Source organism: Ananas comosus, linkage group 14 (genome assembly GCF_001540865.1).
Source record: "Ananas comosus cultivar F153 linkage group 14, ASM154086v1, whole genome shotgun sequence".
Taxonomy (NCBI): Eukaryota; Viridiplantae; Streptophyta; class Magnoliopsida; order Poales; family Bromeliaceae; genus Ananas; species Ananas comosus.
In genome coordinates this window covers 4,852,867-4,924,955 of record NC_033634.1, presented here as the reverse complement: position 1 = coordinate 4,924,955, position 72,089 = coordinate 4,852,867, and the positions used below count along the sequence as shown (strand labels likewise).

At 36.9% G+C, this 72,089-nt stretch overlaps 5 protein-coding genes and 1 long non-coding RNA gene across 12 annotated transcripts in view; 3 read left to right on the top strand and 3 right to left on the bottom strand.

Annotated features, from left to right (window-relative positions):
* LOC109719971 (fasciclin-like arabinogalactan protein 12) overlaps positions 1-645 on the top strand; it is a 1,111-nt gene extending 466 nt beyond the window's left edge. Inside the window, exon 1 of the mRNA XM_020246830.1 lies at positions 1-645. This exon is cut by the window's left edge and continues 466 nt beyond it. Within this exon, the coding sequence (XP_020102419.1) occupies positions 1-387 (387 nt within the window). The 3' untranslated portion in view covers positions 388-645.
* LOC109720588 lies at positions 21,570-22,675 on the top strand. Its single transcript, XR_002218992.1, has 2 exons — positions 21,570-22,015; positions 22,284-22,675. It is a non-coding gene; the product is annotated as an uncharacterized LOC109720588 (long non-coding RNA).
* LOC109720521 (NF-X1-type zinc finger protein NFXL2) lies at positions 23,053-36,962 on the bottom strand. Of its 3 annotated transcripts, none has more exons than XM_020247694.1 (13): positions 35,734-36,962; positions 34,805-34,918; positions 34,676-34,731; positions 33,780-33,846; positions 31,450-31,542; positions 30,176-30,261; positions 29,902-30,064; positions 29,573-29,806; positions 28,702-28,892; positions 26,066-26,147; positions 24,821-25,027; positions 23,661-23,747; positions 23,053-23,579 (listed from the first exon to the last, which is right to left on the bottom strand). In XM_020247694.1, the coding sequence occupies exons 1-13, from the start codon at positions 36,904-36,906 to the stop codon at positions 23,421-23,423; spliced, it is 2,712 nt and encodes a 903-aa protein (XP_020103283.1). In that variant the 5' UTR covers positions 36,907-36,962; the 3' UTR covers positions 23,053-23,420. The 3 variants fall into 3 exon arrangements, with proteins under 3 accessions (XP_020103283.1, XP_020103284.1, XP_020103285.1); XM_020247695.1 differs by having other exon boundaries at positions 23,438-23,579; positions 23,661-23,760; XM_020247696.1 differs by lacking the exons at positions 23,053-23,579; positions 23,661-23,747; positions 26,066-26,147 and having other exon boundaries at positions 24,860-25,027.
* On the top strand, positions 39,157-42,145 carry LOC109720090 (the record flags this gene model as incomplete). Its single annotated transcript, XM_020246973.1, has 3 exons — positions 39,157-39,315; positions 40,915-41,127; positions 41,764-42,145. Coding segments are annotated over 3 exons (720 nt in total), but the record flags the coding sequence as incomplete, so codon positions are not given.
* On the bottom strand, positions 44,603-56,201 carry LOC109720430 (arginine--tRNA ligase, cytoplasmic-like). Of its 5 annotated transcripts, none has more exons than XM_020247534.1 (18): positions 55,998-56,193; positions 55,289-55,411; positions 54,274-54,407; positions 54,000-54,075; positions 53,733-53,834; positions 53,049-53,264; positions 51,899-51,979; positions 51,183-51,266; positions 50,660-50,764; positions 49,869-50,047; positions 49,571-49,655; positions 48,828-49,029; positions 47,639-47,708; positions 46,864-46,933; positions 46,119-46,208; positions 45,936-46,004; positions 45,408-45,506; positions 44,603-44,977 (listed from the first exon to the last, which is right to left on the bottom strand). In XM_020247534.1, exons 1-18 carry the CDS (start codon positions 56,148-56,150, stop codon positions 44,867-44,869), a joined length of 2,049 nt encoding a protein of 682 aa, XP_020103123.1. In that variant the 5' UTR covers positions 56,151-56,193; the 3' UTR covers positions 44,603-44,866. The 5 variants fall into 5 exon arrangements, 4 of the variants coding, with proteins under 4 accessions (XP_020103123.1, XP_020103124.1, XP_020103127.1 ...); XM_020247535.1 differs by having other exon boundaries at positions 55,289-55,407; positions 56,009-56,193; XM_020247538.1 differs by having other exon boundaries at positions 55,289-55,407; positions 55,998-56,123.
* LOC109720408 (acyl-coenzyme A oxidase 4, peroxisomal) lies at positions 57,048-66,123 on the bottom strand. Its single transcript, XM_020247499.1, has 13 exons — positions 65,849-66,123; positions 65,580-65,654; positions 64,176-64,282; positions 62,817-62,894; positions 62,401-62,524; positions 62,200-62,273; positions 61,766-61,825; positions 61,495-61,604; positions 60,974-61,133; positions 58,669-58,745; positions 58,289-58,460; positions 58,081-58,173; positions 57,048-57,478 (listed from the first exon to the last, which is right to left on the bottom strand). Exons 1-13 carry the CDS (start codon positions 65,871-65,873, stop codon positions 57,341-57,343), a joined length of 1,293 nt encoding a protein of 430 aa, XP_020103088.1. The 5' UTR covers positions 65,874-66,123; the 3' UTR covers positions 57,048-57,340.

The window sequence follows — 72,089 nt, the reverse complement described above, 5'->3', positions numbered from 1 at the left end:
GTCAGCAACCCCCTCAGAACTCAAGCCGGGGATTCCAGCGATGGCCAGTACCCTCTAAACGTCACTGCAGTGGGGAATCAAGTGAATATCTCCACAGGGCTGGTGAACACCACGGTGGATAACACTGTTTACACTGATGGCCAGCTTGCTGTCTACCAAGTTGATCAGGTCCTGCTGCCGTTGGGCGTGTTCAGGCCGTCCGTCCCGCCCGCCCCCTCGCCGTCGGAGCAGCAGAAGAAGAAGAAGTCGGCATCTGCGGCCGAAGGGCCGGCCTCGACCACTCCTGCGGATTCGACGAGCGGCTCTCTCGCCATGGGCGTCAGTCGGGATAATCATATTCTGGTTTTTGCTGTTGTTTCTGTGGCTTCGATTTGGTGGAGTCTTTGAGTAGTGATTATATATATGGTGCATATATGATGAGTGGTTAAGCATTACAGTTAAAATATATGTTATGTTCCTGTGTTTCGATGAAGGTGGTGTTTGGATATATCTTGTGGGTATGATTTTTTTTTTCTATTTTTTGTTTTTTTTTTTGGGTAATTATGTTTTCAATATTGATTCATCCGATTTTTGTATTGTTGATTCATCTTAATTAATTGCTGTAATATGGTTCCAAGAAAATAAAGATAGAGTTTAGGATCTTGATATAGGAATTAATATTATTTTGTGTGGCTTTCGTGTTGGGAACCGGATGGATCGTCCGTCATGTGCTACCAACAAAGATGCACGAAAAATAGAGAAAATCGACCGAACGGTAAAAAAATAAATGCAGAAAGAAGAAACCAAGATTTACGTGGTTCGGCAATTGCCTGCGTCCACGGGGAGAGCGAGAGAGATGTATTCCACTATATGAAGAAATAGAAGTACAAGCTTACACCTTATGTCTTCTCCGGATAAAAAACCAAGAACCTTATGGTGAATCCCACCTTTCTTGTTCCAACGAAAACTCCAAGAAAAATACCGAAAAAAAGCTTTTCGTAAAACCGAGAAGACCAAATTAGAGAAGTATAGAAACTCTAACCAAATTCCTTTATGCCGTTGCTTCGAAGAATCCGAACCGCTCAGGCAATTGGTTGAGAACCGCCGCTCCGCCGCCAACGTCAATCCGTCGCATGCGTGCTACCGCGCATCTCTTTTTCTTGCTACCGTACGGCTATAGGAAGCTGTGAATTAATTAGCCCGATGCTAATTAAATTTCTACCACATGACGCATCGTACGGTTCACCCCAGCATGAATATATAGTGCTAATTAACCCGGTCAAAAGTCAACCAATGTTAATTGGAGTCGGTTTGAGAAGTATAAACCGAATATGGTTTTGATGCATGCAATCCCAATATTAATTAGATTCAGCCTCATCTCTTACACCAACGTGAATCAACTTTAAGAATTAATATATTCCGTAGACCCGGTGCATGGACAAAACCAATAAAAAAGAAGGCATATCTTTAACATTCTCCACCTTGACTTCTTTTTTACTTCATTACTCTCTCTCATCTTATCGCCCCCTCTCCCTGAGGCATTCAGTCATTAGCAGTCATGCAAATTAGCCAAGTTTAGACAGTGTCTAAACTTATCCGCTGTTACCGGCTTTGTCATGATGTCAGCTACATTATCCTTTGTGGAAACCTTTATAAGCTGAATTTCTCCATCATCCTCATTAGTGAGCTCCCGTAATTTGTGATACTTGATTTCTATGTGCTTTGTCCTCCCATGGTAAACTGGATTCCTGGCGAGACATATAGCACTCTGACTATCACAACCGATAATCATTTTTTCCTGCATGATCCCGAGTTCACCAACCAAGCCTCTAAGCCAGACTGCTTCCTTAGCTGCTTCAATTGCCGCCATATACTCCGCTTCTGTAGTTGACAAGGCTACAGTGCGCTGCAACGTAGATTTCCAACTGATAGGTCCGCCGCCCAGCAGAAAGACGTAACCTGTAATAGACCTACGCTTGTCCAAATCACCCGCATAGTCGGAATCTACAAACCCCTTCACTTCATCATTACCAGAATCTTTCGAGTAGAGAATACCTTTATCTGATGTGCCCTTCAGATACCGCAAAATCCACTTCACGGCCTCCCAGTGTTGTTTTCCTGGATTCGACATATACCGACTGACAACACTAACTGCATGTGAAAGATCAGGCCTAGTGCAGATCATAGCATACATCAGGCAACCGACTGCACTAGCATATGGTATCTTTGACATAGAAGTAATCTCCTCATCCGTCTTGGGACACATCTCCTCAGAAAGTTTGAAGTGTTGGGCTAATGGAGTCTTGACCGCCTTCGCCTCTGACATATTAAATTGCTTTATAATAGCTCGTATATATGTCTTCTGCGATAACCATAACTTACCCTGTATGCGGTCGCGTCTGATCTCCATACCTAGGATTTTCCTAGCACCTCCTAGGTCCTTCATGTCAAATTCTCGGCTCAACTGATCCTTTAATTGTTGCACTTCATTCGGATTCTTAGCTGCTATAAGCATATCGTCTACATATAGCATAAGCAGAATAAACGAACCATCTTCAAGCCTCCGATAGTAGACACAACTGTCATATAAACTTCTGCTATAACCATGCTCGATCATAAACCCGTCAAACCGCTTATACCACTGCCTCGGTGCCTGCTTCAACCCGTAGAGAGATCTTTTCAGTTTGCACACCAGATTCTCCTTCCCCGGCTGAACAAAACCTTGAGGTTGTTCCATATAAATTTCTTCTACTAGATCCCCATGAAGAAATGCGGTTCGAACGTCAAGCTGCTGAAGCTCTAAATCAAACATAGCCACCATAGCTAGAAGCATCCTAATTGACGCGTGTTTCACCACCGGTGAGAAAATCTCATTGAAATCAACTCCCTTTACTTGCGCATAGCCCTTGGCTACTAACCGCGCCTTGAATTTTTCTGGTTCTCCATCTGCACCCTGCTTCTTTTTGTAGATCCACTTGCAACCGATAGATCTCTTCCCTTCCGGTAATGGAATCAGATCCCATGTCTGATTTTTCTGTAGAGACTCCATCTCTTCTGTCATAGCCGCCATCCATCTGCCACTATCTCTGTCCTGCATCGCCTCCTGATAGGAAGTGGGATCATCTGATGTAATTAATAAGGCATAAGATACTATATCCTCCAACCTGTACCGTAAAGGTGGACGAATCTGTCTCCTTTCCCTTCCTTTAGCGATAGAGTAGGGCTCTTCCGAAGTGCTTTCAATCGGATCGCTTTGTGTACCATGATCATCCTGATAGTGGGGCTGCTCCACCTGATCATCTACACCCTATTGCCGCTCCACCTGGATCTGCGTAGTTTTTGACTGTTCTTCACGTTGAGCTTCCTGATGATCCTTACGCGGCATAGCTTTTTCGTCAAAAACTACGTCCCTGCTAATCACCTTCTTCTTGGCGATAGGGTCCCACAGCTTGTATCCTTTAACACCCATATCGTATCCAAGAAATATGCAGGGTTTTGACTTCGAATCTAATTTTGTGCGCTGATTTTCCTGGATATGGACATAAGCAGGACAACCAAAGACCCGTAAGGAGGAATAATCTGCAAGTTTACTTGTCCATACTTCCTCCGGTGTTTTGAGTTCGATTGCTGTGGCGGGAGATCGATTAATAATATAGCACGCCATATCTACTGCTTCAGCCGAGAACTCCTTTGGCAAATCTGCACATAACCTCATAGAACTGGCACGTTCTAGCAATGTCCGGTTCATCCTTTCTGCTACTCCATTCTGCTATGCAGTACCTGAAACCGTGTAATGACGTACAATACCTTCATCCTTGCAGAATTTCTTAAACTCCCGAGAAGTGAACTCTCCACCATTGTCCGTTCGAAGAACCTTGACCTGCTTCCCAGTTTGTTTCTCCACCTCATTCTTCCAATGTCTGAACTTTATAAATGCCTCAGACTTTTCCTTCATGAAGAATACCCAAACCTTACGGGAGAAATCATCGATAAATGTAATAAAATATCGCGCACCACCTTTCGAAGTCACCGGAGCCGGTCCCCACACGTCTGAATGGATGTACTCAAGTATACTTTTGCTTTTATGACTGGAGGTCCTGAAACTCAACCTTTTCCGTTTTCCAAATAAACAATATTTGCAGAAATTAAGTTTACAGGATTTAATACCTTTGAGTACTCCCCTTTTATGCAGTTCCAACATCCCTCTTTCACTCATGTGGGCTAGTCTCATGTGCCAGAGCTCCGTATCATCAGCATCATGATCTTCTGAGGATGTTACCGCAACGCCTCCAATCACCGACTCGCCGATCAGTCTGTACAGATTCCCTTTCTTCTCTCCCTTCATGACGACCATGGCACCCTTTTTAACCTTGACGACTCCACCTGAAATGCTAATAGAACAGCCAGTAGAGTCAAGAGTACCAAGTGATATAAGATTTAACCTGAGATCCGGAATGTGTCTCACATCCGTTAACGTCCTCACCACACCATCAAACATCTTTATTTTTACCGTTCCGATACCGACCATCTTGCAGCTAGTGCGATTACCCATCATAACATTACTGCCTTCGCAAGACTTATAAGTATCAAATAAAGACCTGTCTGGAGACATGTGATAAGAACAACCAGAATCTAATATCCAGTCACCGTGAGAGTCAGAATCTGTTGTAACCGTCAAGACGTCCTGACCGGAATCACTGGCTATGCTCGCCGTATCTGCAGAGGAATTCTGATTTCGCAGCCAAGCCTTCCTCTTTTCGCAGTTCTTTTTCATGTGGCCCTCTTTCTTACAGAAGTAACACTTCACCTTTTTCGATTTTGACTTGGAACGGGATCTTCCTTTACCCGCATCACGTTCTCTTGATCGTCCCCTTCCTCCACTTGTATCATTTACGACCAAACCTGCACTGCTTTCTTCGGTTCTCGCCTGCAACCTGATCTCTTCAAATAAAAGTGTCGATGTAACATCTTCCATCTTTAGAGTTTGCTTCCCGTACAGTATGGTGGTCACCAAGTGATTGTAGGACGACGGAAGTGATGTAAGAAAAATCAACGCCTTATCGTCCTCGTCAACCTTGACATTAATGCTGAGCAAATCCGCAATAATTTTATTAAAGGTGTTCAAGTGTTCCGTTATTGCCGTACCTTCCTTCATGCGTAGCCCATATAATTTTTGCTTTAGGTACAGCACGTTCGAGAGGCTTTTGGTCATGTACAGCTTCTCTAGCTTGTTCCACATGCCGACTGTAGTTTCTTCATCCATTACGTTATACATCACCTCATCTGCTAGACACAATATAATTGTATTCACCGCTCGCAGATCAATATCCTCCCAATCTTCGTCGCTCATCGATGTCGGCTTTTTCGATTTTCCGAGTAACGCCTTATGAAGGCCCTGTTGAACCAGAAGGGCTTTCACTCTTCTCTGCCAGAGACCGAAGTTTCCTTTACCGTCAAATTTCTCCACCTCAAACTTAGAAGACGAGACTTTCGACATCTCTGATGTAGCACGAACCTTATGCTCTGATACCACTTGTTGGGAACCGGATGGATCGTCCGTCATGTGCTACCAACAAAGATGCACGAAAAATAGAGAAAATCGACCGAACGGTAAAAGAATAAATGCAGAAAGAAGAAACCAAGATTTACGTGGTTCGGCAATTGCCTACGTCCACGGGGAGAGCGAGAGAGATGTATTCCACTATATGAAGAAATAGAAGTACAAGCTTACACCTTATGTCTTCTCCGGATAAAAAACCAAGAACCTTATGGTGAATCCCACCTTTCTTGTTCCAACGAAAACTCCAAGAAAAATACCGAAAAAAAGCTTTTCGTAAAACCGAGAAGACCAAATTAGAGAAGTATAGAAACTCTAACCAAATTCCTTTATGCCGTTGCTTCGAAGAATCCGAACCGCTCAGGCAATTGGTTGAGAACCGCCGCTCCGCCGCCAACGTCAATCCGTCGCATGCGTGCTACCGCGCATCTCTTTTTCTTGCTACCGTACGGCTATAGGAAGCTGTGAATTAATTAGCCCGATGCTAATTAAATTTCTACCACATGACGCATCGTACGGTTCACCCCAGCATGAATATATAGTGCTAATTAACCCGGTCAAAAGTCAACCAATGTTAATTGGAGTCGGTTTGAGAAGTATAAACCAAATATGGTTTTGATGCATGCAATCCCAATATTAATTAGATTCAGCCTCATCTCTTACACCAACGTGAATCAACTTTAAGAATTAATATATTCCGTAGACCCGGTGCATGGACCAAACCAATAAAAAAGAAGGCATATCATTAACATTTCGCTGCGGCTATGCATGGAGAGAATTGCTGCTTGAGAACAAAAGCACCATTTAGATATAATTACTTCAAATAAAATTGTTTAAAAAGCTAGCTTAATACTGATGAAGCAGAGGTAATAGAAAGTTGAAGCAGGAGCTAGCTTAGAACTGCAGAAGCTTATGCAGGAGGGGATTTAGATTGTGAAATAATTGTTTTTCTATAAAAAGTTAATTCCATTATTAAAAAAATTAAAAAAATTATTATTTTATGTTTAACATTTTTTGTCGATCGTGCTCAAGATTGTTATATATTAAATAGGTCCAAAACATAGGGTTAAATTATGCATGAGAGAACCGAACCCGGCGGAAACCAAACTAAATCTCCCGTTCTGATATCATGCATGCCAAATAATAACTTTTCTTTAAAACCTTAAATTACTGGAAAACATCTATAAATCTTATCTAATTATAGCACATTTTATATAAAATGGATATATGAATTGAAAAAACAGTGATTCACTGCATAAACTTATGTGGTAGTCAAAATCTTCACAAATTTGCTAATTTTCTGTAGAATACAGCAGAAATTAAGTTAGATCATATCTTGTTGGCCGAAGATTGCTGGCTTAAATATAGCAGCATCCTGTCCTGTGATTCCGGGAGGCTCGGTTGGGGGGGGCGGGCGGGGGACTGTTGGCTTAAATATGTAAGTATCCTGCCATGTGGTAGGAGGTCAAATTGGGCCGAGTCATGTTCGAAGTGATGATAGCTAATTGGGTTGAGTCACAATTGAAATCTATAAGCATTGTATATATTTGTATGCTTTAAGTAAATTGATTGCATCTTTCTAATAGCTCGAGTTTTTGTAAATTAATGATTAGTATGTTTAATCATATTTCTCATCTACCAAATATTATAAATTATCTACTAAAACTATAATTTTTTGAGTAAATAAAAGGTATATCTGGAATAAGATATATTTATGCATCTAAACAGGATCTGCTCTTAACTATCATCTGAATAACAATTTTATTTCAATTCGCTCTATCTCATGAAATCAACAAGATGTAAGTTAAGAAAATTAACTACTAATCGAGCCAAGAGTATAAATTGACGAGCTGAAATTCGTACGTACGTGTATGATCTCGCAGCTAACAAATATTTGTCCAAATTAATTACCAAATAAGAATTTTTCTGGCGCATTCCAACGAAATTATTTTTCCAAGCTAGGTTTTAAAGGGTGAATATATAGCAGTTTGGGTAAAGTTCATATTATACTCTTTTCCTCATAAAATATTATATAAAATATTATTTCTTGCAACTTAATTAAGCTTCTAAAAAAATGTATTTCTTGCAACTTAATTAATCTTCTAAAAAAATAATATTTCTGTAACGACCCTGAAGAATAAATGGTAGAAGTAGAGTAGTCAGTAGAAGAGAGAAAGTAAAAATGTTAACTTCGCATAGCAAGAGCAGAAATAAGGGCCGCAGCAGGTTGAGAAAGGCGCGAGCTCGGGTGGAGCTCCGGCGGCGTGAGGTCGCTCGGGTGGAACTCCGGCGGAGGAGGGTAGCTCCGACCAAACCTAGCGATTTGAGAGAAGTGGCTATACTGCAGAGGTTAGCGGATCGGAACTCCAGAAAACCGGAGCGGATGCAAAAGGCGGACCCAATATCCACCGACAACCCCCTTACCCGGGTTACTAGCAGAGCGGATGATTCGATTCCTAGATCGGGTGTAAAAGGCGGGCCCGCTACCTGCCGGGTGGAGGATAGTGCAGAGAAGGCGACCCGATATCCACTTACCGGTTACAAGGAGTTCATGGACCAGTGAAGCCCAACTCGAGCCCCACATCCCCATCAAAATTGGCCCATTTTATTAACTTTTGCAACTTAGTTCACTATTTCTATAATTTTTGCATTTCAGTATATGTAAAGGGGAGTATAAGTAATAGCTGTGCAGAGTCAAATATCATGAATGAAATAAACTAGTCTATTTTCTTCCGCAAAAGTTCTTCTCCAAACCCTTCTTCTTCTCTACTACTTCTCCTCCCAATTCTCCTCTTCTCTTCTCTACTTCTAACCCCAATCCTCTATCTCTATCTTATCTCTATTCCCTCTCTTCTCTCTCTCTATCCCCAATACTTTCTCTGTCACTCTCTCTACCTCTTACCTCTTTGCTTACCTCGGTTACAGCGGAGCCGCTGCCGGGAGCACCCATCATCCTCACTGCCATCCGACCTCGGAGCAATTTCATCATCGGTGGTTGCGGATCGTCCGGAATATTACAATTTCAATATTCGATATCTATTATAGGTTTAACTATTTTGCTAAGCGTACTATTTTGTGCACTTCCTGGAACAGAGAAGGTATCAAAGAATGATTTAATTTCTGTTTTCTAACTACAGTCACTTTAATTTGAGTGGTCTATAACTTTTTTTCGTTTTCATTTTTTGAAATTTTACTGTATAGAAAATTAAAATAAAGCTTTTAGGTCACGGGAATCGAACCCGTATCTCTGACTTTGATACGTGACCACTAGTCAAATCGCTGACATCAATTATTATTTTCAAAAATCTGAGTTGTTAGCAATATGCAACTAATTAACTTAAAACATATAAACAGCGTTCACAGATCACGATTGTGATTCGTTCAAATCAGTCTTATATCATTTCGAACATGACTAGACACAACCTAGCCTCACACCATTTCAAATATAACTTAGCTCAATATGACCTCACACCATATGGCAGAATAGTTGCACACAATCTAGCCTCACACCATTTCAAATATAACTTCGCTCAATATGATCTCACACCATATGGCAAAATAGTAGCCCATTTAAGCCAACAGAATAAGCATGCTTAAGAAGTCGGAAAAGCCTATTATTATTATTTTTTTTTATTTTGAGTACCAAACTCAAAACCACGATGCCTTGAAATTATAGGTAAAATTAAGGGACGATTACTTATATACTCATAAAAGGTTCCTAACTTTCATATTTACCCCAATTAGAAGGTTAACATTAAAATATCTTTCTAAAGTTTCAAATTCTTTCAAACATACCTCTAAATTTAAAAATATCTACCCGCCGTATCACATGGGATCTTTAACTAGTATTATTTCACATCAAGAAAGAGCCATGTTGCCAATTGAGCTAAAACTCCAATAAGAGTTTGCCACATATCCACAAAATGCACAAATTTTCTAGTAATACTTAAAAGGGATAATTGTCTATATACTTCTCGTATGTTTGGAAATATTCGATCTACCCCTACTCTCTTTTTTTCCAAAATACTCCTCATATGTTTCATCGTTATTCGAAATTACCCCCGCAATCCCCTGTTTGCTTAACTCGGGTTAAATATGAGTTAAATATATACTAGAGTTAAAACCTAAATAAAATATCTATTTTTTTCCTACCTTATTATACCAATCCCTTAAGTTATCATCTTTCTCTCCCAGCTTAGTCACCGGCTCCTCCGCCTCTACCTCGCCTCATCTCCTTACAGACCACCACCACCTCCCACACCTCCACCTCCAACACCACCCCTCTCGCCGCTCTCGTCGTCCTCCTCCTCCGCCGCTCTCATCGTCGTCGTCCTCCTCCTCCGCCGCCTTGGCCGGCGCTGGGAGCAAGAGGGTCGCAGCCGATCCCGTCTCGCCCGACGCCGTCCGCGTGCCGGGAGCAAGAGGGCGCGGTGTTGCGCGCAGAGGGAAGAAATGGTGCGGTGTTGCGCGCGGATAGGAGCAGCAGGTGTGCGCGGTCCACGAGGCCAATTAGACCGGAGAGAGGGAGGTCTGGACCTCCCTCTCATTATATATATATATNATATATATATATATAATTTTATTTATAAATATATATTCATATAGTATTTTATTTATATATAGAAATATTATTATATAATATTTTATTTATAAATTTGTAATTATTTATTAATATTTTTAAATATATAACTCTTATATATTATTAATATATGTTTATTATATTTTTAAATATATTTATTCTATATATAAAAATTATATAATAATATTTATAGTATGTTAATTATTATATATTTATTATATATCCGAATTTTTTATCCCAAATTTTTAATTAGTGAACGTATAATACCCGTATAAATCACATATCCGAATAATTGCCAAATTCGTTTTTTAGCCGTATTTTTCAATGAATTTAAAAATTAAAAGACGGATTTTATCTGAATTATATCCGTACCGAATTTTTGCCGAATCCGAGTTAACTAACTATGCCTCCAGTCACCAAAGTTGGTTTAGCTGCGATCGATCTCATCCGTTTATCTGTTCGCTCCCAATGTGCTTAATTAATTAATTAATATTTGAAGGGCAAATAAGAAAAGTATTTGCTATATGAAGGGTATATAAGAAAAGTTAGTTATGATACAAGACTAGTATATTGGAATTGGCAAAATGGTAATTTTTCAAAGATAACGGCAACTGTTAACAGCTCACTAACGAACTTAACTCCAGGGGTATATTAGAAAGAACTTGGAACATAAGAAGAGTATTTTCAGTATTAGCCTTCTAAGAGGGATAAATAAAAAAATCGAAAATTTTTCAGGGGCATATAGGCGCACAATTGCCCCTAGCTACTTAAAATATGCATCAATAATAAATTCTAGTAATACAATAAATAATTTAAATATTTTATATTAATTATATTATATTATATTATATGATATTTATTATTAAATATTTTATTAATTATCTAATATTTTGTATAGTGTAGGGAGAATTGGTATGCACGGGATGCAAACAAAGATTCCTCATTTTTAGTGAAATTATTAATGTATTTCTTTAAATTTTCTCTACATCAAGTATATATTTGTATATACACTGCATATCTAAAATCTTTTAATAGAAATTTTAAAATTAAGTTGTCAAATATAATTTAAATTATTAGATTTTTTAGATAATATATATTTAATTCAATTTTGATGTTAAAATATTAATCATCTAATATAAATTGTAGTATACTAACTATTAATATACACAAGGCATATCCAATATTTTTTCTCTTTCGTCAATTTTAACAAGCTGAAGACATCTTCACCTATTCTTTAATTTTAAATAAATTTTTCAATTTTAACTTTTTATTTTAAAAAATTATTATTGAATAACTATCAAAACTAAGAATTTGATTAAATTTTAAATAAAATTATAAGTATAATTTAAAATTGAAAATACTGAAAGTTACAAAATATTCATAAAAAATTATTCTTCATAATGTTCATAAGACTACTTTTTAGCTTTTTTTCTATTTCTTTAGTTATAATTTTGTTAATATTAAAATTTTAATAATTAATTATTTGAAATACTACCTCGCAGCCTCTATACTAAGGGGAGGGATAACCCCTTATCCCCTTTATACCCAAACGCAAAATTTTTACCCGAGAATAGTAGTACTCGGTTATCTAAAATAATCTGGTATAACTATCCCCACCAACACCTCCATTTTCTATATATAACTGTCCACTATTTTTCTTATTCCATATTATCTATCTAAACGCTATTTTTCTTATCTCTTCGGAAACAACCCAATTTTTATCCAAATGCTATTTTTCTTATCCCCATACTTGTACCTATCATTGTAATAACTAGTTCTTATTTATACCCCCATACTTGTACCTATCCCTGTAATAACTACTTCTTACTTATACCCGAACCAAATGCTACCTAAAGTTAAGGAAATACTGATAGAAAGTTAATTTAAGTTTTTTTTCCTTTTTCTATTTGTTTAATTATAATTTTTCAATCTTAAAATTTTAATAATTAATTATTTGAAATATTAACTACTTGTGACACAGTGCAGGCTCTATACTAGTATATAATAGAATGGACATATAAAATAAAAAGATTTAGGTACTATTTAAAGATGTACCCAAATATAAAAAATTGAATTGATTCCAAAATTTAAATGTAAATTTATATTTAAATTTATGAATCAAACTCAAAATTTTTAAAAAATTTTAGTCTATTACTTAAATTTAAATATTTGTTGATTTTGTAGATATTGTTGAACAATTTTATTTTTAAATCTGATATGCTTTTAGCTACTTAATTATTTAATAGTTTTTTATTATATATGAAGTTTTTTTTTTTGGGTTTCATCCAGAATTACGATTGGTTGGTGAGGAAGGATTTGAGGTTTGGAGTGGAAACAGAATGAATCATTTTTCATTATTTCCGTATAATTTGAGGGATCAATATTCCGAATTTCTATTCCAAAACGAATCAAATCTCCGCCCATGGATATAGATATCTGAAATTTTATCCGAATCCAAAACCAAACAAAATAGATTTATTTGATACTAAATGAATGTATTTTAAGATATGAATAATAAAAACAAAAACCCAATCAATATGGATTCGGATATGGATATCGAAAATAGAAACCCAACGGATATGGATTCGGGTATGGATTTTTATTGTACCTGACTCAAACCGGAACCTGATCCAAACCTAAATTTATTTTAGGTCATGTATACATGTATGTAAACATTTGATATTATATTTGAAGCTATATTTTAAAATTTTAGATCTAAGTAATATTTTTTAAAATATTGAAAGAAGAAAGAATTGTTTCGGAATCGGATTTGAGTTTCGAAGTTTTGGTCGGGTTCGTATTTGAATATGGATTTTAAAATCCGTCGGACTCAAGTTCGGGTTTGTCACGCCCCGGGGTCCCTTCAGGTTAAAAAGGTAGCGGAAAAGCGTCTGAAATTTTTTTTTTTTTTTTTTTTTTTGCAAACCTGACCCCAGGGTATGCCAGATCCGCCACAAATACAGGAAATCCACTATTCACACGGACAGAGTCTCCCCTGTATTTGCACGGCGTCGCACAAGTACAAGACCATAGCCAGGAAACAACCACAACCAAATGAATATGAAGATAATTATACATTCATACATTCACCATTCACATCACAGATTTACATTCAGTGTTTAAATAGAAATTCACGAAAATTCTTTTGAAAACTGTTCCCTACACGAAAACCTTTATTCTTTAAGAAACGCTACAACGAGGGGTAGAAAACCTTTTATTTCAAGAAAACACAATTCCAAAACCAACTGAAAACTTAGATATTCAAATAATAAAACAAAACTGAACCATGTAAACCGACTAAGCTATATATATCCACAGAAATAAAAGAGTAATAGCTAAATCGAAATAACCTGGGTCGGAAGCTCTATCGACCGCTATACACGTACCTCACGTCTCGTCCCACTACTCAACGCCCGCGATACCTGAAAAAAATGGTGGGGGAGGTGAGAACATGTAAAACATGTCTCCCCTCCCAGTGGGTACCGCAAGCCGATGAAGGCGAGGAGTACTCACCGGATCAGGGAGAGCTAAGTAACAACAAGGGTCAGTGAAAATGTAGTAGGAACAGTAGTAAACGTAAGAGATGTATAAGGTAATGAGCAGATATACTAGATACAGTAGCAATAAACTGAAAGAGAGCAGGAGCTAGACTGAATAATGGCTACCACTACTGTAACTGGAACAGAAAGCATACATGAATATCTATTATAGTAGCAAGACAATTATAAAGTAAGATCTGTAAGTATGCATGCAACGACTGCTACTATAAACATATGCGTCAATGGAACAATCAGTCCAAAAGTACCCAATCTGAAACCAATGCTCTCTTGGTCAGCACCGCAGACCTCAAGCCAATGCCCTGGAGGTCCGCACCGCAACACCTCCCGACAGTACCACTGCCGCTCTAATATGCATATAACCCCTATAGGGCTCACGGGTTGTCACCATTCAACCACTTTTCCGGAAAAGAACACTCCTTGCGGTGGATCAGACCGCCAGTGTTCGTGAAATGCGACGAGTATCGGGCGATCAATGCAATATGGTCAATGATCAACCGTCGGCAACCAGCCGACAATCCTGCCCCCCAGGGCCTATCGACCGCATAGGTCATCAACTGTAAAGAAGCACAAGAACCGACCACTCAGGTCAACTAGGATGGGACAACATCGACATCCTCTCAAACATATGCAAATACTGCTCAATGAACCACAAGGACTGACCACTCAGATCAACTAGGATATGAAACTCGACCAATCACGTCACAAGTACAGGATATGAAACTCGACCAATCATGTCACAAGTATAGGATATGAAACTCGACCAATCACGTCACAAGTATAGGATATGAAACTCGACCAATCATGTCACAAGTATAGGATATGAGTAAAGTATAATCATCCGTCGGCAACTAACCGACAATCCCACCCCTCAGGGTATACCGACCTCAACGGTCATCAGACAACAAAGGTCGAGGAACTCACCGAATAGGTCACAAATACTGAATACTAGAATCGACCGACTAGATCGCTAATCTCACAGATAATCACAGAATCGCTCTACTATAAATATGAAACAGGGTATGCAGAATAGCTAAGTAGAGCAACAAGGAAACATGGTATCACATACAGATAGACTATACTCCTACACATGATACTAAGCATGGAAACATCTGAGTAGAGTATAATCAAACAACGTGGGTGTAATGCAAACAATAGAGGTGCAAGGCTCAACATATAACATAAGCATGGAGAATAACAAAAGAGCAAGGGTAAGAAGCCATCACCGAGCGTGAACCACTGTACCAACGTCGGATCGAAGTACCCACCTGTACAACTGTCGCGTCTGTCTCCTGACTGCAAAAGAACGTCAACAGGACCTAAGGAGGGTCCCCTGGGTTAGTGTCTAACACACAAACAACAAACCACTAGCTCTCACAACCTCACAAACAAACCCACGATGATCGGTTTCCTAAAACCAACTATTGTAACTCGACGGAAGTCCCGAAATCGCACCGGGACTCCGTCGAGACCCACGAACTGTCCCGGAACATATCGACTCGAGCTACGAGTCACCTGCTGCCACTAAACATAAATAATCATGCATAATGACAGCGAACACAACTCCTCGTGTCGAAACAATTATCGTCGGATAATCGTTTCGATTCGGGTTTCCGGAAGTGTCTAATTCGACACCGGAACCCACCGTCGCTCACCCGTCATTTCCGAACTCTCGAAATGACGCAAGTGACCAGCCAACAAGGCTCAGCGACTACGCAAAAGCTCACGAAGCACTGTCGGAATAATTCCGAACCGAACCCGCGTTCCGTCGGCGGATTTCGCCGAAAAACGCACCGGAAATGCATTTTCGATTTTCGCAAGGGTCTGGGGCCTTGGACAATCAGTCCAGAGGTTATCCTCAACCAGCACTTGCTGCCAACAATAGCTACGACGAACCAAAATGCATAAAAGCCCGTCCGAATACCCGAAATCGCATTATTTCATGCGATTTCGGCGCTTTTATGGTCCGTCTGCACAAACCAGAAGTGAATCAGCGAAGCTGAGACACCCGCTAACAGGTCTCGGCGTGCCGGAAGCCGTGCTCACCTTTCGGAGCAAATCCGGCCACTGTGGGACGCGCACGAGCGACACGAAATTCAACTAAACAGCGCGCACTGAAACTAAAACGCATCTAATTAATTCATCCGGAGCTCGCTGACCCTAAATGAGGTGAGCATTGTGATCAGGACTGACTGAAGATCACCGTGCTCACCTCTGGGGGCATCGGAACAGCCCCGGGTCGCAGAAACAGTGATCTAAACAAGGAACTAGTGCGCAGACAGGCTGAAAATAGCTTACCGGACAGGGTGGAGCTAGGGCACGGCCGGCGGCTGTCGGACGGCGAGCGCTTCGGCCGGAGATGGGAGCAGCTGGTCCGAGGGGTCCGGGGAACCTGCTGGCCGGCGGCGGGAGGCGGCCAGTGGCGTGGCGGAGGAGATCAAGCCGCGGCTTGCTCTCGGGTTCCATGTGTTCCCGGCGGCGCGGCGGCGGCCGGAGGAGGTCGGGGCGACGGCGATCCATCACCGGAGGCCGTGGGGAGGGTGGTGCTCCCCGCTGTGGGCGGCGGCGACGCGCGGATTGGAGGGAAGCCTAGCCTCGGCCGGCACCAAGTCTGGGCGGCTGCAGGAGCTTCGGGCGGCGGCCGGCGGTGGTCGGGGACGTCGGGAAACATAAGCGGGAGGTCGCCGACGGCAGCGGGAGGCGGGGCGGCCCGCCTCGAGGCGGCTGCAGCTCGCGGCCACGAGCTCACTCGAACTCGGCCCGAGCTGCAGCAGATCGCCGCAGAAGGTCCCAACGGCGCCGGCGGCGCGCAAGGACGTCGGCTACCGTCGGTGAGGGATCGTCGGAGGCCTGGAAGGGCGGCGCAGCCCATCCCACGGGACGGCGGCGCAAGGGAGAGAGATCTGGCCACCCACGGCCAGATCTTGCTCGGGCTGGCCGCAACAGCAGGAGCAGCGGCCGGCGGTGCGTGCTGATGGCAGGGACGGCCGAGGTCGACGCCGGAGAGCGGTCTCTGCCGAGGGAAACCTCCAGGAGGGTTAACGACAGCTTTCCAGGTCACCTCTGTAGGGAGGAGGGCTGGCCGAGGGGAAAGGAGAGGGGAACCTTGGCTTTTCCCACGGCCGGGGTCGCTTGCCGGCGACTGGGGCGCGAGCACGACGAGGGCAGGGATGGGTTGAAGTCATCTAGGGTTTGCTGGGGGAGGAAGGTGACTCGATCTAGGGTTTCGTGCCCAAAAACCCTAACTACCAATATATATACAAGTGGACTTTTGCAGAAAACCCCTCCAACACAAAATATTTAAGGTTCAGCCCCTGCCAGGGCATGCAACTTGCGCGTACATACCTCCACGTCCGATCTCTCGCGATTCGGTACATAAAATGCCGCGCTTTTCGCGGATTATCCGTTTTGCCAAAATTCGACCCCTTAGCGGACATCTCGCAATTCCCGGAGATCCGTCTGTCGGATTTTCGATCCGACGGCACCATCGCATTCAGCATGACGAGGGTAATAAAACTACAATCTTGTTTCGTCAGATTTGGTCACAGATTCGCGACGGAATCCCTCCGCTCTCTAATTAATCCATAAGTCACACCTAGACTTATGTGAAAACCCAAAAACCTATAATTCAAACCCGTATTTGAATTCCCTACCACTAGTAGGTACCAGAAACAACTCTCACCTAACCCCAGGTCACAAGCACAGAGCACGAGGAGTTTTAAAATGCACGACTAGCAAAGAGCGGAAACCCTCTTTTCTTAAAACTCCTTTTTCTCGAAAACCGTGCATCGGATCTGAAATCCGTCAGTGCCATTGGTTCCAGAATAGCTGAACCGTTTGAAACGAGCTATTGGATCGCTATGAACGGAGTCCGATACGCGCCGAAAGCCATCTCTACTCCGTGGCTTCTCCGGAAAACCGGAGTTACTATTCACTTAAGTGAAAACTAATAATCGCGTAACTTCTCCATTTTAGCTCATTTTCTCCTGAAACTTGACGAGTGCTTATGTAATTAAATTACACATATAAACATCGTCAATAGAGAGTTTAGTTGCACTGTCAAAATTTCAGTCCTTACATGGTTCTAGTTTTGGCCTTGGGGTCAGGTTCGGATTCAGATTTTTGAATATCCGTCTCGAATCCGATCTGTTGATATTCTATCCAAAATAACTGCCAATATAGAGATAGCCTGAAATGTTATTCAGTTTAAAAACTAATTTTTCATCAGTTTCGTTTGATGTAAAATAATTTTCTGTAAAATAACTTTACAGATTATCGAAAAATGTGCCTCGTTTTCAGCTCAGAATTTTCACGCGGTCCACAAGTGAGCACGCTCGCTGATGGACCGTGCGAGTTGCCAAAGGCCTACACCGCTGTTATACATATTTATATAATTTAATAAAATACTGAATGTAGATTATATATTCTAATATATAATAATAGTAAAATATATTGCATAAAAATTTAATATATTTCTTAGTGACATATAATTTATAAATTATAATATTGTAATAATGTGTAAATTTAAAATTTTTAAATAACTAAATAATAGGAAAAAAAATATACAATATCTTTTCCATTTATTTTCCCTACGGACCAAATAAATAAGTCAGGAAAGGTTTTTTTTTTTTAACTACAAATCAAACATTAAAAGCTATAAGATTATTTTTCCATCAATAATACTTTGTCATGAAAAATTATTTTCTGTAGTTTTATAACTAACCAAACACCCCCTTAACTAAGGATCTGTTTGGTTGCCCATAAAACTACTTCGAAAAAAAATTTTCGGTTGAAAAGTGGTTTTCGTTGTTTGGTTGCTTGTAAAAAATTTTGTTGGAAATATTTTTTTATAGATTATCCGGAAAAAATGAAGTTTTTGTTTTCCGCTGCAAATTTTCTCCAAAAATCGTAGCTCACAGGCTGCTCAAAAAAACGCGGTTTACGAGATTTTCTAGTTCTCGTGGATCGCATGAGTGGTCCAATGTGAACCACTCCCTCTCTCTCATACTTAGACTGGAATACTATTAATAGTAAAATTTTCTTTTTGCTATTAAGTTTTTAACCCTTGGATAAAAAATTGTAGGGTTAGGATGATATTAGTCAGTTAGAGTTGAGTGGTCCCCCTAGGGTTGAGTAGTCCCCACTGGGTTATAGTATTTAATCCAATGGTTAGAAATGATGAAAAGAGTTGATCCAAAGGTTAAAAAATTGGTAACTGCAATGGGATTTTACTACTAATAGTAGCTCAGTCCAACTTCTAATAGGTAATATAGCTATTATATATAATATATATATAGATGAAAATTATATATACATATTTTATATTTTTATTATATAATATTATATGCATACATTAATATATTATAATTATATTACATACTTTTAAGTATTATTATATAATTTTAATGTAATTAATGAAAATATAAGTTATAATAATAATAATGATAATAATAATATATATCTTAATAATAATATATAATATCTTATAATCATATATATATATATTATATATATATATATATATATATTTATAATATATATATATATATATATAATATATATAATTTGGAAGCATTGTTCCAATTGAACCATATAATGCCAGTGGCGCACTTACAAAGAAATTTCAATGTACGACGTGGCATATATATATATATATTTATATATATATTATATATATATATATATATATATATATATATTATATAATATATATATTATAACCAACTATTTTAATTAATATTATACAAATATTTACGTAATTAGAGAAATCATAACCAACTATTTTAATTAAATTATTATACAAATATTTAAGTAATTAGAGGAAATAGATAACATCACAACAATTAATATATAACTATTTTAATTAAATTATATACAAATATTTAAAATAATTAGAAGAAATAATAACCATACATACCAAATTATTTTAATATTTGTTAAATTTGTCTTCTCTTTATATATATTTTTTATATTAAAGCTTACTTATTTTTAAATATTAATAATAATAAGTAATATTTTTTTTCCTTAATTGCACAATAGTTATTTTTTCTTAAACTACACAACCAGTATTTTTTTTCTTAACTGAACAACAGTTATTTTTTTTTTTCCCTTCTTTGATGAAGCCTATTCAACTGTTATAATTCTCTCTCTCATTTCTCTTTAGGTTTAGGTTCTAACGATCTCTCGGCGGTTTTACTTTTACCCATTGCAGGATGATGCGAGCGGGGTGCGTCATAGGAAAGAGGCGGAGGCGGCGTTGAAAATCGCATTTGTTTGTTTTAATTTTATTTAATATTTTGGATTTTATATATATATATATATATATATTAATATATTTATATATATATATATATATATATACAACTATTTTAATTAAATTATTATACAAATATTTAAATAATTAGAAGAAATCATAACCATACATACCAAATTATTTTGATATTGTAAAATTTGGTCTTCTTTTTTATATATTTTTTTTATATATAATAGCTTTACTTATTTTTAAATATTAAAATAATAAAAGTAATAATTTTTTTTTCCTTAACTGCACAATAGTTATTTTTTTTCTTATTTTTGTTCCTTTCTTTTTTTGATTGGGGGCTATTCAACTTGTATAGTTAAGTTACAAATTTTTTATCTTAAAATTATAATTTATTGATTTATTATAAGAAAATCATCTTTTTAGGCCCAAAATCTTGATGATACCCTTTTTCCTTGACGCGTTGATTTGCGTAAGGGGTCCTAGATACGTAACTGCTCAAGATATCATCTCACCACCTTCCGTTTCAATATTATTATCCATATGTATGATAGGTGGAGGCAAGACTTATTTTCTATCTTTATGCACAATCTTTCTAGAAAATATAAGTTTATTTTTCATCTTTATGCACAATCTTTCTACAAAATGTAAGTTTATTTCAAAATTCGAAAATAATTACGCTTAATGATTTGGTCTGTTTGTAATGTATATATTATCTTTTTTTTTTTTCAGGATACATACCAGTAGTTTTGGACTTCGTCATAGTATTGAAAATTTCAGAGCGCATAAATATTTGCCCCTATCGCAAGAAATGCTCAATAATTACTTTTGGGAGGTATGTTTGATATTTATATTTAAATTTTTGATTGATTTGTTTAAAATAATCGATATACATTACATGACTAATTATTCACAATAATAATTATTTTTTAGTTTAAAAAAATCATAATATGTATCATGCTTCACAAATTCTAAAAATTTATTTTTCAAATTTAGTCACTTTAAATCCTTCAAAAAATAACTTTATAGAATTAGTCATTAAAAATTTGAAATAAAATTAATTTTCTTCGTCATTTCAATATTGTGTATTAAAAAATAGATAAATAATAATTATGTTAAATTTTTAATGGATTTGAACCTTTTTAACTTTTTCATTTTAAAATCTTTTCATTTTAAATTATTTACTTACAATCTATTAGTATATCATGATAGTATTTATTTTAATTTGATTCAATAATTTTTCTAATAAAAGCTTAATATGTAAAAATTAATATATATTATATAAAAATTGTAATAAAAATATATTAGAAAAACTTAATATGTAAAAATTAATATATATTATATAAAAAATATAATTAAAAGATAAATTTAAAATCCGTGCATTGCACGGGTTAGTTGCTAGTACTAATAATTTTTATGATAATTATAATATATATTTGTTTATAAATATAAATTATAATACTAGTATATGTAATATGATAATTATTACTATAAGTTATTGCCAATTTGCATAAAAAATCCACAAGTTTTGAGTTTTAGCAAAACTGGGTCACATTTTTCAATTTTGCAAATTCTGACCGATTTTTTTTTTATTGAACGAAAATACCCTTATTCCTTTTCTTTCTCTCTTTCTTTTTTTTTTTTCCTTCGCCATTTTTTTCCTCCTCCATCCGCTCCGCCCGGCGCCCACTCCCCCTCGGAATCCTTCGCCCGCTCTTCGCTATATTGTCCGCCAACCTCTTCTGCCCCCTCCCGCTGCCCGCCTCCCCTGCTGCCGCCACCCCCCTCCTCCAGAATACCTCCTCCTCGACGACGACTCCCCGTCGCGTCCCTCGCGCCGCTGTGGCCACACCTCATCGCCTACAACATCCTGTCGGCGTCGATGTTGGGGGCGGACCAGGCCTCCCTCCGCAAGCACGCCGAACGCGGGTTCCTATCTGGGCTGGCGGCGCTGTTTTTGTTGGAGGACCAGCGGGAGCGCGACCGGCTGAAGGAGCTTCCCTCGCCCACCTCAAGATCGCCGTCCGAGTCTTACTCTCCGGCGAGGGAGATGAGAGCGTCCAAAAAATATAATTTTTTAAGATGTAAAAAATAGTAAAAAAAGGAAGAAGGAAGAGGAAGAGGAGGAAAAGAAAAAATTGTACAATTTTGGACGAAATGGTGCAAAATTGGGCAAAATTGTGCAATTCTCATCAAAATTGGCCTAATTTTTTGCCCAAATTTGCACCGTTTTGCCCAATTTTACACCATTTAAGTGAAATTTACATTTTTTTTTTTCTTCTTCTTCCTCCAATTTACACAATTTTTTTTCTTCATCTTCTTCGTCCTTCTTTCTCCTTCTCCTCCCTGAAGCCCTACGAAGAAGGTGGGACGCGGGCCCCGGGTGGCAAAGGCAGCGAAGTGTGGCGCGACGGAGCAGAGAAGGTAGGATGCGGCAGCAGCAACAGCGCGGGTGGCGACAGCGGCGAGGGTAGCGGCCGCGGCATCATGTGGGATGCGGGCCCCTGGTGGCAGCGGTAGCAGAGCGTGGCGCAGCGGAGCGGAGAAAGTGGGATGTGGCAGCGGCAACGGCGTGGGTGGCAGCAGCGGCGCGGGTGGAAGGATCAGGGGGAGCGCGGTGGGGTCGGACTGAGAGGAGGAGGAAGGAGGGGAGGCGGGGTTGGTAGTAGAGGTAAGCGAACGCAAGCGCGGCGGCGGGGGTGCAGCAGAGGGCGCAACGGCGGGTGGCGGAAGAAAAAGAATAGGCATCGTCATTGTCATAATAGCCTCGACATAATCAATTTCGCATACTTGGAAAAAAAAAGAAGAAGAAGGGAAAAAAAAAACAAAAAAAAAAGAAGAGAGAGGTAAAAAAAAAAAAAAGAAAAGAGGAAAAGAAAAGGAATAAGGATATTTTCGTTCGATGGCGAAAAATTCGATCCGAATCTGCAAAATTAAAAAATATGGCCCAATTTTACAAACGCTCAAAATTTGTAAATTTTTTATGCAAATTGGCATCGGTCAGTTTAATTAAAACTGAATCGAACCAGTTCAACAGTTTTATAGTTGAACCGTCGATTCAAATGATTCAACCCACGGTTCAAAATACACTTATTTCATTCAAGAAGTTGAACTAAATAGCTTTATAGACTAGATAATGATGAGACCGGTTGAACCGGTTGGTCTGACTCGAGTTTTAAATCATTGAAAATAAGTCCAACCATCAATTACTACACTTCTCTCGATCTTTTGAATTCTATCATACTGATACAAAAAATTAGCAATAATTATTGTCAAGAAATTATCCCATGCAAATATCCAATATCAAACATTCAGTATATTTTCCACTCACACGACAAACAATGAAACCCTAACAAGGTTCTCTCTTTTTTTTCTTTTTCTTTTTTTCCTATGATTCCCCAGAGATGAGCAAACTTTGGCGAACAAAGTAATACTTTTTTCCTATTTACCCCCGAAAATAATAAATAATCTTTTCAAGCCATTCAGCGCTTAAATTCTCGGCAATCGTTTCCTCATCCTCTGTTCTTCGATTTCATTCATCCGATCAGAGAGCCAGAAGATTCCTTTATAGCCAAAATATGCGATCAAAACCACAACAATAAACAACAGCATTACTAAGAGACATCTCCAGATGGTTTTCTTGATTTCCTGCGAAACAAATGCTTAATTTCGTTATGCAGTTCAGAAAAATACTGACATTTTGATCGCAGAAATTTTTATGTCACTAACCTGAAACTTTGAAATCTGCTTTGTTTCTTGCACCCGCTCACGTCTCTTCCTCCGTTTCGGCACGTCTGCAGCTTCTACGACGGGGCTCTATGGAAAAGAACAAGTAGTCAGCCCACAGGAAACAGTATCATCAATATACTTCATATACGTAAGAGAGAAATTGTTTGTATATTCAAAATTAGAATGAACTTTTCTTCTCAGGAAAGGGGAACGCAAGTACTTTCGGGAAATTTTTGTAAATAAGTTTATACCTACAGAGGGCACAAAATGTTCAAATTTAAGATGACATTCTAATCAGGCGTAAACATTCATGCTTGTTCGGTTCGACTTTTTGAACAGCTTTTCTACTTCGAAGAACAACTAGAAACCATTTGGTAAATTAAAAGTCTGGAGCTTTAGCTGTGGCAAGATGCCGAAATAAATCTATCGGACCCAAAAGTAAATGCTTAAATTTTAAGCTTCATGCAGTGGGGATCTATCTGTTGGGGAGACTTCCAGGAAAAGGCTATCAGTGTCTGTCGAACGCTCTACTCAAACAACACTTCTCCGATAACTCCTGCCAGGCCAAACAGGCCATAAATAAAATGGTCAATTCAGTATCCTTAAACAAGCTACTTTTCTTATCAAGAAAAATCGTTCTAGTTTGTTTTTCTAGCAGATATAATCCCAACCCTAGGTCCACCTCTGAGAATTAGGCAGAGATGATTGAACAAATAACCTGATTTATGTTTTATTACCAAGTTCTCACAGAATTTATTCCATCTTACTTATTTATCTACAGATTTTAAGCACTCATAGATTTGCAATATGCACAAATTACAGCAAAGCAAACAAATCACATGCCGAACAGGAAGGAAAATAAACTTTCCAGTTGCAAAAGCAGGCGCATATTGAGCCTGGACATTGCATTTATGTAGGAAAGTTGTTGTCAGCTTGGATATTGCTGGTTGATTAATTAAATCTGGAATACAAGGAATACAAATTCTCATTTAGTTTCACCTCTTTGGTTCTCTTTTATAACTTACTACATTTCAGGTTCTTCTAATACAACTCTTTACATTTAATAAATATAAAATTATATTTTAATGCAACATATTATGTCATGTATAAATCATAGTCAATAACAAAAAATATAACTTAGAAGCAAATATATTTTATACCTTGATCTCATTAGCTTTGCGAAGATGCAATTCTGAGTCAACAACCTTGACTTTTCTTTTGCAATCTACACCACAGGGAAGCAGACCAACTCCGAACTGGGTCTTAGATACATCCTTTGGATCGCGACCAGCATTTCGATATGCTTTAACGACATCTTGGCATAACCACTCCCTTTTCACAGTATTACATGCACATCGGACATTGACCTTACAAAATAGTATCAAATAAATAGAGAAAATGAATAACTGAATGAAACAGGACCGCTTGATTTTTTTTCATAATACAAATTAAAAATTTTCAGCTTGGCTTGGCTTTTAGAGCAGATCCTCTACTTCAGAATGCAAAGACCTTCAAAAACACAAGTGCTTGGGAAACAAATTGTTTGGAGCTTTCTACCATAGCAATAACTAAACCGAGCCTTTGGGCCCAAAATGTGAAGCGTCTGAATCTATTGCAGCGAAAAGCTCTACAAGAGAGTTTAAAGAGAAGTTCTAATATGATATTTTATTTCACAAGCACATTTTGCAGTTCAAGGCATCTGCATAAACTTGGCAATAAGATCTGATGTTCTACATTTACAAGTTCCTGAAAATGTAGAAACAAAAGAAACTATCTTTAATAGGTGGACGTCGCCACTATTATCTCAATATGATCAACCTGTTTAAATCAAGAAAGAAGATGAAAATAAGCAGAGTCCTTTCGGCATCTGTATACAATTAACATCAAAAGAGTTAATCTCTGGCACAAAGTGAACATCGTCTTGGTTTGCAAGCTGCAGGGTGAAACTCATCTTTGTATGATTTTGTGGACAACATAGAGCAGGAAGGTCGTCTTTAAAGAGAATTATTAGTCATTCACTGACGATGGTTGCTGAACATGATCAGTATCGACATTCCAATGCAGCCATTTTATATGTCAAATATGAGCATCATTGCACAGTGATAAAGAGATGGTTCTTTAGCTACTTGGAATAGTGACATAAATTTGTCCAATAAACTGATCCATTAAAATAATATAGTGGAATAAGTAGGTTGGAGATTAAAGAATATTTGGAATTTAAAAGAGAAGGTTCTTCAACTGCATTTACTTATCAACTACTCAAATTAGCAAGACAAACTAACTTGCATATAAACAAAAGTCAACAAACTTGCTATTTAGACAAAAATTAAATACGGAAGAACAAAAAAAAAAAGCTTCATAAATTTTGGTGGCATTGTACAAAAAAGAAAATACCAGACATCTACCTTTTTCAAACACCGATCAGATGATGGGCACTGACCAGGATGACAAATTTCAGAACATAGGTGTGGGCAGTTGGGCAATTTCCTGCACCAGAATTTCAGGTTTGAGAACTTCATCCCATAAAATGGTTTACATGTAATTCTATTATAGAGGCGTAGTCTCATAGTGAAGTACTCAATCATGAATAAGATGAACATTCTCATCATGTTAAGTTGACTTGCAATAAAAGAAGCCATACACAGCAAACATGTTAACTGTCCGTAGACATCCATAACAAAAAGATACCATCTCACGGCTCCAGTTTAAATAAAAAGGAAAATTGGATTTTTTATCTATCATTTTATAGGTAGAAGTGTCAAAGCCTCAATAAATTGAAGTGCTTTAGAATAATCTCATATTCTCCAAACAGAACGGGAAAGAAAAAAGGAAAAAAAAAAAAAGCTCCAATGCTGTTGGATGTATCGCATATTCTCTGGTTTCCTCTAATTCCATTGGGCAATTATTCTCTCCAAACATTTAGACAATTGAAGTTTTTCTGCAAAAGCTATCATATACTGCCTTATTGTGGGCAGAAAACAGAACCCAACTTCCTCATAGCAATTATTGCAGCAATATCACTCTCTAACTCCATTTGGATGGAGAGAAAAGAAGAGAAATTGGGGTGCAAGGTGCAACTCCCCCTGCAGTTGACCGACCTGGTCTAACCCGAAAATAACCTGATTTGCACAAAGAATCCCATCCGGAAAATTGGGTCCAGACAAAATAATTTGCACGGATCGTTAAACACCCGGTCGAGTACAAACAAGAAAATTTGGACAAACTAGGTCAACAACCTAGTTTTACACAAATAATTTAAAAAATAAAGTGATATTACAGTATGTTATTTTTTAATTTAAATAGTTTATTTTAAAAATAGAATTGAGCTGGAATGCTTCTAAAAGTATCAAGGCCTTGGTGCTAATAATTTTTGAACCCTTGGATCTACCCTTTTAACCATTGGATCAAATGTCAACAATGGTGGTTACTTGTGGGGCCCGCCATTGTGCATGATCCAAGAGCCGCTAGGTTTTGGCCAATAGCCAAAAAGGCTATAGCACCAATACCTTGGTGCTTCTAAAAGCACCCTAGCCAGACTCTTACCAGTATATATGAAATGTTTTTACAACTCCAACTAGGGGTAGCAAAAATTAGGGTCCGGGTCAAATATCAAGTAGGGTTAGACAACTATCAAGGATAATAAATGTACACCGTGTCCGGACCCAAGACACAAATTTTCAGCAACAGATTCTGTCCGAACTTGAACCCAATTTAAAATCAAGTGTTCGAATCTGAACTGGTTTGACCCAATTTTAAGCTAAAATTCAAAAAAAAAAGAATAAAAAATATGTATGAAATTTAAATTGTGTATTTCAAAATAAAAATATAGTAATTGTGGAGACTTTTCATATTACTTTTTACAGTAAACTATTTAAAAATAAAAAATAACTTAATATAATTTAACACTAGCATTTACCATTTAGACAATGTGTGAAGTCGGGTCGCTAGCCCGCTTTGCCCGAATTTTCATGTCCAGACTGGTTCCCAATTTTAATCCAGACAAAAAATAATTTGTTTTGACCCAGGTTTCCAAACAGAATTCTTTGTTCGGATCCGGTTAATTTTCGGGTCGCTAGAGCCGATCAACTGGTTTGAGTCATATTTTGCCACCCCTAATTACTATATTTTCATTTTAAATCCACAAATTTCGAATTTAAATTTTTATTCACTATATTTTTTTATTTTTTCGAATTTGGCTTAAAGCCGGGCTTGACCATACGGACACCCGGTATTAAACTAGGTTCAAATCTAGACACAATATGTGGTCCAAAATTCGGGTCCAGGTCAGGTCCGAACACATTGAATATTCACTCTTCTTAACAGTTGTCCAACTGAGTTTTGATCTATACCTGAATTTTTGCCACCCCCATAGGGATAGACAGGAGAGAATCATTTCTCTCATTTGGGTTGAAACTTAAAAGGAGAAAAGGAATAAAAACAGAAAGAAAATGACCTTTCTCAATAGGTATATTTCTCTCCAAAATGAAAAAGTGGATAACACAGGAGACATGAAATTGCAAGATGAATGCCGCACATTTAACAAAAAGTTTTAAGCTGTTATGATATTTCACCCAGCATTTACTTTACACTATGCATCTCAACATTTCTTGTAGACTCATTTAGCATAGTTATTTCCTTTCAGTGAGTAAATTACTCTTCTGATTTCCCCCTCTTATTTTTCTTCATTTTGTTTCTACTATAAACAAAGTGAAAATTTTGAAACATGAGCTAAGGAAGGATTGGAAAACACTAAATGCCACTACATAGAAATGAAGCAAAAGCAAAACTTCGCAAAAGACTTTTTTTTTTTTGCTCTGATACTTTGGTCCAAACTAATAAAGAAGCAAGAAATACGGTAGCAACCGAACACACAGTAGTGTGAAGTATATGCCAAAAAAATAAATAAATAAATAAATAATAAAAAAGAAAAATAAAAAAACAGAATCAGCTGAACAATATACAATGTACAATCAAAATTGCAACTAGAAAATAGCTACAAGAACTAGCTACGAATGAGGGGAAAAAAAAGAGTACAATTTACCTGTGGCATGGGCCGCTACACGTTCGTACTCTCTGTTGCTCCTCATCACTCATGCTATTGTAATACAAACACTCGAAAACATGCACCATGGCACCACAATGGCATGCTCTTTTTACAAGGACTTTGCAAGGAGGGCAGTTATCCGAATGGCATCGAAGAGGGCAAGGATGCGAGCAAGAGGGCTCCCTGTCCTGAAAGCAGTTGGAATCAAACTCAGCAATTTGATATGCCACAGAAAGCAAGAATAACCTCTAGTTCTTTCATTAAACTAGGGTTTTCTCAAAAAAAGAGAGTCAATAACATATTTATCCTTGTATAGTTGTATAGTCATCTTTTTACATACATAACCCTGTAAAATCAAAATTTTTAAATATAAATTAGAGTTTTTACAGAAGTTCCCTTATTTTGATTTTGGAAGTCGTCTGGTCCAATTAATGGGGAAACTTGGCTGCAGTAGTAAACAATTTTTAGAGGGGCACTTTTAGTAAGAACAATGGAATAAAAGTAAGAGACTATGCACCAGCTCTTGGGCAGTACTGTCTAAGTTGTGCTATTTGGAAAAGCATTATCATTCTAACAGCTTTTCCTGGCAGGAGCAGAAATTCCAAATTTGATCTCTTGGTTTTGGATCTTGAAATCTTATTTCAGCATTCCATTAGCAACAGACCCAAACTTTGTAGTTGCCAAATGCTTGATCAAATATCGCTACAGCAGCTAAAGCTGATAGCAGAAGCAAAAGTGAACAAAACAAGCAGCAAATTTTTCAAATTTTTGAAATGCATATATGAATGCTCACATTTTAGAGCATCATATATATAAGATAATATTTGTAAGGGTATAGAAGCAAATATGTCAACAAAGAAAATTAAACCTTTTGACAAGGGAGGTAGCATTCTTCACAGGGCTCAGCAAGTGGACTCTGAGCATTGAATGGCAAGATGATCGATTCTTGTTGATGAGAATTTTCATGCTTTTCATTATGGTCTAAAACAAACAACTGACTCTTCAAAACATGGCATGATTTTGTGCAGTAATGATTGCCACAGGGAAGAAGGTTGCCACATAAGTTCTGACATGGAAACGGCTTCTTAGTGGAGCACACCAACTGAAAATTAACAGCAAATACCGTCAGAGCAATGCAATATCAACTTGTGTGCTTATTAGAGGAAGGGAGGGAGGAAGGGAGAGATTGTAACTAACTGGACGCTCTTCGCCAATATGCTGGCCAAAGCATGACACTAGAACAATTTCTCGACAAGGTGGACATGGTGATCCAGGTGTACATTCAATGGACCTTCCTATTCTCTTTTTCTTTGGTTTCAATGTGAACTCTGGGTTAGGAGGAGGTATAGGACCATGGCACCTACATTATATAAATAAAGTGAAGCAAGAGAATTAAAAGGACTTCAAAACATATTAAATTGGACATGCCAACTTTATTTACGTATAAAAATTCAGGCTTGAAACTCCATACCTTTCTCTACACTTGTGACCACAAGGAAGCTCCTCCCCACAGGTCATTCGGCAAGGTGGGCAAGCACCATAGTGGCATTTGTGGGGCTGGAAAAAGAAAATGGAGATGTCGTGAGGCAAAATTGAATCAGTTCCTCAAAGAGCCAAGTGATCTCAGATGTTCACATAAACCATAAAAGGTAACCCTTATCACATGTAAAACCATGAGGACATAAGTAACAAAAAGAGCTTCTACATACATATCCCTGTAAGATCATATATTTTAGATATTCTCATACAATACCCCTAGAAAGTGCAATTTCATAAAAGGTGCACTTTTGTAAGTAGAAGGCCATCTATGTGCGGTACTAAGTTTTGAAGGACATAAATGAAAAATAAGGATGTATATAAGTAAATTAACTAGTTCAATTCGGGCCATATGAATATTTCTCAAAAAGAACCAAAAGAAGAACGAAAAAAAGAACATTCGTCATACAATTGCTATATTATGACAATATCCAACTATCTGAACGTCCAATATACATCCAAGATAACTGAATGCACTTGCAGTTAGTACCATATCCATTTTGATAGAAATTCAATTAGAATGCCTACATCAATTTCTCTATGGGGCCAATACACAGCTTCTAGCAAGAGTCTGATATTTTAATCACTGTTGCTATTAAATGAAAAACATTTCTGATGGCATTAGCTTTAATAATACTTCTCTCTGGAACAAAAATTTGATATTCAACATGGAAACTTCTCTCCAGCTCATCAGATCAATGACAGCGCAAACACTCTGCTAGAGAATTTACATACTGAAAAGTTAATATATAATTTCTATTTTTCATCTCTACTGAGAGTACTTGGTGAATGGGCAAAAGTTTGATTTAATCTTGGCATCCATGTTTTCCATATAATTAAAGAAACAAGTGACTAGACAGACGAACAGGCACGATTGAATAATTCGGCGACACGAGGCAACTTATAAAGAAAGCTAAAACATATATTAACAGTCCATATAAGATCATTTCCCTGTTGCTATTACACATACAACTAAATCAACATCGCTAGAATAGTTCTACAAAAAGTATCAAAGTAGGGCATGAAAGCAATCTCTATTAACAAACTAGATACTAAGGCAACAAAAGAAAATAGTATCAATCTCTAAAAAAAAGTGAACAACCAAACTGAAAATAATGCTGGAAAGAACAATTAAAGAATTTTGACAAAGTGCGTCGGAAGTATCATAGGAGACATTAATGAATCAGGGGGAAAAAAGGTAATATTTACCCGGCATTCAGACTTATGTCTACAGAGGCGAGATATAAAGCACCGTTTTGAACATTTCGGAGGCTTCTGATTCTTCTCAGTCCCACATGGAACCTGGTAATAATAAGGCAGGAAACATTATTTCAAGATAGTGCTCATAATTAGGCATGAAAATTTTCAAAATGGCAAAGCAGACCTAGACAACTTCAGTTCAATATTCAAAGAACAGTAATAAAGCCAAATTAAATCATCAGCAAGAAGACAAGCAACCTAATTGGCAAAAGAATATGTTGAATACAGCATTCTTGTACCATATTTTTCAAAATCAACAAACCAAAATTCGTTAGTTAGTTAGTTAGCAAATCCTAATATCTTCGAATGCATGACTTGGACGTGGGTTAATACTTAATAGAAACATTACTTCTCTAAGTTCACACATGCCAAATTGCCAATTGTTCCGATGACATGATTAAAAAGGGCTGAAATACAAAAAACGACCCCTATAAATATCTAATTTCACACTTTACCCTCCCGGCTTTTAAGAAACTCTATTTTACCCCCTTAGAATTTAATGTTTTTCATCATTCTTTCATGCATAATTGTGTGGTACAACTTGATAATTACTAATATACTCATTTAGCCCTAAGAAATGACAAAAACACAAAAGGTTAATATACTCATTTAGCCCTAAGAAATGACAAAAAAAACAAAAAGTTACTTACTAAATAGTCAGGGTTCTCTTTTATGAAGTTACCTAATTTGAAAGAAAATATAAGATTCCTATACATTCCCACCATTTTTAAAGATATAATGGATATCAGTAGGTTTCTCGACTATATCATACAATTTATATACGAAATAGTGACAAAATTGTAGCAGTGCTGAGTTAAGTGCTATAACTCTAACTTTAAGGGGGCAAAATAGAGGTTTTCAAAAAAGACAAGGAGAAAATAGAAAAGTGAATATTTATATGGGGGTTTTCTATATTTTAGCCATTAAAAAAGTATATATTGCACCACATTTCCTGAACTTTCAACCAAGTTTCACTTTAGTCCTCAAGCTTTCAAGTTAGAGGTCAGATGATGTAAACTCTTAAAAAAGTTTCATCTTGCCAACACCTAGTGCATCTATACATTTAGGCTAAGTTACACTTTTCGCCCTCAAACTATGAGGTGCGTGATAAGTTGGTCCTCAAACTTTAATTTGTTGCAATTACTAGCTTACACTTTTTAAATTGTCGCAATCAAGTCCCACAACCCAATTTAGTCATCTAAAAATATTGATGTGTCACTAGTGAAAAGTGGCAATGTTATGATTGCTAACGCTACAATAATTAAGATGTTACATAACTCCCACTTTAGTGACACGTCAACATTTAGTCAAATAAATTGGATTGTGTAACTTAATTGCAACAATTTACAATGTTGGAGAAAGAAATTGCACCAAATTGAAGTTTATGGGCTAAAGTGGCACGCGCCTCATAGTTTGGGACCAAAAGTGTCATTTAGCTGTACATTTATGTATCATATATTTATCAACCTTTTTCTAATCTCATATTTCAAACCAACCATCCATTGAGTAACAATTTTTCCTATTTAGAAATTGGGTCGCTAAATTAAAAGTTTGAGATGGATGAAGGGTATAGATTCATGATGTACAGATAGTTCGATATACATACGAACTAGGTGCAAGCAACAATTTTCGCGAACATTAATGAAAGTTTAAGGATTAAAATGAAATACAAGTGGAAGTTTAGGGTCTCAAATGTCAAACTTAAAAGGTAAAGACTAAAATTTGAGTGAAGTGCCATTTTCACAATTAAAAATGAAGAAATTTTCAAAAATCCTTTCATTAAGTAGGATCTAAATATAATAATATAGAATCTAATTAGTGTGTGCAGATGTAAATATATTTGTAATGGGCACACCAAATCTACAAATTCTTATGCATGTGCATTCGCTAACAGTGATGAAATCTAACAAAAGGATCTATGTATGGGTAAATCATGATTTTGCATAAACCAACCACAGCCAACTCCCCTCCCCTCCCCCCCCCCCCCCCCCCCAAGGCCCCAACCCCCGACTCCATAAACCAAAAAAAAGGGATTTCTCTCTGTCTCTCTCTCACACACAGACAACAGAGACATAGGAAAAATAGACGGACAACAGTAAATCTCCAGAGCCATCAAATTCTCAATCAAAGACACCATGTCTGACATAGACTATTATAAGCTATTATATAGAGCAGCGAAAAAGGTTCAGTTGTGCAACAAAATAACAACCATATTAGCTATTGCCAAGTTACAGACAATCCAGTGATAAGAATAACCATGAGAATCCATCAGAATTTACCTCAAAGCGTGTCTCCCCACAATAGCATGAAATGGACACCATCAATGGACAAGGAGAACAAGCACCTCTGAATAGAAAATTGCATACTGGTATCAGTAACAAAATTTCATGTCACAAGAATAATCATAACAAGTGTGAATATATTGTTCATTTGTCAAAGCTCCTGTTCCCAAATTAATAATTATTATATAAATCAAACTGTCTTATACATTAATATGGCATGCTACATTCCTATTTTAATTTTATAGTCATACATATCCGTCAACTTCGCAATAATTCGCTACATGATGAAATTGTGCAGGTTCAAAGTTTGCCATTGGTTTAATAATGAAGAGAGTTTTGGGGTTCAAAAAGGAAAACAATATAGACATCACTGCTTAGACAGCTGCATCAACTGCTATTCAGAACTGTGTTCCAATCATGTAATAGGGGGAAAAAAAAAGGGTAATTACTGGACATTTTACGTTCACACACTCGTGATGACCAAAATGAAGTTTTAACTCTCAATGAAATTTTAGGTTCACACACTCGTGATGACCGAAATGAACTTTGAAATCTCAATGAACTTTGAACTCTCAAGATATATTAAGAATTAACATAATTAGCAATTACTGGACTAAAGTTTGTAGCTATGGTTCATTTTCAGTTTACTAATCCGATAAGGATAAAAGCGACATACAACTAGTTTCTCTTAGGTTCAGATTCAAAAGGAAAACAATGACATATATGGACAAATGATTTGAGTCATCACGTACATTTCAGTACAAGTTCTCTTTGCAGCATAATTAGCACAACAAAGGGTCAATATAGACATGTTAAACGGGAACAATATAAAGCAGATGGCAAATCCTTGCAAGCATAGAATGTAAGAAGACATCTGTAATGGGATTATATACCTGTGACATGGGGAAGGACATTTATGGTTGTTGCATCTAAGCTTCCTGTCACAAATCTGAATATTGAACTTTTAATTCTTTTGTAATCATGTTACAGATCAATGGTAAACAAGAAATTACTGCACAGACCTCTGGACAAGGTGGGCAATCCCCTCCACAGCAACGGCGTCTACAAGCATGGCGACCACAATCTCGTACTCGCTGACACTTCCTTTCACAAGTCAAATCTTGATAGCAAGGAACCTATATTAGATTACAGTTCAATTTTGCACCTTCAGTTAATATATGCATGGTCAAATCCTTTCACAAGTCAAATCTTGATAGCAAGGAACCTATATTAGATTACAGTTCAATTTTGCACCTTCAGTTAATATATGCATGGTCAAACTTTGTGCATTCCAGGAAAAAAAAAATTTCTAGGTACATTGTTTCAACTGTGAGTCTGCGGCTTTAAACAGCAGAACCTTAATAATTAAGTTTCCACTACCTATTTATACTGACTTCTAAGCATGATGATACTTGTACAATGTGAATAAGATGGTTAGTCATATTAAAGGAGTTACAAACAAATCACAACACTATAGAATACACCGAAATTATCATTCATGGAGTCGTAGAGTCCACAAAAGAAAAGCCACATTGTTGAACTAGAGGCTTAAAGCTTGCTCTTCTTTTTGTTTTCTATGACAATGCGACCAATGTGTTCTTCTGCTTCTTGTTTAGTATTGAAGCCATAATCACAACGACTAACAAAATTATCAGCTTTGTTGGAAGGAATGGATACATAACAACAAAGAGATATTTTCCTGCATACCAAGGTTAAGAACATTGGAAACTGTGAAAAGCCATTTTTCTCTTCTTAAACTGCTAGACACTGGCATTCGAATCATTTATACTCGGCAGAAGCTGATAGCCACACACTAAGCTTATGCATTCAAATTATAAAGGAACAAAAATCGCTGTCACTAATTCACAAAAGAACAACCAAATTGAAGATTTTAGATACAGTTTATGTAGACGAAGGAAACTAACACATCTAATGATGTTTATGGGCTCACCTCCTTCTTCATGCTCCCGCATCGGCATGACTTGAGAACAACAATCCTACAATTCTCCACACACGCCCCGCGGTGGCACCTCTCCGGGCACCTATGCATCCCGCAGCCAAGCATCTTCCCACACGTGGACCCACACGTGGGCACTTGAGCGTCACAGCTGAGCCCAAGGTGCTCCTTCTTCCCGCACGGGCACGTCCGGCGCCCCTGAAGCGGGCACGCCCCGCAGGCACCAGCGTGGCAACCGCGCCCGCACTCGTGCCTCCCGCATGCGAGCGTCCCGCCACACGGCCGGTCGCACCGGAACTCGCGCTCGGCACAAATCCGCTCTTGCTCTTCCGCGCCGCAGGCGCATTTGTAGGTCCCGCGCACGCGGCACGGCAGGCACGGGCCATCGTGGCACGTCGTCGGGCAGCGGTGGGAGCCGCAGGGGAGGGGCTTGTTACAGGGCTCGCCACAGGAGAAGCGCCTGCGGGCGCAGCGGCGGACGTCGGCGCGGCGGCCGCAGAAGCATTGGGAGGAGGCGAGGACGGGGCAGGGGGGGCAGGGGCCGGGGTGGCACAGAAGCAAGCAGGTGTGGCCGCACTCCCCGGCGAGGGGGCGGCCGCAGATCTCGCCGCAGGAGTGGGGGAGGATCCAGGGGTCCAAGGGGGGATCTTGGACCTTGCCGCAGAAGCAGAAGTAGGATTTGGGGATTAGGGTTTTGGGGTAGGGGGATCGGCACTTAGGGCAAGGCCAGTCGGGGGAGCGGAGGTGGAGGGATTGGCGGGCCCAGGATTGGATGCAGGGGAGGTGGAAGAGGGCGTGGCAGGAGGCGGAGCAGGACCAGACGGGGTGGGAGGGGCGGAGGGGGTCGAGGCAGATGAGGCAGGAAGGGAGGCGGCGGCGGAGGAGGGAGGAGGAGGAGAGGAAGGAGCGGAGCTTGGAGAGGTCGTCGTCAATGGCGTCGTCGTCGTCGGGGGAGGTGCGGAGGTAGGAGGCGAAGATGGAGCGCTCGAGGGCAGCGGAGGAAGGGTCGGCATCGCCATTGGAGACGTCGTCAGAGGCGTCGTCATCGTCGTCGGAGGCGGAGGAAGAGGAGAGGAGGGGATGATCGGAGGGAGCAGGGGAGTTAGGGTTAGGGTTAGGGTTTCGAGGAGGGAGGGTAGTGGTGGTGGTGGTGGTGGTGGTGGCCATTGGCGGGCCGTGCTGGAGACGGACGGGGATGGAGGTAGTGATCTGTTGTTGTCTTCGCAGTCAAATCGCGCTCCCTCTCACTTCGCATTCAAATCTCTCTCTCTCTCTCTCTCTCTCTCTCTCTCTCTCTCTCCGTCACCACGTGTTTGTTGCCGACGCAGAGACTTGTTGCCTGCACCAGGTCTATAAATCAAAATTTGTCATGTCACCGGTACAAAGAGTGAGCGCCATCGACACGATACTGCACGGCACGACACGGTATGCTAGCACGCTTCACCACGCGCATACTGTTTCGGCGATCATGCTGCAGCATGATCACTAACACATGATATATGTACAATTTATTATAGGTATATATCGTCCTGCTAAATTTTGTAATTAAAAGAATGCAACATTAGAATCTAATTTATTGAATATAATATTCTATAACGTTTAAAATACTCACTTTAACTAGAGAAAAATCTTCACTCTCAACTACCCGCTTCGTTTATTTATTTACAAATAAATTTAACTAAAAATATAAATTACAAATAAACTCAGCTGAAAATATAAATCAACTAAAATTCGAATTTGGGATCTCGGTTACCAACCACCGAGCCCTTATAAGAGATGGTTTACTTAAATTCTTGTCCATATTTGGATAAATTAATTTTCATCCTCTAAACTTTACTTTAGCTCTATCAAATTTGTGATAAATATATAGATATCAGTAAAATTTATTTATAAATTTTTGGATAGTCAATATTTTTACTCATATCCGCCCACAAGCTGGCGGGTCGGCACGCAGGTTACTTGCAAGATTTTTTTTTCTTTTTTACTCCTATACTTTTCAAATACAAAACACATATATAAAATTTTTAAAATCATAACGTAACGTTTTGCTAGAAATATCATAACATACAATAAATAATATAAATATTAAAGCACATAAAATTATATAATATAAAAATATTTTGTCAATTTCAAATTTTCATGATACAAAATTAATAAAATTTTTATCATTATAGAGTCAATATCATAGAGATTATATATTTTTTAATTAAACAAATATATATACGGGTACCGTTGGTACCCGAGTTGTTCAAAATAGTCATTACTTAACGGGTATCCATCCGTTTTATTCATAATTTTTTGGGTAAGAAAAACTAGTATCCAAACCCACAAATTTACGGGTAACCTGCGGGTAGGGATAGGGATTGCCAGGTCTAGTTGGTGCTAGCCACCACTTATTCCAAAAGCTTGATAGAGAGCCTGTGAGTCTCTACTGTAACTCTGTCCCGACCTATAGTTATTTTGAATATAATTCAACCCAACCTGATCTCTCGTCGCGAAATAGAATGCTGGTCCTTTCAGCCAACAAAGTTAGGAACTTCTATAAAATTTATATGCAATTTTGCTTTAGGCTTAACTATCCATTTCAAATAGAACTAAATATTTTTTATGGTCGTTAAATTTAGATACAAAATTTTATGAAAACGAGGTAATAACAACAATTGTTATATTCAATGAAATAGCAATTGCCAAAAATTAGCATCCCATAAATTTATTCTGTTAAGATTTAAATCAGATAAAATTTTGAATATTCAATTTCCTATCTCCAGACCAAAAAAGTTTAAATTATGGCAAAATATATTTATTTTTGAATAAATCACATCCCTTCGGAAATGGGGAAGGTATAAAATTTACCCCGCGGTCAACGTCGGATTTGTACCCGAATTTAAAACCGTGGCGGGAGCGCGCGCCGCTTCGGGACCCGCGCACTTTTTTTTGCTTTTTTTTATTTTTTGTTTTTCTCCCCCCCTAATCTCTCTCTCATCGCAATATTACTTATATATACGTAACAACCTGATAAGAACTCCAAACTACCTACAATAGTATACATATCTGTATATACAACGTACATTGGCAAGATGTTCTCGCCAAAGTTTCCTATTTATTGCATCTATATTACATCTTTAATAACTATTATTACTACCACTACAATTATTATTATTATTATTATTATTATTCTTAGTATTGCTTTATTATTCTTAGAATTACAATTAAAAGTAAGTATAAGTAATAAGAAGAAGAATAATAATAGTTTAGATGGATCTGGAGCTCTCTTTGTCGTGTCCTGGTTCACGTGAACCGCAGCCACCAACGCCGCTGCCGCCTCCGCCTCCACCTCCACCACCACCGCCAACACCCCTACAGCCGCCACCTCCACCGCCGCCGCCATCACCAACGCCGCCGCCGCCGCCGCCATCGCCGCTGCTGCCGCCGCCGCCCGGGTCGGAGCCAATCGCTTCGCCGTTCCCCGGGGCCGAAGTCCGTCGTGCTACCAGGCGGCCCCTCGCGGAGCCTGTCGCCAGCGGCATCACCCGGACCGACGGCGAACTCTGCGGTCAAAGCGCCGACACCTGCCAGGTCGGTTCGTTGTAGATTAATAATCACTATCTACTGGAGTTTAACTAATTTTGCATATTTTGGATGCCCTTTAGAATCTTAGTAGTCAGAAATATTTATGAGTGTTTATGAAAAAAAAAAACTAAAAATAAAAAATTCTTATAATTATTTGAAATCTGTATTTTGAATCTATTAAAATTCATCTAGTTTTCTAGATACATTCTTCAAATCTTTCTTTTTTTTTTATTTTCTCTAAATTAATTTTATGGTTGTTAATTATTAATTTTTAAAATTACAATTATGATATATATATATATATATATATATTGCTACTATACTATGAAAAGTATAATGGGACTGCTTTTTATTTTTTAATCGTTGGATCAAGTTTTTTGATCATTTTTTATTCTCGGATTAATATTATTATCCTTGAGGGACCACTCATTCGTAGGGGGTGACGACTATCATTCCAAATATAGAATTTTTGATCTAAAAGCTAAAAGTCGGAAGCATTATACATTATATATATATATATAGAAAGAGAGAGAAAGAGTTTTGCTAGATTATACTATCGGTGATAAGTACTCACTCTGCTATCAATTTTTTTTTCAATGATAAAACTTTCATATTAATGGTACCGTTAAATATGGTGTAAACTATTTAAACTATCTAAAAATCAAATTTTCACGCTTTTTTGATATTGTTCTTTTATTCATCAAGTAAACAAAAAATAAATAACTAAAAATAAGTATTTTTTTTAAAATAATAATATAATTTTCATATTTAAGATTTACAATCTAAGGGTCTGTTAGGCAATTATCTAAAATTAAATCAAGAGTTTTATTTTACATGACATATCCTCCTTCAGGAGGCGTAACGGGGAAAGCACAGCCAACACCTTTACCTACTCCAATATTAATTACACCGGAATGCTTATTTTACTCTGTAAATTTTTTCTTTTGTTAGACTATCCAAACATAGCAAGTAAAAAATAAACAGAATTTTCTAAAATACAAAGTAAGTTGGCTTATTACTCCGGTATTATGGGTTTCTTAAACAGGCCCTAGCTAAATCTTATTTTGAATAGTTTTAACAAATTTTCTAACAAAAATTTAGTTAATTTGGCAAGCAAACACATCATATTGGTCATTAGAGTTACAGATTTTGTGATCCTTTGATCATTCGGCTAGCGATCAAAAAATCATAAAGTTTGATTTCTAGATAGGTTAAATGGTCTAAGTAATATAAAATGATGCCGATCATCGATTTAAAAGTTTTAACATCGAAAACAAATTAGTAATAAACTGAGGTGGTAGAGTGGAGCTTCTGTGAACATCTGTGCATTTTAAAAGAAATGAACATTTGTGCATCTAAGTTTAGCCATGGCATCATCTTAAGATTCAACGGAATATACTGTTAATAGTGCTGCATGAATTTTAAGGTCATCCAAAGAATCATAAGCACAGATGTTTGTGCTTTTAAAAGTGAAGGAGTTCCACGCTTAATTAGTTTAATTATTTTTAGTTCATGATGAAATTGCAAATGTTTTAGAGATCTTCTAGCTAGAACTTTAAAATGCTAAAATTGCAATTGTTCATGATGAAACCACCGCCACCGCAGTCACTGCAGTCGCCGCTGCCTATTCCGTCGGAACTGCAGCAGTCAAGGAGGAGACGTAGGCCGGTGCGGCCGAGCACGTCTGACAGGATTCCTCCTCCATTCCCCTGGGCTGGAGATCACCGCGCCACCGTGCGGCCCCTTGCAGAGCTCTCTGCCAGCGGCATCACCCAGATCAAGGGCGAACTCTGCTGCCGAAGTTGCGACGCCCACGAGGTCGGTTCGTTATAGAATAATAATTACTACTTAGTGCAGTTGGTTTACTAATTTTGCATGCTCCGAGAATATCTTAAAAGTCGAAAATATTTGTATGTGTTTATAAAAAAAATTGCAAAAGAAAAGGAAAAATTCTTATAATTATTTGAAGTCTATAGTTTGTCTACTTTCTTTACTTTTATTTGAAATCTATTACAATTCTTCTTTTTTTTTCGTTTTATGGTTGTTAATTTTTGCTTTTAAAATTACAATGATGAAAACTCTATATTCCTTTTCTTTTCTTTTTTTTTTTTTTTGTCTAATACAATGTGTGCTCAATCCTTTCTTAGTTCAAGAATTGTTTTCCATACTTTTATAAGTACAAAAATATTTGTATTTATAATTTTTTTAGTTATTGAATCGTTTCAAGAACTACGCAGAACTAGTAAAGTGGGCTTAACAGGATATATCATTAAGAGTGCTGTACGATCTTAAGACGATCCGATGATTAAAAAATTACAAGTACAGATATTTCGGTACTTTTTAAAGTGCAGAAACTCATTGTTTTAGTTATTAATTTGTGCTTATTCTTTTCATGATGAAATTGTAGTTGTTTTAATTAAAATCCTAAGTATTTATTAACGAAACAAAATAAAGGTGGTGACCTACGACCTGCTGTCCAAGTTCGAGGAGGATGTGAAGCCGCTGTACCGGCGGGTGCAGGAGTACGAGAGTGACCGCGCGTCGGACAGTCTGCTAAACCCGAAGTACAGGGACTGCCCGTCATGCGGGCTGCAGAGGGGGATGCGGCCGGTGGTGGCGCAGAGGAAGCGGGACATCAACTGGCTGTTCATGCTGCTTGACGGCACCCTCGGCTGCCTCAACATGAAGATCCTCGCCTACTTCTGCCGCCGCAACGGCTGCCACAGCACCGGCGCCAGGGACCGCAAACTCTACTATGCCTTCACCGGCCTCTGTGTTCAGCTCATGCGGAATCAAGAATAAATTCTTTTTTCTTTTTCTTTTTTTTTTGAGAGATAGGTAGCATGCTATCCGCTTCGTTTATTTTATTTAGAAATAAACTTAGCTGGAAATATGAATCAACTAGAATTCGAACTTGGGTCTCGAGTACTAACCACCAAACTCTTTGTCACGTGCTTTAGGGATGGTCGGTAACCAAGAATAAATTCAAAATAATATCTGCTTATTTATAGGTCTAGTAAGTATTTATAAATCTAGTTTGGTATTATGGTGGCTAACCAAGCATATGCTTGTGAGTTTGGAATGTTTACTTTGGTATTATGGTGTGGCTAAAAACATATGCTTTTATTATTAGTTTTGAAAGGTTCTTAAAAAAATTTAAAGCATTTTTAATCTTCATGTTGTGATGTTATGGTATTACATAAGCATTTGAGGTCTATCTTGATATTGCTGTGGCTGAAAGTATATGTTGTAAGTTTTGAATCTCTGATGTTGTAGATCTCATAGAGATACCACATCATATGGTGAATGTTAAGTAAAACAGTCCAATATTAGATAGTATAGGCAAATCTTAAAATAATATGAATGATGACTGAAACAGTCCAACATTAGTTGAACATCATGAATAATATGAATTTCAAAGTAGCGTGAATACTAGCTGCAACAGTTTAAAGCTGTATGGATGGAAAACAAGACGAAAAAAAGTAGAGGCGAATGTCAAAGCGTTTCAGATAGACACTAAGAGTCATATGAATGGTGACCGAAACTATTCAATACTAGAGCCTCAAAGTAGGTCTTTTGCTAGGTCTTTTGCAAATAAAAATTTGGCTAGAAAAGTTCCACGTATCATATTATGTGCACAACTTTGATCATAACAGAACTTTAATACCAATTATAGATAGAAAATGCATTCTAAAATAAATTAATGCTCACTAATAAAATTTGATAGAGTAATAAAGTGGAAGAAACAAAAATTTTCATTTAAAAATTTGGTGCAAATAAAGGATTTAAATAAAAAGATACTTAAGGTTAAAGGAAATCCAATTCAACATGTTATCTACTACATCCACTATATATGTCCTCCTAAAAACTAATTAGCATGAACGAACTCCGCAGCATAAACACATTACTTGCCCAAATTAAGCCAATATTTTGCTATTTACATGACTTAGTCAACTTCTAAATAAATTGGCCCAGTACTAACACTATTTGCATAAAAATAGACCCCTAACATCATACACAAGGTTGCATCATTTTCCAACTAATGATTTTCTATCTTCTAGCTTTTATATGACTTATCGTTTTTAGAAGGCGGTAAACTATTCACTGCTTATCAATTTTACTATCAGCGAGAGGCTTAGTGCTTAGAGAGTATGAGATGGTCACGAAGAATGCGATGAGTGATTCACACCTTTCAAAGATGAAAACTATTCGTCGTGTTTAGGAGCTTTATAAATTTTTTAAAATAAAAGCACTGAACCGTTTATCATTTCAAGTAAGCATAATACTTTACCGCTTTCTTCGATGCCTTCCATCCGGAACAATCTCAGGTGGTATCTATGTAGCGCAAATACGCCAAATTTTGAAAATAATTTTTTTAAATTAAAAAAAAGCCCGTTTCCCATGCATGAAACAAAAATTAAAAAATTCACCATCATCTATATCTATCTGTCTATCTATAATAGGGATGTCAATGGGTATGGATATCCAAAATTTTATCCGAACCCGAACCCGAATGAAACGGATATATCCGATAAATATGGATATGGATTCGGATATGGATATCAAAAATGGAAACCCGACGGATATGGATTCGGATATGAATTTTGATTGTATCCGACCCGAACCCGAACCCGACCCGAACCCGATCCAAACCCGAATTTATTTTGTATTATATATAATATATATATAAAAATTTGATGTTATATTTGAATTTGTATTTTAAAAATTTAGGTTTAATATAATATATTTTGAAATATTGAAAAAAGAAGTAATTGTTTTGGGTTTAAATTTTCGGGTTCGGGTTCGGGTTCGGGTTTCGGATTTTTGGTCGGGTTCGGGTTTGGATATAGATTTTTAAAATCCGTCGGGTTCAGATTCGGGTTCGGGTCTTGGGTTTGGAGTCGGGTTCGGATTCGGATTTTTAAAAATCCGCCCCGAATCCGACCCGTTGACATCTCTAATCTATAATACTATTAAAAGTTTTAAAAATATGTTTCTCAAGTTTAAAGACCAAAATATCACCAGCCTTATAATTTGAGTACCAACTGTGCAAATTACCCAGTATGTACTGGTTCAAACCACCCAATTTAATATGAAATGAATGGTTCAGTTTGCAGGAACTCACCAGAAATTATCCTCACTCATGATTTTTCTTTTTTCTTTTTTTTTTTCCTTAATAACAGTCCAAGTCGAACATTTTGGTTTTCTAAATTTGAGAATCTCTCAGACCAATAGTTCCACTGAAATTTCAATTTGAGAATCCATGCACATTTAGACATTTAAAACACCCGCAAAATCAAACCGTTTAACCCACATAAACTAAAACATCACGAACCATTCAATCGCAACAACCGTAAAATTCGATGTTGAGTACGAGCCCCTTCTATTCAAATTGAGAAACTGAATCTAATCTTTTTCACAACTTCCAAGCTTTTCCTCCCTCAAAATAATCTCTTAATTTTCTCACTAACAATGGTTAGATTACACCCGAAGAGATAGCAAACTTTGCATGATTCAAAAATTGGACATAAAATTTAAGTGCTATAGGAAGTATAATTTATAGCTTGTAGACGGGAGTGATTCCGAGAAGGTGGAAGCATTTCCTCATGACGACCGCAGTAGCTTGGCATAATAGCAACCTGCTGGTCTCTTCAGGTGATCCAACCACCTGCCAAATTCCACAACATGTTAGCTATTATAAATGATGAGAGAGAGAGAGAGTTTTATCTTAAACCCAAATGCATTATCTATAATATGGTTTTTTTTAATTGGATAACGAAGGTTCTTTCAAATGGAATTATTACAGTAGTTTTGCCTTATCATTGTATTCTTAAGCTAAAAATTCAGGATATGGAATCATTTATCAAGTACTCGAGAGTAAGGTCTCGTTTAGTAACACTTATTTCAATTTTTAACTCAAAAACTTTGTGATTGAATGCGATTTTTTTGTGATCTCTACACATAAACGGTTCATTTGGCAATAAAATCCAATGTTTAGTAGTAAACCTTTTTTCACTTATTTGGGTTTTCAGAAAAAATAAGTTTGCAAACAAACCAACAATAACTAGAATAGAGAAGCATAAAAGAGACAAACAAACCTGGCAACTGGTATAAAATCTAGTGAAAATTTCTGATAAGTTGTACAGATATTCACATAGAACATTTGGAAGGAGATTCGTGCAAGCCTCCTCAACAATCTGAAATACAATAACAGGAAAACATGCTAATATTATGATCACAGAACTAGTCAAGATGCTCAAAATCATTGTGCCACAGTAAACCGATGAATGGTGAGTATATGTTTGCTTTGCTAGACAAAATTATCACAAAGATTGAAAAGGTAACGAAATGTATCATAGACGATACAACTCTACATGTCAGACCTCTCTTAAGCATGCAATGATGTGATGCTAATTACCATAAATGATAACATGAGATAACTCTATACATGTCAAATAGGAAAAAGAATAGAAAAAATAAAAATTCTTATTAAATGCTCAATGTGTAAAGAAGATGCATGACATAATTATCAAAACCACAATTGGTGGAGCCAAACGATTAATGTGGAGACAAAAGATTAATCCTGATTAAAATAAATGATGACACACGTATATCTCAAGATATACCTCTGCAAACCGGATAAGATGGAGCCCTAAAACACGTTCATCAGGATGATTAAGAGAAATCGACCCAATCTGCGCAAAAAATAAAAAAGCAGGATTTCAGAAATTCCAAAAATTACAGCATAATTAAGAATAAAAATGCAACGATACCAATAGTTTCTATCAAAGTCAAACAGAAAAAATTACCGTCTTTAGCTCTTCTATGTCTTTATTAGATTTCCTAATAATGGAACATATTCGAGCATGCGCATACAGCAGATAAACAGCAGTGTTTCCCTGTTAAAAAACAAGAATAGCAGTTACTATGAGAGGTCGACACTTCTTACTAGTTACAATGAGTAAAGGATAGATAATAACTGATAAGTAAACTGCTAGACTAGTATACAAAGGTCTTTAGAGAAATTTGCAGCAAGGATAAATAACAGCAGAAACACCATATATACATAAGCAGAAAAAGCAGCAAGCACCAAGCAATGTTCCCTGTAAAAATCTAAGTTTTCATATATGCCCCTTACAATTTTAATATTTTACATATCAAGTTCCACTTATAAAAGTGCTCCTCTCAAGATAAAACTTCTCTGATATTTACCATGTGAAATTGGATCACTAACAACTTAAGATAAAAGTATTTTTGTAAAAAAACGACTTTCGAGGGTGTATATACAAAAATTCAGATGTACGTTCTATTTGTTGTTTGGAAATCCATAAAAAGGAATCATCAAAAACCTAACATTGCGCACTTACTTACAAAATTAACTATATAAAACATATCCCATTTTTCCAAAAACACGGTAGCATAATGGGCATCCAACATGTAGGTTTCAAACAGCGACAGTTAATTATTAAGCATCAAATCTGCAGAATCAATTTCTGTAGGCCATTATAGTAGAGGGTTGCAGAAATAATTAAATACTGGAGAATACAAGATTACCTTATCGTTTAGCATTTGATCAAAACTGAATGTGTAGTTAGTCAATCGATTGTTCTTCAAATCTGCGTATCTGTTTCAAATCAATACAGAAGTGTCAGGGTGTAAACACCAGTATCTGAAAAAAGCATGTATAATATTATTAAAAGACAGCATGTTGGTGGTTTAACATATATGTCCCTCCAACTAGCGTATTCATATCACAACTAAAAGAAAGAGAAATATGGATTCCAAAGAAAGTTTTTGTGTCTATAGACAATCAAAAGAAATTGAACTTTTGTTCAATTTGTATAAAGAACTAGTATATTCATCCCCTGTGATATCATCCATCTATGATATATCCTGTAAAAGATTAATTTTGCTGTACACTCCTCGTAAATGCATTAAATTGGAGAGTCAGCCAATTCATGGCATAAGGGGCATTGGTTTTCTGAGAAAAGTTTTTTTTTTCTTTTTTATGAGGAAGGCACTTTTTGTTAAGTATAAAGCTATTGATGCAAGGAAGAAAGCATTTGTGGGGTATATATGAAAACTCATGTTTTGCAGGGATATATTTGTAAAAACATAATTTTGCAGGGGTACAATGCAAATGTCCTTTAAGATGATTGAAATTCATTATTGCAGTTCGTAAAAAGACAGTCTTGCAATAACCTCACCAACAAAGTTGAAAAATCCTACTAGTGCATTCAAATATCACTTTAAATACATCTGAAAGCTGGAAGAGATCAAATCAACATGGCTATTCTTCAGTAAATTTAAGTAGAAAAAAATATCTCACTTGACTGCACCATAGCCGACTGCCTCAGAAGTTTTCTCAAGCTCTTCATCTGTCCACTCACCAATCTTACCTGATCCAGAAAACAGAATGTTAGTTATAGCATATTTGAAAGAGACTAGAACTTTTCAAGAAACAGAATGTAAGCTACTATGTTGTACAGATACGGATACGGGGATATCGATATGACACGATACGGATAAGGTGATACGGTACTTTTTAAAACTTTCAGGATACGATACGCAGGGTATATTTGTATAAAATATTATTTAAATATACTTAAATATATATTGATTATATGTAAATGATATATTGATAACAAGTAGGATATCTGGATTATATTAAGAAATATATTCTAATATACATTAACTTGTATAATTATCCTACATCTGTTCATATGGAATAATCATCCAATTATTCTCCAATTTGATCAAATGATAACAATAAATATGTAGTCACACAAACTAGATAATTAACCATTCAACATATATGTTTGTTTTATTAGTTCTATTATTAAAACAGTAATAAAAGAAAATATGCTAGCAATTTAATAAAAAAGAAAAAAAAATCATATTCTCTATAGCCTTTGTTGCTTAATACTAGGTTGACAAATTAGATGAAAAAGAGTAAAAGAGCAGTGAAGAACTAAATTATGGCTTAATACTGTGTGGAGATAGAATGAGTAGGAGCGCTTTCTACTATTCAAGAGCAAAAAGATAGAAGAAATGACAAATTAAATAGAGATTGGTGTTTTTCTCACTCGTCCTTCTTTCCAATAGGTTTCGATATTGGCTTTTAAAAATTTTTTAAAATTCCGATCATTTTAGGCCAAAAAAGAATCTGGCCGTATCCCTCCCGTATCCCCCCGTATCCAAGCCGTATCCGATATTTCTTTTATTTTTAAAATGCCGGATACTTCATTCTCGTATCGGACACGTATCGGGCACGTATCGGGCGCGTATCGATATCCGATACGTATCCGATACAGGTACGGCATGAAATTTGAAGTATCCGTGCATCATAGGTAAGTTATAACACACTCTGTAAGAAACTGCACTTTCAGGAGCATACATGAAAATTTTGCAATGGTACATAAGTGGAAAACCTCCATCTAAAAAATTACCTACAAATGAAAAGCTTAGATGAAGAAAACAAAGAACAGATATTAGCAAGCAAGAAACTATAACTTTACCATTTTCATTGAGACGTTGTACGAGTTCAGCTTTACTCCGAGCTTTAGCTTCATCAAGCAACTCTCCCAATCGAACAACTTCTGAGCTTCGAGTTCGGAAGCGCTTTCCATCTGATCCAAGAACAAGCCCAAATCCAACATGACTTGTTTTAGGAAACATCTTTTCCCCAGGGTCTGGGAGCCAACCAGCCATTCTAGCAGCCTGAAATGGAAGCGAGGAAGTTCAAGTCCCACCAAATATAGAATGCATGTCACAGGGATTGGATAGGAAAATTTACACACATATAATCTGGTAAAATCTGAATTTCATATCTACCCCTTGAAAGTGCAGTTTCTTAAAAAAGGAAACACCTTCATCTTAGATTGGGCAACCATCCAATCAGATTTATTTTACAAAAGATTCTCTCGACAGGGGCATTTTGAAAGTACAAGAATATAAATGCAAGAGATTAAGTTGAAGGGAATATATTGAGAGTTTCTAGATGCATACATTAATTAAATGCATAATTTAGCAACAGTACATATGTACGCATTCAGCCAGAAAACTACTTAAAGTCCACCACTAAAATTCACAAGTCGTCATTGTTGGCCACTTATATAACTCGACTGAAATGAAACAGAACAACAAGTTTTCTTGCATAAATATAAAGTACTACAATTGGCTGCACAAAGTACACAATAAATCTTCTTAAGGAGGAAAAATAAAGAAATAAAAAGAAAAGAATATGGAACGTGATACCTACACTGAAAAACATATCAAAATGCTGTTGCTGCCCAACATCTGTCACGTATATTATCCACTCTGCTTTCTCCACATTAAGCCGATACCTTTAGGATGAAAAGGAAGGTGTGAATAATCAAAATCTATACCAATGTAAGACAACTTGTGGCAGAAACGGTTCATGTTAGCAGGGTAAAAAAAGTGCATGCTATATAAAATCTCAATTACATTGTCCTGTAAAAAGTAAATCAAAATGAGGCAAAACTAATTGATCAAGAGGAGCTACAGAAAGAATTTGGTTTGAAATCAAGAAAGCTAACCAAAGAGCAGCTAAGTCAGTTGAGGCGTAATTGTATCCTCCATCTCTCTTCACAACAATCAAAGGGATAGTTTGCCCTTCAATGAATATCACACGAGCACCATCACTTTCCTTAACCAACCCTTTGCTAGTTAACTCCTCTAAAACACTTGGAATATAAGGATTGTAAAAGCTTTCCCCCTGAAAAGATAAAAAAGGGAACAGAGAAAAGATTAGCAATTCAAAGTCGACAAGATTTACAAGTCCATGCTTCTAGACAGACATGGTGTTTGGGAAACAAATATTCCAGAGGTTTTGCAGTCGGAGAAAGTCAAAACAAGCTTTTAGGTCCGAAAATTATAAACTTCATATTGAAACTTTTGCTTCCACTATAGTGGCAATCTGCTGAGGAGATCTTAACAAAAAAGCTGCCATAGATTCTTTGAACAGCTCTAGCCTAAGAGAGCTTCTCCAAAAGCTGGGCCTCATGCTCTGACAGTGATGTTTCAAGAAAAACTAAAAAAGTTTCAACATTTACACTTCTTGAAGAAAAGAAAGCAGTGAAAGATAAATTAGCGAATCCAAGTACCGCATACACCACAGCCTGCATCTTAAATGGTAGTTTAGCCATTAAGTGATGTGCAGTCAGCAAAAACAAGTGGTAAGTGAACAACCATTCATTACCCAAAGTTAGAATGACCTTCATGTTGGAGTGTTGGACATTAAGCTGGCAGTCTTTCTTGAAACAATCTAGTAACTAGTAAGCTAGATTTTAAGAGATCAATAGTAGCATAACTGGTATACTAGCTATACCTTTTCTTCCAAAACAACATTAAGCCGCTGATAGACTTGGTCAAACTCATTCCTGCTGATTTCACAGATTTTTTTCCAGGCATCACGGTATTTAGCTTCTCCTCCCTATAAAAAAACTAAACATGTAAATATAAGAGAAAAGATAAAAAAAAATAAACATGTAAATATAAGAGAAATGATGATTGTCTAAATTAAGTAGAAATTCCACAACTCCAAGAATATGTTGCAACTTGCAATCTCTGCGTCCAAAAATACATTTAATGATGGTATCGGTGATCCTTTTTTTCCTTTTATCCAAATCTGGCCATGCTGCAAAAACAGACCACCTTTTTATTTTGCTGTTTAGATTTACTTTTTTCAATATAACTTTGGTTCGAAATACCATTTCATAAGCCAAAGCACTCCTTAATTCATAAATTCATAATTAAGTTGCAAATATAGAATATAAGATGAAATAAGTGGACTGTATACAGAAAACAAAAGCCAACGGTGTGTAACAATCTGCATCACAAAAGATACATACCTGCAACTTAACTACTGCCTGCTGAGCCCGTTCCATAAAGGCCGGATCATCATCAAATCTTTTTTTAGATGCCTTGTAGAATTCCTGAAGGAGAACATTCATATTAGAACACTATTAAAGACAGGGAGGCCTAGTGAGAAAGAAATAAATAGATTTAAAAAGCCAACACACTAGAAATTACAACCGCAGACATGGCCAAGAATACTAAAATTCTGATGCAAATACTCCTAGCTTGGATTGCCAAATAATTAAAAAGATTTAAAAAATAGACATAATTTCCAATTTTACATTTTTCATGATCAACATAGAGAAGCAATTAGTATCATGCAAAGTGAAAAATGAAAAGCATTATCCAAACTTCAATAATAGCACACACAATAATGTAAAGACATGCATCTTCAAAGCTTCTATGCTGAAGAACATTCGCACAATAATATTCAATGTCAATCTACAGTAAAAGGTCGAATCTTTTCATTCAAGAACTTGAAGCTATAAAAAGGGTATGTATGGGACAGAAAACATAATGGAACAGTCTAAGAACTCAATTTAGTCAGTGAGTATAATTGGAAACCATTAAGCAACATGGACAATTATTATTGTTATTTATCTTATAAACTGTCATATAGCTCAAATTATGTAAATACCCGCATCATTTTACATGTAATGAAGCTGAAGTTCACTATTATGCTAAATTATAAACATTATATTGTGCTCGCCTGAAGATCTCCAATGGCTTGAGTCCCAACATCCTCCCAATTAGGGAACTTCTCAAATAAGTACTCTATCAACATTCCAAACTGCAAAGGAACAGGAAAAAAAAAAAGTTCAAAACCAAATAAGAGATTCTTTGTCACTATTATGTAAATCAACCATAAAATGATTAAAATATGTAAAATTACATATTTTACTATGCCCGGAAAGTAAATTTTACAGATATCTAAACATAAAATACAACAAGCCAAATGCTAACAATGACATATTCTGGAAATGAATACAATTGTCTTATTAACCCACTCAATCCTCAAAAATATGGCTCCGAAAAAAAAAACGATCTTACAATGTCCGCAAGTACAATATATTAATATTCTCCCATATTAACTATCTAAGCACCTCCTTTTTGTCGTAAAGAAAAGAACAAGAGTGTCAACCCAGTATTTGATTAACTGCAAATAACTGATATTAATACCAAAAAATCCATCCTCCGGAAGCTTCAACAATTAATTACATAAATTCTGAACAAGTCTCAAAATTTTATAGAACAATAACGAGTTACAGTAAACAGGAACTTCAACAGACATTACCTTTAGCTAATAAATTAGCAACTGTACACATTACAAGAATAATTGGGTCAAGTAAGAGATGTTATATAATCCACCGGAATAAAATGCACAATTACAAGGAAAACTTCTATTACCCCATATACCTAAAAGAATATCAAAGTTAAACAAAAAAAAAACAATCAATTTTGAAAACAATGACCACTCCAGATGTTTCAGTACAATAGACCAATAATAGAACATCTAAAGACTGTTAGTTTGGCCTGAGTAAAGCTTCTGCAAATCTGCTGTTTGCTTAAGCTGTTAAAAGAAGCCTTAATAGTTTTTCTTTCATGAAAATAATTATAAACAACTTCCTACTCCAGAAAAGCAGAGCTGCAATCATATCTTATGCTTTTGTGGCCTAGAAGCATATTTCAATGTTCTGCCACAATTAAAATTTAATATAGTACTTCCCACACGTCAAACTTCACTACTTCAGCTTCTAGGCTCAAAAATCCAGGCAAAACAAGTATGAAAACAACAGGAACCAAAACAACTGCTAGCGCCGGCCAGCCAGGATTGAAAATTGAAACCTGAAAATAGTTACCTGGGTGCCCCAGTCGCCAACATGATTTCGTCGGAGAACTTCAACATTGGAGAACTCAAACATGCGTGCTAGAGTATCTCCAATTATCGTGGACCTTAAATGGCCGACATGCATTTCCTTTGCAATATTAGGTGACGAAAAATCAATCACAGCCCTCTTGACAGGAAGCGCCGGTGCCCAATTTTTAATGCCATTTATTAACATGTCATGGATTCTCTACAATAACACAGATCAATTAACCAAGGTTAGCATTTCGAATAGTAAGTGCAACTAATATTAAAAAAAAAAAATTACTACCCCTGCAAAATCTGACTTTTCACATACACTCTTCAAATACTGATCTCTTTTGTACCTCTTATGCTTATATACTCTTCAAATACTTAATCTTTTGTACTGCATATGCTGATATACTCCTCAAATACTTAACTTCTTTTGTATTTCATATGCCTTCATAATTCATATAGCCCTCTTTAAAATGAAACTCTATAAATAACATAAAATAAACTTCCCCCATGAATTAAATCTCCCCCCAACTTAAGATAATGGTAATTTTCTTTGAAACTAAAATTTTCAAGGGTATATAAAAAAGTCAGCTTATACAGCAGCATCGAAGTAGATATATTATCTTGTGGGATATATTTATAAAAGTCCCAACAATTAACAAGCAAGATATATGTTTCTTACCTCCGAAACCCATCTGTTGGACAAAATTATATTCACAAATCCAGGTCCTGCAACAGAAGTGGATTCAATGATGTCGGAAGGAGGAAGATTTCTTGCAACGGCCTGGGGGCAATGAAATAATGCAGTGTCAGAATGGAAAGTAATATTTTCACTTTATCAGAAAAAGAAACTAGAAAGAATGAATTTGCAAATATGGAAGAAGATCTCCACAAGACTGTAGATAAACTAGCTACATGCTAAATTTATACAAGCATAAACAAATCAAACCTGCCCTATAGAATTGGGGTTCTTGAAATTTGTGCCCGACCCTTTTATTCTTGACCACAGACTCATGGCATTGTTGCTGCATCAAGATACCTCAACAATTGTCATTACACTTCAACAATTGTCATTACAAAAGGACCAAAAAAAAAATACTATAAATATCAACTTAGTACTAAAGAAGCATTTTTTTTTTAATAATTCATGTCTTAATCAAAAGTAAAAACTTTAATAGATAGATAAGTATTAAATATCATGCAAGACAAGCCAAGACATATACCATTGATAGTCACCAAATTTTACTGAGGCTGCAACAAGTGGCTCTATATCCAACAAATCGGGGAATGTTGCTCGAAGAGATGATTTGACTAATTTTGACAGAAGTTGCTTCACGCTTCCAGTTTTATCTCCCTCCTGCCATATATTGGATCAATTTCAACTATACTGGAATAAAAAATTTAACAGAACCCTCAAGTAACAGGAATACAAAGCCATCTAGATGCCGTCCACATGAAAAAATTAAGAGGAACACATAGCAGAAGAATGAAATCAAGGCAAAATTTAAAAAATAATGAAAAGAACGTAGGAAAGATCAACTATTTATATGATCTTGGAAGCAAGTTCCAGATTACCAAACATCTAACAGCACTTCAGAAGAAAGAAGAATTCATGAAAAAGCATAAAAATTCAAAACCAAAATAAAATGGAGAGGAATGATAGAAGGTTGGTGGTTGATCCAACTACTGACTTGACCAAAAATGTGTATGACAATAAGGTAAATTCCGCTTGACCAAAAATGCGTATGAAGATAAGGTAAATTCCGTAATCAAAGGCAATAAATTCACCAATGGAGATAAACAAAAAAGACTGTCATACAGAAGTCCTCGGAAAGGGAAATACACAACAAAAAAGGAAAAGATGTCTTTCATAATAGAACCTACTGAAGAAGGTGATTTTTTTTTTAACTTTAATGTAAGTAGACAAGCTAGTTAGGCTCAGTCTGTGACTAGAAAACATTTAATTCCATTTTGGAGGCCAAAAATGACTGACCAGCGCAACCATATAAATATTGTTCATGGGTATCATTCATAGCATAACTCGAGAATCATAACAAATTAGCCAAGTTCACAGAGTTTGTTAGTGTCCAGTTTGAAATTTCAGTAACACATATCTATATCTTATACACTACATTGAAAAAACAAATTGTTAGGCTGAAGATTTGGTAAATAAAAGCTACCAACAGCATTTAGAGCAATAACTAGCAGAAAGATAATAAGAATAAGCTGCTAACTCACAGTATTTGGTGCTTCCTCTAGTGGAGGAGCTGATGTCGAAGCTACCTCATCTCCCATGGCGCGAAGGCTTGGATTCTTTGTAATCGAAACTAATCTTCTTGAAATTGCTCCAAGGTGACCTGTCTAGGTTCATTGCAGCCAAACAAGACTACTACAATTATTTCCAAGCATACAAATTTTCCAGGACTGCAATTTTGCCCCATAATAAAATCTTACAAAAACAGTGCATGCAAGGAAACTCATGATAAACTTGAGAACGCCATTTTCGCAAAAAAAGCAGCACACTCAAACACAAGGCCATCGAGTTTCTCAGAAGAAGGAGGGGGGGGGGAGGAAATAAAGAAAAGAAAATCTCAAAGTGCTCTAAAAGATACTACCAATTTACTCAGTGAGAACAATCGACAAACACGTGGTGGATACAACCCCACGAATTGAATCAAGTTCCAACTTTTCCCATCCGATTCCACGAAAAATTGAGTTGACACACGAAAAAACCCTAAAATCCTCCCCTTCTATACCCTCCCAATCAATCCAATGAATCACCAACCATCTAACCGAGCCACAATATGAAAATCTAATCAACAGAAGCATCCAAATCACCTACTCCAAAACCAACTCCCTCGAAGCAACACAAACGCGCATATGTAGGGCTCTGTAATCTCTCCAGACAACGAACCAAGTAAGGAGAGGGGAAGGGAGGAGGCGTCACCGGAGGCTCACCGGAGGCGGCTGCGGAGTCGAAGGGGCGGCAGCGGAGGCGGCGGCGGCCGAGGAGGACGAAGGCGGCGGGGAAGGGGAAGGAGAGGGAGTAGGAGGAAGGGAGGAGGGAGAGAGGGGAGGGAGATGCTACTACCACTACCATTTTAAGGGCTCCGATGGGTGCCCTTATTTAGGGTTTTCTCGCTCTCCCCACTCTCCGCGTAGGGCGTGTGCGCCCCGAGTGTGCGAGAAGAGATTATTGCCTGAACCGTGCGCACCACGTCAGCCGTGCACCCTGTCCTTTTCGGAATTTTTTTTTTATTTTCCAAATTAAATCTCCACCACTTAAATTTTGATTTTATTTTTTCTTTTGATGAACAATTGGATTAGAATTATGAGAGTAGACGAAATGATAAGGACTACTCATCTAACAGTTGATTCTATTATTTTTTTAACAATTGATTCTTCTATTTTAAGTATTATCTTTATTCGTTAAATATTGAAAGTCTTTTATTTCAATTTGGACAAATGGGTAAGAATTACGGAGTGAGTGGAGAGAGATGAGCTTTCAATATCACGGTAAGAATTTGATAAAATTATTCTTCCTAGTTACGACGGTGTGACGGGATAAACAGTGCCTTTACATTTGATTTAAGATGTGTTTAATTGGTCGTAAAGTATATCAAAATTTATTTTTTTGATTTAAAAAATTAATATTCGTGCCTTTGATTAGTTGTAAATTTTTTTTTGAAAAACTAATTTTATAAATTTAAGGAATTTCATTTTCCGCCGATTTTTTATAAAAAACAAAAACTTAAATTGCGTAAAATTTTTTTCATTCATTTTCTTTATAAAACAAAACAAATATAATTTCTTTTATTCAACCATAAAAATTTTAATGAAAAAACTTTTTTTTTCAAACCAAACATTACAAAACATTAAAAAAAAATCATTTAAAAAAATTTCATTTTCATGCACACCTATTGTTCATGATTTTCCGTGCACCCCGCCCCCCACCACCCCCCTAAGCAATGTAAGAAAAATACATAAGCCACGCCAATAAACAGATCATCTCGCATTCTCTCCATTCTGGTTTGATAAATAATATTGGCCACGACCACCGCAAAGATATTTTGTGGTGCTTGTATAAATTTAAACAAGTTGATCTTACATAAAATTTAAAGAAGTTGATCTGATGCTACATCAAACACACATGTATAATCCATGCCCTACTCTGCTGTGTGCTACATTCTTTCATCTGCTCCCTTGGAGACAACACGGTTGAAACTAGTTTTGTATACCGGATATAACGATTTCTCTAACAAGAATAAGGCATGAATTATCCAGTTAAGATTAAAGACGGCTTCGTGTTGATTTTCCCAGCATTGCAGGTTTGAAGCTTGCGATCCCAGTGATCTCTCTCGCCGTCACCAGGCTGTTGATGTCGTAGGTGCCCTCGTATGAATAGATTGGCTCGAGATCACAGAATGCCTGCGGTGACCAAGAATAAAACAAGTTAATTATTATTATGATTAAATTTTGGCCAAAATATTTATTACTAAATCAACTTACATTTTACAAAAGTGCTGTAGTAACTAAAAACTTAAATGTACTTCGAATCAAGGGTGTCTACATATACACCCCAGAACGAGTACCCATATTATGCCATAAATATCACTGCAAAATCTGAATTTTTCATACATGCCCTTTTTTAAAATTATCTACATATATGCCTTTCTAAAACTAAATTTCTTACAAATAGACCCTTGCACTATTAAAAAACTACCCTCTGAAACCAGGCCGCCAATGTATTCAACAACTCCCCAACTTAAGCAAAGGTATTTTTAGATAAACTGTACTTCAAGGGGTACATATTGGCAATGAAGATTCTACTCGGATGCATATGTGAATAGATTACTTTTGCAAAAGGCATGAAGATGTAGAAGGCACTCGAGATTTCTTGTTTTAGCTAAAGAGTCTTAATGCGGACTTAAATTCCTTGAATAGGTAAAGCAATTTAAAATAAGCAAATAATAGACAAAAGAAAAAGCAATTGAAAGAGAGTGATCGACGTCCAAGGAGAAAATTTCAACCTTCGCAACTAGAAAATCGGCCAAAATTCCATTGCCGCCTAGCAATTCTCGGCCGAGCGAAACTGTCTCTCTCGCCTTCAACGAAGTCCATGCCTGTGAATAAGATTACTTAGTCACATTTAAGGGGAAAAAACAGCTTAACAATAATCATCAGAGACTATTGAAAGCAAATTATTAGGAATTATTTTCCCAAAAATAGTATACCAACCTTCCCCAAGCTAGCGTGACCTGGAGTCATTTTCCCAGATTCATACAACTTGCAAAGGCGCCAGCCAACAAGAAGCATAGCTTGAATGTTGCCAAGCATCCGAACAAGCTTTTCTTGGTTAAGCTGAAATGCTGCTAATGGAGCTCCAAATTGCTTCCTCTCTTTTAGATACCTATTTCAGTTTTCATCATACTATTGAAATAAAATAGGTGAAAATGATAGAATGGTCTTGGGGCTTTCACATGTATATATCCATGCAACATATTAAGTTTTTGCAGGGCATAAATGAATATTCAGATTTCACTAGGATATTTAAGTACATATGTAAATACATAATTTGAAGGCTGCACACTCTAAATATTTTTCAAATACTTTGATACCTGTGACATATGTCAAACACTCCCATCGATATGCCAATAGGTTGCCATGTAACCATTACACGTGAAACAGCAAGAACCTGTTGCAACCAATGAAAATTTTCTTTAGTGATCCCGAGTGAGAGAAATCCTGATCAAATTGTATTGAAGGAAATAGTAATGGAAAAATATAAATAGAGAAAGAAAAGGATGAGAATGTTAAAACATAGAGAAGCGCACAAAATAGATCATACCATCATAGCAGTAATTATGCCACGGGCAGAATCATTTTTCAGAATCATTTTAAGCAAGGACATGATAATTCTAATTGCCTAACTTCACCTTCGTGATTTAATCCTTGGTTTACATTAAGAAGTCCATAGTCCAAGTCCATAATCCAAGCAGACAAATCGTTCAGTCCAATTAAAATGAGAAATTAAAATCTGATTTCGTGTAAAGATGGCTATAATCAGCTTGGTCATTTGGCATTCTGATAAACTGAATATAGATTTAAAAACAAGCAATTTTTTTCATTCCAGTACTATGTCAATATACTCGATGAAACGGGTTTGATAGGTCAAAAGGGCATTTTAGTTAACCCAAACTGGCTTTGACATATTCCGATTTGACAAAATATTAGTTATATACAGAAAATAGTTGCTGCATTAATATAAAATAAAAAAAAAAAAGAATTTTTGACGACTAGAATTCCCAGTATCAAATTGATTAATCCCAATATAAAAGGAGCCCATAAAAGTGAGATTTTAATACAGGGGAAAAGTGTATAACTATGGACTCATTAAAATTTACAAAACAATCTTCAAACTGCTATTTTGAAACACAGGCTTCACACAGGTTTCAACAATAACTTGCATTGAACACAAACTGCATAACTTTTCATCATTTAGCAAAGTCTCTCCATAACTACTGGTTTGCTGTATCAAAAAAGTAAGTCATAGGAGAAATTAATTAAATTCTGATGCAGGTTGTAGATTAAGCCTTGTTCCCATTTATTTTCTAAGGGCTCGTTCTTGGACAATGTTCGTTGTCTCGCCTCACTTTTATCCTGCTGAATTAAAGGACCAAGGGCTCTAATACTAATAATTGGACTAAGCATTTGGGCTGGTGGGTTTGGTTTAATAAGTTATTAGCGCTAGTGGACTAAGTTGTTACATATCCAGTGATGGATATTCTTTTCCACAGGCTGATAACATGGAACTTTCTCCCTAGCCCTTCCTAATGGTGCATGAGCTGCTATATTTTGTGCCACAGGAGCTGAAAGACTGATACCATCTTAATCGGCTGGTTTCCAAATTGTCCTGCTTTCTACATTCTTTTTTTGGCTGCTACGCAGCATTGTTTTGCCTTGATTCTCCTCCTCTTGTTCCTCAATGGTTTTTTCCTACTGAAAACGGAAAATACTAGTGCATCAAGAAGGAAATCTGGATGACAAAATTTCTTTTCCTTGCTATATTATTCATCAAGAAGGAATTTTTTAGGTCTTGTTTGGCACCACTGCCATCTTTTTGTTTATTTAAGATACTAATTTTATATAATTTGACATACCAGCTAAAAGGATTTCTTCCTTTTGTCATTATTGGTTAGCTTGTGATACGCTTCGGTAAAGTGATGGATGACAACTTGTTCAAAAATTTTGGAAGTAAAAAAAAATTGCTTCCAAGTTTTTTATTTTTTGTTGCCAAACAAACACCTTAGATGTAAGAATTACAGGCAATCTATCATCACCTCCTACACTATTTTATGTAGAAATTGTATTTTAAAAAACAAAAAAATGGCAACAATACCAAGTGAGGCCTAATTTCTTGTTACACTAAAATGTCCATTCGCTAAGTCAAGAATGTCCCTCTGGGTCATAAAGTTAAGAGAATTCGAAAATCTAAATTTATAGAACAACAAAACTAACATACCTATAATAAGCAGCTGGTTCTCGATTCTCATCCAAGGATTTAAATGCCATGGCGCAAGGTCGTGTTGAGAACTTGCTGGCATGGTATGGCACAATGCATGTCGTGCCATGCCGATGTGTGCCGGTCACAAAAACGCATGTGTGCCGACACACTATAGCATGAAATATTTATTTTCCCATGAGCACAATATTCTAATTGCTTGCTGTATATCTCATCAAATCTTTTACACTTTATTAAGACAATAACTAATTTCAACAAAAAGATAATGTTGAGTCATGCAATGTAGCACGAGGATCATATCGTGCCAATATTCTCTTGGCACAGTATGATACGGTAGGCACGGCCCATGCCTATGGGCAATAAAAACCTTGTTCTCATCATATTGAAGAAATTCACAATACCTTGCTTGTATCCTGAAACGATTTGATGCCAGGTAACATATCTTCATCAGGGACAAATACTCTATTAAAAAGAATATCACCATTCTGAACCATCCTAAGACCAATTTTGTTCTCTATTTTAGTGGCTTCTAATCCTGCACTGCCGTTCTTCACAATAAATCTGTAAAGAAACAAAACTGATTTTATTACAAGGCATTGTGTTTGCTCTATTCTAGATTTATTGTACTTTTTGGCCTGGCTTTTTGAATAGCTTCTCTATTCCAAAAAGCAATAGCTATGTGATTGGCCAGCAAATGGACTGGAGCTTTTGTGGTTGGAAGCTGAAATATGATTCTGAACCCCAAAGGCAGAACAACCAATTTGACATTTCTGCTTGTGCTACAAAGGAAAGCTGTTTGAGGGGGTACCAACGAAAAGGTGTAAGCACTTTTTCGAAAACTCGCATGCTTTTTTAAAGAAGCTCCAACCAGGGTAGAAAATGTAAGAACAAGCTCTCAGGATCAGAAATTAAGAGGATTTACCCATTAATTTGGTTCGTATTTGTATTCCGAGCAAAAACAACAAGAATATCTGCAAATGTACTGTTACCTATCCATCGCTTTTGGCCATCTATAAGCCAACCTCCTGAGACCTGTTCTATCAGAAGAATAAACATAAATTTGTTAGCAGGAAGTTCTAGAATTTTGACATAAAACAAAAAAGAGCAATTAGCAAGCCATGTATTAAGTATCAATGATTTTACAATATAAGTGGCTTTAATTACCACTCAATCTAAATACTTGAGAATCATACCTTAGTTGCTGTGGTTCTCAAAGAACTCGCATCACTTCCGTAATCTGGCTCAGTCAAAGCCTGCAGCATGTAATTCATTGATAAACTCATATTGCATCTCACTGAACATATGAAATTATGGTGTTAACATATACACACCCACTTCAAATTGAATTATCTCATCGATGACCTTTAATAACTTAGTGTTGTTGCATAGATACCCCAAGTACCGTGATATTTACAGAACTGCCACTCTCTAACAATTTTTCTATAATACAAAACCGACTTCCCCAGCAATTAGCGACTCCCCCATAAGATGAAGGGTATTTTTAAAAAAATTGCACTTTCGAAGGGTATGAATGAAAATTAGGATTTTACAAGTGTACATATGTAAATAAACAATTTTGCAGGGATATATATTCAAAAGCCCCTATCAACTTCATGAATAAACTTACCCAGCAAGCAACAGTTTGAAGTTTGGCCAATGAAGGTAAGTATTTCTGCTTTTGTTCTTCCGATCCACATAGTGCTGCTCTCGTTGAAACAGATCAAAACATAAAAAAGAAAAATCAGCGGTTAAAAATCTGCAAATTAACATTCTTACAGGACTAGATCGACAGGTTAGATTTACTTAAAGCCAACTTAGAAATGCTTACCAATTGTAAGCATTGCCAAAGAAGAATGCACCAAAATAAAAGTGGAGCAGCTAGCATCAACCCGAGCCATTTCAGCCAGGGCAACAGCACTTCCAGTAATGGAAAGCCCTGGACAGCCATAACCCTAGAAAAAGATGTCCAAAATATCTTTGAGCACACTAGAAGAAGAGTATTCTACACATATCTTAGAATGTACCACAAAATATTTGTTGATGAATCAACATCGTATGCATGACAAATAGTAATTCTTTAGCTTTAAAACTTGATGTCCATGTTGAATGTCATGCCTAAAAAATGAATAACTTTACAAATCACAAATGGCCATGCGCAGCATTGACTTGTCAAGTACATTCTAGGGTACATTCTTGGTAGTATTGCTACTAGTAGAACTTAGCCAAGGATAAACTGATACGTACCTTAACAGTTCCTCCAGCAATTCCAAGTTCAGCAAGTTTGGGAATAACATGAAAAGGAAATTCAGCCTTCTCCCAGTACTGCAAAAAGAAAGCTGTAGTCATATCTATGGAAGAATTAACACCAGAAAAGATGCATCAAAATAGAAAGCATCAATAATGGGACAAAAACTGTATGAAAAATATAGTAAAAACATAGTCCTTACCTGAATTCTATCATATAATTGTTGAAATAGCTGCCTGATATTTAGAAATTTTAATTTTACTATCTAACCTTTCAGCACTTTAAATTTCAGAAAATCCCGTCAAGTTTTGACAGAGTCTATCAAAACAGTTTTATAGAATATTCCAGTTAACAAAATATTCTGTCAAAGCATGTACAAGTACACTAAGTTCTGGGAAAGGTACTTAAACCAGGTGTACAAAAAAAATCAGGAACTAAAATCACAATCTTTAATGTTGAGGCACCTATATTAAAATGTGCAATAATTGAGGTAAGTTACATAGGTTTTTACCAAAAAATACTAATACGGCAACTAATAAGCCCAAGTACAAGATATTAGATCTACTCTGTATTTTCCCAGTAGTCAAACTCCCATAACGTTTAATGAAGCAAGAAGCGAAAGCTAAAGAGATAAAATGCAACACTATTGAAAATATTGTTTTTGAATTTAATACATGGTAAAATTATAAGCCCGTAGTAGCTTCTCTCAATAACATGACATGCAATTCTAACCTATAGAAATAGTTTTCACTATGTCTAAACCTAACCGTGTTTTCAAGGACATGCTTAGGCATTTTAAATCATCAATGAAGTTATATTTAGGTTGGGCAAGTTGAAATATACTGTCAAAAGGAGACAGCTCAACAAATTACAGAACAAATGATTTGACCAATACTCCTTGATTTCAATGGACTAAGAATCTCATATGATGTCAAGCTAAGTTGATTCAGTTAAACATAAATCAAATTGATGCATTTAGACAAAAACCAGTGAAACTTGACCAGCTTACCCGTCCATACAAAGGACCAATTACCGTTAACAACCTGCATTTATTTTACCTTCTACAGTCCCAATTTCGCAAGTTTACTACAATCCCACTTGTAGAGCACCACCAATCACAACATTTTGTCAGACCAAACAGTAGCTATAGCAACTTAAAATATGCAAGATTTAATATGGGTTATAGACATACAGAGAAAAATAGAAATGCACCTACATAAGAATTGCATTGGAAAAAAAAAAAAAACATTACACAAGAAGTTCCATGTTGGCATCTGCAACTTAGTGAATTACAGATTAGTTTACTTCCTACACAGCTTAGAAGTTCTAGAAAAATGGACAGGGAAGTAGAGACATACCCCTGTCATTATGGGAGCAACTTCTTTCTCCATAAACGCTTGAACTTTTTTCCGTAAGGCCTTTTCTTCATCATTCAACAGATCATCAAATTGATAATAGTCTGAAACTGTGAGTTCAACAGATTAAGTGTCAGTAAAGAAAGACTTGCTCGAGAGCTTTGGGCCTCACAATAACATTTCTACTTCCCGCCAAAGCAAAAGCTCCATATTTCTCTGTCCGCCAAGCAACACGACCCCTAAACCCTAAACTTCATAGTTTGGCAAATAGTCCCTTGAACTTTTAATTTTGGCAACACGACCCCCTAAACTTCATCAAATAGTTCAATAGGGGCCCTTCTTCTCAAGCAAAGATAACAATTAAGTAGCCGGTCCTAACAAATGCCTTTCATATGATCTTCTGAAGCTTTCAATTAAATAGAACAAAGCCTATTTTTTTCTACTGTAATGCTTGAACAAAAGGAGTAGAAGTTGAAAAGGGAGCTGCCCTCTTCTTCAATTACGATTCTTTAGTTCCATCCCTGAGAAAAGTAGTAGTTTTTTCTTTTTTTCTTTCCTGTATTTTGAAGCTTTACAAAATTCTCTGAGAGACATGCCACTGCGACGGTTGTTCAATCAGTAACTTCACTTAACGGAAAGGACTGATCAAACTATTAAGTTTAGGGGGTCTAGTAGCCAAATTTTAAAGTTTGGGAGTTCATTTGACAAAGCTCTAAAGTTCGAGGCGCGTTTTGACATTTTTCCCCGTACATCTACATATATATATATATATATATATGTGTGTGTGTGTGTGTGTGTGTGTGTGTGTAGAGTTGTGCTGGTATGCTTATGGAAGCACAGAGGCCTCCGTGCTTCCAAGTTGTTTTCGATGTTCGGACTTTCGAATCGACGATCGGTTCCGTTAGAGTTGATCTAGAGTATTTGAAGTACCTAGAAAATAAATTTTATGATTTTTCGATATCATTTACCTAGTGATCAAAGGGGCTCAAAATTAATAATTTTAATGGCCGAGGTGAGCTGGTTGCAAGTTTAACGGTGTAGAAATATTCAAATCATGTAAAATTTTGATAGAAAATTCTTTATACTATATAAAATAAGATCAATATATTTGATCTAAATTTTTAATGTCATATCATCACATTTTGTGAGATTTTTATTTTCAGCCGTTGATTTTGAGCCCCTTCGATCACTAGGCAAATGATATTGAAAAATCGCAAAATTTATTTTCTAGGTTCTTCAAATACTCTAGATCAACTCTAACGGAGCCGATCGTCGATTCGAAAGTCCGAATATCGAAAACAACTTGGAAGCACGGAGGCCTCCGTGCTTCCATAAGTATACTAGCCGCACTCTATATATGTATATATACACATATAAAAATTATCAGTAAAATTTTAAATATCGAACCTGAAGGGGGAAAGATCGAAGCAGGTGTTGCCTGAGGAAAAGCAGCGGAGATATCCAGCGGCGGCAATCCGATACCTGCAGAAGCATTAAACACGCAATAAAAGGGGAATTAAAGCACTTCCTATTCCAATTCCGATATCAAACAAATCAAAAGCTCATCTCAATTTCATCAAAAAATTGGTTCTACCACCGATCCGAGATGAAATCAACGCATTCGAATCGAATCGAATCGGAGAGCAAGCAGAAGGAGATGGAAACGGGACGCTCACCTCGATTCGAAGAGTCGGTCGCCATGGCAAGGGATCGGAGAAATGGATCGATCGGGGAGAAACAAGAGGATCGCGGCTTCTAGGATTAGGTTTTCGTGAGAGGAGAAGGATAGTGAGGAAGATATGGGGAAAAAGAAGGCTTTAAGGGCTCGAAAGGAGGAGGAGGAGGAGGAGGAGGAGGACGACGACGACGACGAGGACGAAGCGGAGTGGGCGATGACGTCACGGCACGGATTACGATTCTTTTGTCGTGTTTGAGAAGAATCAACCCTTGTGCGTTGGATTAGAGGGGGCCCACTGTTGATATATGTCTATTGTGTTGTATATATATATATATATATATAGAGTTGATCCAGGATACTTTTACAAATATCATTCCCATGTTGCTATCACCTTTTTAGCCATTGGATCTACTTTTTGATTACAAATAGCTCTTGGATCAAACACTATTCCACCTACCACCACCTACCCCCATCATCTTAATCTCACATCTCTCCATCCAAATACTAAAAACACACAAGTATCACTTGGGTGATACTTGTAAAAGTATTCTAGCCATACTCTCTCTCTCTATATATATATATATATATTTAAAATTTAAAATTTAATTTTAAATTGAAATTTAAATTTACATCGAATATCTCCTTATTTCGATGGATTGTGGGCGGGAGGGAGCGGGCGCGAGCCGGCGCGGTACGGATTTTTTTTTTGCCCTTTTTCTTGTGGGACCAACAATCTTTTTTCTTCTTTTTTTCCTTTTCTAACTTTTTTTATTAAAATTAAAATTTATTAGTTGATATTTTACAAATGGTAATCTTATATTACTAACTTTACAGTTTAGGTGATGTTGATGAAGACTGTGAAGACAAATATTGAACCTCTCATAACAGCTATTATTTTTTTTTTAAAGTATAGTTGAATGTATAAATTAATGTACTACTTATGTCTTTTATTTACTATATAATTTAAAATATTTTAGAATTTATATAAATTTTTTGCCGCGTAGCGCGGGCCTTCACTAGTAAAAAAGAAACCACAGAAAATACATTAAACGGTGTGAAAAAGGTTAGGAAAAAACAAAAGCAAAGAAAAATGAACAAATAGATAAGAATACAATTCAAGGGTAGGAAATGAACAAATGGATTATACAATTCAGGGGAGGGAGAGAGAAATAATGCAGGGAAGAAAGGTCGCAGGGGAAAAAGACAGTTACCTACTTCTTTCGTTATTTTATTTGCCGCAGTTAGGGGGAATAAGATATTTTTAAACATGTAATTAGTTTCCAACAGCTCCGTAGACCCAATCAAAGAAAGTTATATATAATTATAGTTCATCGAAAGTGATGGAAAATGTTGTCTAATCAACTGATATTAATTAATTTGCCCATATGATTTAAATTTTTAGTTTTATTTTATTTTTATATTATACACTGTTAAGTATACGTTTATGTCCCCTCAATTAGAGACTCAATTGCAAAATTTGAAAGAAGTAGAACTAATATCATATGGTAACTGTCAAAACACTTGAAAACAAAAGTGAGANTGAAATTTAGTTTTTGTAAAATTCACAGCTTTTGTGGCATGAACTTACTTCTAATTGCATTAATTAACCCTTTGTAGATTATCAAGCAACTAATTAAAGCAGAATAAAGTAAGAAAAAAATTAAAAAAACAAAGTGGAGATCGTCCTATTAGTGATTTTTTTGCCCAAACAAATTAATTCTGATACTTATTTTCATCTACATTTGTATGAACCCCAGGATTTTTCTCTTTCTTTTTTTCTTTATTTCTAGTTTCGAATTGAATAGGGGAGATCCCTAGATCAAGGACCAAAATCCAAACCCTTAAACTATGGGCATAAGATAATGAACCAACGAATCAGGCATATTATTAAACAATACAAACTGCACAAATTAAAATGAATCAGAGGAAATTTTTTTAAAAAGAAATCGAAGAAGAGGGCAACCAACCTAATGAGGATAAGAAGAGGAAAGATTGTATAGGCAGCCAACTTAATTATTTTTATTCTTAGAAAGAATTAAAAGCACACTTAAGTAAAGATATCATAAACTGTCACCTTTAAATTTCAATGACCAAAAAAATTTATTTTCAAGCTCATGAAAGGCACAAACTGATTAGGATTCTTCAGGTGAGGGCGCCTTCGTTCCTCATTGTCACGCCCCGGATTACTACGTTCTTCGGGCTCACCAACAGATCCGCCGTACACATAAAAATTTTTCGTATATACGAAGCGATAGCTGTACCTGCAAACAGATAGGAGCTACAATAAAAGTACAGAGCTGCTAAAACTTAAACATATATAAGGTCCCACTGTACAAACATGCCCCAAAATACTACCATCTCTCAGATCGATAATCAAACACCCACTGTATGTACATGGCACAGCCAAAACTATCTCTGATAGGGCTCCTCTAGTATGGTGACCGGGTAGATAGGGATCTAGCTCGTGACTCCCTTACCTCGATCAGAATCAGCAATAGCAGCATCAGACAAAGAATCTGCAAAAAGGTGGAAACAAATAGGTGTGACAATTACTGCAAAACAGAGTAGTTCTCAGTGGGTGCCGTCACCGACCCCAACGGCCTGTCCACTAAGTCTACAGTACAAGTATGAAACTGATAGGTAGAGAATAGTAAATTAAGCTGGAAAAATTCTACAGCTATATGTCACTATACTACCGCTATCCAACCAATGCTCTCTGTAGACATAAAAATGCATCACTTGCTACAACTCAACTACCTTGATCCAATCTCAAAGAACCGCCAGCTGGCTAGTCCAACAGCTTCGTAGACCCAATCAAAGAAAGTTATATATGATTATAGTTCATCAAAAGTGATGGAAAATGTTGTCAGATCAGTTGACATTAATTAATTTGCCCATGCGATTTAAATTTTTAGTTTTATTTTATTTTTATATTATACACATTAAGTATATGTTTATATCCCCTCAATTAGAGACTCAATTGCAAAATTTGAAAGAATTAGAACTAATATCATATGGACAGTGAAAACAAAAGTTCACAAAACTGTCAATACAATTGAAATTTAGTTTTTGTAAAATTCACAGCTTTTGTGGCATGAACTTACTTCTAATTGCATTAATTAACCCTTTGTAGATTATCAAGCAACTAATTAAAGCAGAATAAAGTAAGAAAAAAATTAAAAAAACAAAGTGGAGATCGTCCTATTAGTGATTTTTTTGCCCAAACAAATTAATTCTGATACTTATTTTCATCTACATTTGTATGAACCCCAGGATTTTTCTCTTTCTTTTTTTCTTTATTTCTAGTTTCGAATTGAATAGGGGAGATCCCTAGATCAAGGACCAAAATCCAAACCCTTAAACTATGGGCATAAGATAATGAACCAACGAATCAGGCATATTATTAAACAATACAAACTGCACAAATTAAAATGAATCAGAGGAAAATTTTTTAAAAAGAAATCGAAGAAGAGGGCAACCAACCTAATGAGGATAAGAAGAGGAAAGATTGTATAGGCAGCCAACTTAATTATTTTTATTCTAAGAAAGAATTAAAAGCACAGTTAAGTAAAGATATCATAAACTGTCGCCTTTAAATTTCAATGACCAAAAGACTTTATTTTCAAGCTCATGAGAGGCACAAACTGATTAGGGTTCTTCAGGTGAGGGCGCCTTCGTTCCTCATTGTCCTGCCCCGGATTACTACGTTTTCCGGACTCACCAACAGATCCGCCATACACATAGAAATTTTTCGTATATACGAAGCGATAGCTGTACCTGCAAACAGATAGGAGCTACAATAAAAATATCGAGCTACTAAAACTAAAACATATATATATAAAATATAAGGTCCCACTGTACATACATGCTCCAAAATACTATCATCTCTCAGATCGAAAACCAAACACCCACTGTATGTACATGGCACAACCAAAACTACCTCTAATAGGGCTCCTCTAGTATGGTGACCGGGTAGATAGGGATCTAGCTCGTGACTCTCTTACCTCGATCAGAATCAGCAATAGCAGTAACAGACGAAAGCTCTGCAAAAAGGTGGCAACAAATGGGTGTGATAACTACTGCAAAACAGAGTAGTCCTCAGTGGGTGCCGTCACCGACCCCAACGGCCTGCCCACTAAGTCTACAGTATAAGTATGAAACTGATAGATAGAGAATAGTAAATTAAGCTGGAAAAATTCTACAGCTATATGCCACTATACTACAGCTATCCAACCAATGCTCTCTGTAGACATAAAAATGTATCACTTGCTACAACTCAACTACCTTGATCCAATTTCAAGGGACCGCCAATTGGCTAGTCCAGCCTGTGCCCAAACTACACCGCACACCACCCACGGAGGTGGTCGGTCCAAGAAAACTATCCAAACGGGACTACTGCAATGTAAATGCAAGAAAAGCCTCACTCCGGAGCGGCACTCGTGGGTGCGACCCAACCGAGTATGCAAACGTGTCTTTATCGAGCTCAATCAGGCTTCCACAGGCTATAGTCAACACAAATAGGTCAAACTGGTCTAACAACCAAGGCTGACGTGCCTTCGGCACAATCTGATGCAAGATGTAGGAATCTGGGTTCCGTCAGCCCCGATGGCACCCGATAGTACAAAACAGTCTAACTCTTCTGTAGAAACGAGCTCGGCTCCTCAGCACGAGCGTAATCTCAACCTACACTAATCTAAGTATCCACGACACTCTAACAACGGTGATACAAAAAGAAATCAGCTCCTGAAGCTAAATCTGGTAACTTTTTGAAAAGTGTCAGGTATAGGTTTAATAAGTTTTCTCCTAAGTCAAATTCCAGTTCAGCAGATAATAATTTATCTAGAATCATTAAATTATGCTCCAAATTCAGGTTTCATATAAAAACAAGCAAATCCATGAATTCGAGCTACTAACAAGGGACTATAATATCCATAGAAACATGCTGACACTTTCTAAAACTTAGGAGGAATTCCGAAGTGTTTGGTCAATATTAACCCACCTCAAATGCTCATGCAAAACCGGCTAGAAGTAGATCGAAGAAGCCCTGCGCCGGAACAGCCTCAACGAAATCAACCAAGCTGTAAGAGCAATCCTCTAGAGAGAAGAAAAGAAATGAGATCGAACCTCAAATAACTAGAGAGAGAGAAAGAGGAGCTGCTACCCTGTTTCTCCAAGCTCAACACATAAATATAGCTGGGGTCGGTCGGGGATAAACCCAACAGCGAAAATGACCAAAAGACCTCTTACCAACTCAAATCTGCCGCCTGAGTACCGGTACTCAATTTGGGTACTGGTACCCTGCACTCAGCCAGCAATCCAAACGCTGTGTACCAGTACTAATCCGATGCAGTATCTGTACCTAGTCCTAGTACCGGTACTCCCCTCAGGTACCGATACTCAACACTCAAAACCTACAATTTACAAAATTCAGTGTCAGAGCTCCAATCTCGCATTGCGCCGAGTTCGTTTTGCGTCCATTTCGCGCCAAACGACTCAAACTCGTCCCGACACTCTACAGGTGTGTCGACAAGCCATAGATACTACAGTCACTCTGACCGCTAAACCCCAGGGATACTACACTCATCACTCTTCTCTATCATTTAAGTCTCTTTCTTTTTTCCTGCAAAGAGAATGATAGGGGATTAGAAAATATAATGGAAAATCCTAGAGAGAATAGTAGAGAGCAAAGAGAAGCAAGATTCGTGGATGCTAACAGGGATCCTCCAATATTGTGAGATCGGCGAGATTTGATGGGAGCGGCGCAGGATCTACAACGAATTTCATGGGATTTGAAGGACGGGCAGTGGCGCGGATCATGATGGATCGACGAAGAAGCCCAGAGGATACCCAAATTTTAGGGATCCTATCACGCGTGCGAGAAAGAGGGTGGGCGGCAGAAAGGGTGGTTTCCCTGAAAATAGAGGGAAGAGAGAGAAAGAGCTGTGTATAGAGGGTGAGGAAAATAGGAGAGAAAAAATAGTTGATGCAGGACCAACATCTGAAATTAGGAGAATGATGCAAAATTGTTAAGGGTTCGCCCTTTAATGTTATTATATAGATATTGTATAAATGGGTTCGGAAGAATATGTCAAGTCCTAAGCCCTTTTGTAAAATCTTTTACTAGAAAACAGCAAAAAACATATAAAATTTTTTTGAAAAAAATACCAAAGACCATCCCGAAGCATGTCTAGACCTAACCCATAGACATAATCTTACCTATACAAACAGACAGAATCTCT

Coding starts and splice junctions, on each gene's coding strand:
- LOC109720408 (XM_020247499.1), bottom strand. CDS start 65,873: ATGGCGACCGACTCTTCGAATCGAG. Junction 58,461..58,668: donor GTGTTTGACATATGTCACAG/GTATCAAAGTAT, acceptor AAACTGAAATAG/GTATCTAAAAGAGAGGAAGC. Junction 58,174..58,288: donor GTCACGCTAGCTTGGGGAAG/GTTGGTATACTA, acceptor TCTTATTCACAG/GCATGGACTTCGTTGAAGGC.
- LOC109720430 (XM_020247534.1), bottom strand. CDS start 56,150: ATGGTAGTGGTAGTAGCATCTCCCTCCCCTCTCTCCCTCCTCCCTTCC. Junction 53,265..53,732: donor CCAACAGATGGGTTTCGGAG/GTAAGAAACATA, acceptor GTGTTATTGTAG/AGAATCCATGACATGTTAAT. Junction 49,030..49,570: donor ATTTTGATATGTTTTTCAGT/GTAGGTATCACG, acceptor CTTCCATTTCAG/GCTGCTAGAATGGCTGGTTG.
- LOC109720521 (XM_020247694.1), bottom strand. CDS start 36,906: ATGGCCACCACCACCACCACCACCACCACTACCCTCCCTCCTCGAAAC. Junction 33,847..34,675: donor TGTCCTTCCCCATGTCACAG/GTATATAATCCC, acceptor TTTTCTATTCAG/AGGTGCTTGTTCTCCTTGTC. Junction 23,580..23,660: donor AGCAGATTTCAAAGTTTCAG/GTTAGTGACATA, acceptor TTTGTTTCGCAG/GAAATCAAGAAAACCATCTG.